General features: G+C 40.5%; 2 protein-coding genes and 2 long non-coding RNA genes across 4 annotated transcripts; 2 read left to right on the forward strand and 2 right to left on the reverse strand.

Moving 5' to 3' along the window:
- Positions 1-3,280: 3,280 nt before the first annotated feature.
- Positions 3,281-4,913, forward strand: LOC120440317. The gene is made up of 2 exons (XR_005613164.1): positions 3,281-3,421; positions 3,956-4,913. It is a non-coding gene; the product is annotated as an uncharacterized LOC120440317 (long non-coding RNA).
- A 1,208-nt stretch (positions 4,914-6,121) lies between these two features.
- On the forward strand, positions 6,122-10,305 carry LOC116333567 (butyrophilin-like protein 1). The gene is made up of 4 exons (XM_039612684.1): positions 6,122-6,454; positions 6,746-6,775; positions 7,671-7,937; positions 10,262-10,305. The coding sequence occupies exons 1-4, from the start codon at positions 6,199-6,201 to the stop codon at positions 10,303-10,305; spliced, it is 597 nt and encodes a 198-aa protein (XP_039468618.1). The 5' UTR covers positions 6,122-6,198.
- A 30,367-nt stretch (positions 10,306-40,672) lies between these two features.
- On the reverse strand, positions 40,673-41,339 carry LOC120440304. Its single transcript, XR_005613151.1, has 3 exons — positions 41,282-41,339; positions 41,054-41,130; positions 40,673-40,915 (listed from the first exon to the last, which is right to left on the reverse strand). It is a non-coding gene; the product is annotated as an uncharacterized LOC120440304 (long non-coding RNA).
- Positions 41,340-42,885: 1,546 nt separating this feature from the next.
- On the reverse strand, positions 42,886-45,001 carry LOC120440351 (protein mono-ADP-ribosyltransferase PARP9-like). The gene is made up of 5 exons (XM_039612685.1): positions 44,964-45,001; positions 44,238-44,870; positions 43,754-43,840; positions 43,196-43,378; positions 42,886-42,999 (listed from the first exon to the last, which is right to left on the reverse strand). The coding sequence occupies exons 2-5, from the start codon at positions 44,820-44,822 to the stop codon at positions 42,886-42,888; spliced, it is 969 nt and encodes a 322-aa protein (XP_039468619.1). The 5' UTR covers positions 44,823-44,870; positions 44,964-45,001.
- Positions 45,002-72,089: the final 27,088 nt, after the last annotated feature.

Genomic DNA, 72,089 nt, shown 5'->3' on the forward strand with positions numbered 1-72,089 from the left:
GTTGCTGAGCAGGTCATTTCTAGTATGTGGAATATTTTTATGAAACAGTTGAGCTAATGTGATTAAATCATATCTATACCTTGATTAAAGTATAATATAAGCACAGTCTTGGTGTGCAGGGTTGTTATATGCCTTATGAGGATGCATGACAATAAGCAGAGATATTTGCGTCTTTCTTAAAAATTCAGATCCTCAAAGATTATCTGAAAAGTGAATCTGTCACGTCTGGGGCAGCAGTCGTGTGATGTATTGGAGGAGGACCCAAGTTGCAGACAGTGGCGGTGATGCGAGTGAATTTTATTTACAGTGTGGCAAGTGGCAAACAGGAAATGAGGAACAAGCTACACATAAACTAAACTGGGAAAGCTAGTAACAAACAAAACCCGAAACCATAACTCACAGAATAAAACGCAGGGAAAAACATATGGAGGTAACACAGGGGATGAGGAGCGGAGAATGGAGAGCAGAGAGCCGTGGAGTGTCACCAAGTTTCACAGAATAACACAGACAAACCGACAAGGACCACAGGCAGGCATACACTATGAAAAAGGATGAAGATACAAGCTGGTGATGATCCAGTGCAGCTGATCAAAAATAATAAGGTGAGTTTAATTTTATTTTTTCAACATATGCATGTTATTTTGAATATAAACTGCTTGTATTGCAGCTGAATGCTGTTATGTGAATTAAACTCTACATGTGTTATAGGAAAGTTAATAATGATAATCCAAAGCAGATCTGACCAAAACTAAAACTCTGTTCTTTCTTGCTGGCTTTGACAGGTGAAGTATTCAAGCCCATTAAATTCTAAATATTTTCAAGTCCCACCTCAGGATTCTTAATATTAAACTTTGTATTTTTATTCATTTTATTTTTAGCCCAAAAGAAAAGTGTTTCATTGATTCTGATTTATGGTCTCAAACACTATTCCAGCTTTTTTTATATATATATATGTAAATGATGTCATGGTGCCCACAAACATAAAGGATTTATCCTCTGCTGACTCACAGATTACTCCTCACTAAAAGCACACACAGCTCTCTGCAGTTATTATCAAAGCACAAATCAAACCAGTTCCACCCACACAAATGCTGCTCCCACGTTTGACTTAACCTTGTTTAGACTGAGAACACTTTCTTTGGAATACGTTTGACTTACGGCTATGTGACTGTGATAACCAACCAATCCAAACACAGATTTGAAGCTTATGTAGAGAACCGGTTCCTCCACGCTGTCCTCACTAGCTTTGATTGCCTGTAGAGACAAACTTCAACACACTGAAAGCCAGATGCTAGTCTTCCATCACTGGTCTTAGTTTCAAGTTTTATTTGACACAACATGTTTATTTTGTAAATGATGGTCCTGTTAAAACCAGGGCAGGGTTCATGGCAGATCCACTGTGTGACTGACAGGTTGCTACATGTAACGTCTCTCACTGATCATAACTACAGTAAACAGCCCTTCAGTTCACTTATTCTATGACATCATATTTATTCAAATATGTATAAAAGAGCAAATATAGATCCACACTGTCAGAGGTTTACTTGCAACAAATAGAAATATATACGTTCAGACTTGTGTCACAGCTGCTCGTCCAAATTTCAGTGCACTGAGATGTGGTGACTGTGGAGGCCTTTGGAGTGTTTTTCAGTCTTTGCTGTCTAATTTTGATGTAAATGTGGCCTCTGTTGTTAGCTGACAGCTGTGGCCCTCAGTGTGGTCTTCTTCTGCTGTGGCCCATCTGCTTTCAACGTCAGATGTGTTGTGCTGTCAGAGATGCTCTGCATGGTTCATTAAGAAGTGTGGTCGACTGAGTTACTGTTGTCTTTCTATCAGCTCAAAGTAGTGGACTGGACTGTATAGTAGTCGCTGATGTTCTCAGATCATTTTCTTTGTCTGTTTTCTGATGCATATAGTTTCATGAGAATCATTTTGCTTTCCTCCATGTTTGAAAAAATCCTTCACGTCTCATTTTTGTGTCTGAAAGGTTTTTACTCTCCATGAGGCCGACATGTGTGCAGAACTCTTTAAAGAGGCAGTGAGGTTTTTTGAAACAAAAACTAAACACTTTGATGACTCAGTCTTTAAAAGGCAAAAGGTTTGTATTCATTCATCACACAGTTGGAGTGATTGACTGGTTTTGATTGGTGGAGTGTCTTTTGCACAGGTGAGACTGTGTTCTGAAAAATGCCCTGATGTTTGTGAGAACTGCATGAAGAGTGGGGAATTTCCTGCTGTGAGAATTGGGCCAAAGTGACTGAGGAAAATATTGATTAGGTGTAGTGCTACCTGTTTGGCTATTGTTATTGATGGCTCGTGGTGTGACGTTATGTGTGGCTGGCAGCCTAACAGCGTGGGAAAGTGGAATTGATGTGAAGCTTAGATTTAGCTAGCAACTGGGAGCAGACCATAGATCTTCCTTATTGAACTTACTCATAAGCTTCATAATTATTTATTTTTTTTCTTACAAAAACTTGAATTAAGACCTGATTAATCAAGTGTATCACTAAGTATTTGTAGGTAATCACATTGTGGTGGACCACCAGGTGGCTCCACTCACACACAGTGTTAGGGGAAGTGAGAGGGTTGGGTTTTGCTCCCTTGAATGTTTACTGTGATGAACAGTAGAACAGGTGTACCTAATAAAATAGTTGCTGATTGTGCTAAATGTGCCTTGAATGTGTGAAGCTGAATTAAAAGTTGGAGTAGAATATTGGTCTCTCTCTTATTGTCTTTACATACCTCCACAACATCATACTTTCAAAATACTTGGAAATTATATAAAATTATTTACATTTTTATTTTCAAGTAGTCAGAGGTAAGTCCTACTAATTGCTAACCTTGCCATCGTTTTTTCTTTGTTTTATGCAGATTTCATACAGATGTAGGGAAAAAACAACCAACAAAGGTAATATAGTAACGCTTAACTATTTATTTTATTTTATTTTATTTTATTTTATTTTATTTTATTTTATTTTATTTTAGTAATCTTCAAGAGTCAAAAACTGTAGCTGGCTTTGACCTTAAAGGCTGCAGTGGGAGGAGGTCCTCTCCTCTCTTACATCAGCCTGTATCAGTTTTCTATAAACAGACTCTGCTCATTAATCTTTCTCCTGTCACTGTTTCTGTATGACTGTCACTGATATTATAAAGGTGAAATCTAAAAGTCCATGACGTTGTGACGTAATGCACCGGAAATTATGGCAGATATGGCGGACTGATTTAAGACACTAGAAACTGAAACTTTTTTTTTTTTACTGCGTCAGTGCTGAGAGGAGAGGAGTGCTCTGATCTTGGTTACACGTAATAATTACCGTATTTGATCCTGGTTGGATTTCTGCAGACATGGAGCTTCTACCACTTCTGTTTCCGAGCTTCTGTTTCCTGACTTTGTCCGGACTGACGTTTGCTGCTGAATCCGGTAAGAAGCTCGTTGATTTAGACTGATCATGTGTGCAGGCGCTGTCATGTTTCACAGCAGCGGATGGAGCTTTAACGATGTTCAGGCTGCTGCGTTAGTGGGTGGATGACTGCGGCATCTACACCTGTGACATCAGCGTTTAACGCATCCACATTTTGATGTTGAAATAATGAGCAGATAAATGTGCAGCAATTCTACAACAGTATGAAAATGTTCTTTTTATTTTTTACGATCAGATTATCTCATTATTTCACCCTGACGTTTTTTTCAGCTGTGTATTTGTTAGCGGTTTGTGTTTCCTGCAAACACACATCTGTTTTCCTTCCTGTCAGAACAGCGAGACTTGTTTGTCACTGAAAATGAAATTTGTGTGTTTTATTTTTTCTTTACAAACTGAAACAACTGAGATTCAACAATGATATAAAATTATTATTTTTATTATCCTTAATTAGTAAAAGGAGGACAGAAGTCATCCATAAACACATAAGTAGGCAAGTATATAAAGTTCATTTTTCCTTGTATGTGTTATTACAGCTCCACCTGCTGCCAGTTTTAAAGGGAGTGGCACAGCCAGGCCCCAAAAGGATGGAGAGTGGCTGTACCCTGTTTCCATTTCCTGAGGTTTTTACAGTCGTGGCCCATTAACATGAGGCTGTTACTGACTCTGATGTGCAGGTTCAAACTGGCAGAGCTCAGCTGGTGAAAAGGACACAGACTGGATGTGTTTCAAATCTTTATCAGTGAAAACATTAATAATGTCACTCGGTCTGCATATTTTCAATTGCGCAACATTAATTGTCTCCGTCCTTTTCTCACCCCACATGCCACTGCCATTCTTGTCCATAGCCTTGTTACTTCCTGGATTGATTATTGTAATTCACTTCTTTTTGGTCTTACACAAAAATCCATCCACAAGCTTCAACGCGTCCAGAACTCTGCTGCCCGTATCATCACCAGGACCCCTTCTGTCCACCACATCACTCCTGTCCTGCAGCAGCTTCATTGGCTCCCGGTCAAATATCGTATCAATTTCAAAATACTCTTGTACACATTTAAAGCTATTCATCATCTCTCTCCTCCATATCTCTCTGATCTGGTTAACATCACTGCCCCATCTCGTTGTCTCAGATCTTCTTCTTCCCTGTCACTCTCTGTCCCCTCCCCCCATCTTGTCACCATGGGGAGCAGGGCTTTCAGCTGCTCTGCTCCACGACTCTGGAATTCCCTACCTCCTGATTTAAGAAATATCTCTACCTTCTCTTTAAGTCCCAACTCAAAACCCACTTGTTCAAAATAGCCTATCCTACATAACCTCTCCATTCGACTATTTTTAATCTGTTTATATCCTATACTTTTATGATTGTGTAAACTCCTTGCTTTTATGTTGCTTTTACTCTATTGTGTACAGTGACCTTGAGTGTTTTGAAAGGCGCTTTCAAATAAAATGTATTATTATTATTATTATTAAAAATCTTTGGCCTCACAGTGTTGACACTGTTGCTGCCTGAATTTGTGATAACCTCTGATGAGCCACCTGGTCCTGGTGAGCTGGTTGGGGGCAGAGTTATAATCACTTCTACCTCTTTATATGATTTTTTTAATGCACCTGCCACACTTAAATAGAAATATCATCCCAGAAGAACTACAAGACCAAAATGCACATGAGACACTTGAACTGAGAGGCAACATCTTCTACTTTCTGAAACTGCTTGTTTAGCGTGTAGCTGAAAGCCAGTCTACACCTAACACCAGCACATGTGGTTCACTGGTGACCTGCTGGATATTAAGAGGTTGATAAATTCCCCGCTATTCTCCTTAATCATGTGAAGATCTTTGCCCCAAACCAGAAATTAATTCACAATCTTTCCACACAGCTTTGTAGTGACTTGCAGTATTGGATGGGGCCTTAAATTTTAAACTGAAATCCTTCCGAGGAGGCTAAAAACCAAGCAGCAGCTCACAGACATAAAGCTGAGGATTCAGCTTTATAACTGAAATATTCAGAATATTTCTAAGATTAGAAAATGAATCATGAATAAGCTGATATTTTTATTTACAGAAAAAAATAAATACAGTGTCATCACATATATGTTACTCAGGTGGAGCTGTGTGTTGGTAGGATGGAGGAGCATTTCATGTGGATGCAGTCATATTAGCAGAAATCAATATTCAGAGAGAGTCCTCTTTAATGGACCTCACCCTCTGACTTCTGTAAACAGAAATGTAATACATGCAGTAAAGATGAGCTATTATACTCATTTCCAGCTCCATGTTTTATTCTTGGACACTGCTGGAACAGTTTATGTCAGTCTGGGCCTTGGTGCAGCCTCTGAGTTAGTCCTCCCTGTAACAAGCTCTTCAGCTCCTTCAGCCTCCATTTAAACCAGTCATTCAAACTGTGGGGCTACAGGTGGGACTATGATGACAACAGGAAAATATGAAGGGTGTCTAAACTAAATAAATATGAATTCTTGTTGTAGGAAAAAAATAAAGAAGGGTTTTAATTGTGAATGCATTGGGATTTTTATATGTTTTTAATCTTTGTGAAAGCTACAAATCAAGTCTGAACTGTTTTTTAGTTTCTGAAATAAAAATGTTGAGCTTTAAGCCAATTTTCTTCTGATTGGCTGCCCCTGCCTCATGACTTTTCTTCTATCCTTATCCCTGTTTAAAACCTACTTTATCTTTCTGAGACACCTGTGACCAGAGTGACTGTGCGAGAAGATGATGATGTTATTTTACCCTGTTCCCTCGACACCAATGAGAACATTGAGTCAATGCTGTTTGACTGGGTTAAGGAAGTCCCTCGAAAGGAGGTGTTCATGTATCGTAATCGCAATCATTACAATAATGGTCTGCCAGGTCAAGATGTGGAGTTCAAAGGTCGAGTCTCACATTATCCAGAAGAGCTGAAGTACGGAAACGCCTCCATAAGACTAAAACAAACTAGGGTGGAGGACAATGGAATCTATACCTGTAGATTCCCAGACATGAAGCCCAGTGAAAAAATCTTCCGCATTGAGCTTGTTGTTGGTGAGTGCTGTTACAAACCAGCTGACTGTTTACAGATGAAACAGTCAGCATGCACATCTGGCAGGGCCTCACTTCTACAGCAAACGTGCAGTGATATTTGCAATATGACAATAGTGAAAACAAACTGAGACCTTCCCATGTACATGCTGGTCCTGGGCCTGCGCCATATCAAAAATCTGAGGTGCCCTATAAAAATAAAATCTCTGTGTATGCAGCTATAAACACTGCATTTATTTGACTGCCAACTTAATGAGAACCTACCACTACTAACCTGTTTTTTTCCCCTTTCAGAGCCCGTATTAAAGATCCCAAACTTTACAGGTGAGTCCTGTTTGTGCCGATACTGATGTTAACATGCTCGTTTGTGTTTATGTGAACGTGTAAGTAGTAGGAAAAGACAAACAGGTACTTGTTTTGGTGTGAACTATAAAAGGTCTAAAGATTATTTTTATAAACAGTCCACGGTTAAAGCAAAATGTTTATGATATTATTTTTATCTGCAAAAATATGCTAGATGCTTGGTGTGCTAGACATATGGGCATTATAATTTTTAAATGTTTTTAATTGTCTTTTAAGACACGTGTTCTAGTTTTATTTTGCTGTTGTTGCTGTTGTCGTTTTTCATTTGTTTTTCAGAAGCCATGGTTAAATTCTAAGGTTTGTGTAACAACAGCAAAAATCCTTCTGTCCTTTGCAGGTTTTAAAATTAGGTAAATACAACCTGAGATGAATAACAATCTAAGCAATATATTCAACAGTCCTTTGTTGTTGTTGTTGTTTTTTTGTTTTACCTGAGCCAAAATACAGCAGCAGCATGTGAAAAACTAAGCATACAGCATGATCCAGCAGCTTGTAGAACCACCTCCAGCAGAAATAACTTAAAGTAATCATTTTTTGTCTGACTTTATCAGGCTGTCACATCATTGGATGAATTTTTGTCCACTTTTCTTTACAGAATTGCTTCATTTCATTTAGGTTTGTGGGCATTTATTTATTTAAGGTCCCACATTAACCAGATTCTTTTGTTTTCCAGCCATTATGTTATAAATTTGCTGCTGTGTTTGGGATGCTTGCATTATAATTACAGCTTTTTTTGTATGATTGTCCCAATTATTAGGGTTTTCTCTACATATATTATTGTTCATATGAGGATGTATTTAAATAATTAATTGTGACTATGTAAACTAGTTGTTTGTTGTCTATGATGTGTTCACAGGTGCAGCTCCAAAACCGTATGTCACAATACTTAAAGACAAGGGGCTTCTGCAGTGTGAAGTTCCAGGTGCTTCTCCTAAGCCTACAGTTGAGTGGAGGGACAGTGATAACAAAACCCTTCTTTCTAAGACGGTGCAGGATGAAGAACAACAAGGTCGCTTCCACGTCACCGTCCAGACTACTGTGACTGAGCCTGGCTGTTATCACTGTGTAGCCACACAGATGGAAATTTGGTATCGGATTTCTTCAGAGATCTGTGTGCATCATGGTGAGTGAGATTCTTCAAATAAGTTTGAAGACTAAAGTATGAATATGTGCTTAGATTGAACACTAAGAATGTGGTCTGGGAGGAAAGGCTGACAGCTAAATTATGAAAACATGAACGTAAAAAAAAAAAAAAAAAGATTTGGCTTCAGGAGAGACGATGTGCGTGCTGAAAAAAGCTGTCAGCTCCTAACCTAATGTTAAAAAAACTAAACTCCCAAACATATACTGTATATTATAAAAGATGAACGTTGCTGTTGTGACTGATTTGTTTATGAACTATCACATGAAGCCCCAAGCTCACATCAATATCTTGATGTCTTTTTAAACCTGAAACCTTGAAATAACACTCTCATGGTAAATCTTACTCTGCTTTATTTTTTATTTTTAAATGTAAATGGCATCATATTCACATTCTGGGTGGTGCTCTCACTTGGTGTTGGCTCTCTCTAAATCAGTGGTTCCCGAACTTTTTTTGCTGGGCCCCCCTTGTTTTACAAGAAAAACTCTCGCGCCCCCCCTCGCGCACGCACGTGTACGAACACATCCCCCAACCACACACACCCATATTTTGCTCCATTGCAGTTTATTTCACACCTCAAACATTTAGTAAACAATTAAGCAAATACAAGTAATCTGCAATAAATTACAGGTAGTAAGAAAATAAACTACTAACTGTTTTATGCTACGTCCACGCCTACACGCGTATTTGTGAAAACGCAGCTGTTTCGTCCACATCAAATCACCGAGAACGGAGATTTTTTAAAACTCCTTTTCTGTGTTTACGTGTGGACGAGGAATACAGAGTTCGTCACGCAACGTCAAAGGTATGTGCCTTTTTTCACGTCACGCTGTGTGACGTGAGTCGTTTGGCACCGGGCCGCGAGAGTTGAGGCTCGGGTGTGAAATGTGTGGTTTTCAGGGTTTTTAGCGTTAGTTTGTTATCGTTTTTATCGTTAACTCTGTTTTCCTGGGTCTTTTTCCATGTGTTATGAATAAATCTTCTTTTTTTCGGTACCGGTACTAGTTTTATTTTGTTGTATTTATCTGCGACACCTTAAAGGCCGGTCTGTGGAAATAATGTCAGGCATAAACTGGTCCATGGCGCAAAAAAGGTTGGGGACCGCTGTTCTAAGCCAAAGACTAGAAAATATGGTGAAGCATATCTGCCCTTTGGCTTCACCTGCGCAAGTGCCGAGGTAGGTCTCCCTGCAGAATTGGTTTTCCCTGTGTCGGGAGCAGCGCTGGGTTGTTTAAATCACGGACAAACAGTCTCCCACAGTTGTTTATGTTTTTAAACCCATTTTGCACAGAGAGGCATTTTTTGAAAAATGTATTGATAGCAATGTTGAATATTATTACACAGGTAAAAAAAACAACTACACGTAAAATAATCACCCCTGAGAGACCTGTGAGACCTCTGCCTTTCTAAATGGAGGGACAGTAACTGATATCCACTTACAAGGACATTATACTGCCACTGTTCGATCGAAATGTAAAACAAATGTCCTCATATATGGATATCAGGCCCTTGTAGAGCAAAATAAGGTAAAAAAAAAACCTAATTTAATCAGGTTCCAATCAGCCCAAATAGCAAAGAGAAATTAGAAATACATGCCATGAAAGAGTTCAGGTCTCAGGAGGTTAACAGTAACCCGCCTAAACCCAAACCAGGTGCATATTACCAACGTCACACCGGTTTTCTTTAAGAACACCTCCTCCTCCCCATGCTTGCAGCCGCTGCTATGCTTTCAACCAAATGGGCACAGCTTGATGACACATTGATCAACATGCGCTATCGCGGTAGGGTGGTATAGTCAAAATCTCTACCGTTGGCCAAATTCATATTGTTTCTAACGCATATCGTTTATGTCGCCCACCCCTATGCATACCCACACTGTAGGAGGTGCTAACCTTAAAGCTTAACTATGATCATTTCCTGGTCCATTACCAGGTTCACAGAAGAATCTAGTTAGCCAATCACAGGCTCACTCAGATTACAACCTTGATTACAGACTTGCACATGTTTTCAGATGTGAGGCTCAGCAGGAGGAAAGCAGGAGTCTCTGAGCAGCAGCCCAGAGATTCAAAACATCATCCTCGCTGCTTTGAGCAAAATCAGAACCAACCTGTTAGCTGGGGAGACGGGCAAGAGGAAACAGGAAGTTAGATCCATGCTGGCATCACTGAGCTTGCTATTTAAACCTGCTGTCAGTTCCTGATATGCAGTCACAGTCTGAGTTACACAAATGTTTTCTCTTCTGTTTCAGGGCTCCTGAATGGGCTGCCGCACTCATCCGTGTTCTTGTTGTTTTATTATTGCTTTAGTGATTGCTCTTGCAGTTACAGCATACTGTTTGAAGAAAAGGTGAGTTTTACTAATGTACTATTTTAACATTCATAATTTATTGTCAGGGATATCACAACTTTTTTTTTTATAACTCCCTCATGTTAGGTCTTATCCTTTGATTTCTGTTGAAGAAGATAAATACTTTATTCGTATTCACTCAGTGTGTGACCAGTGTAGTTGTGTTTCTTGAATATTGTCATTTCCTTCCTGCAGATTCACAAAGAACGGAAATTGGCCCCTCCTCAGAGCTGCAGAGAAATCTCACCTCTGAACAACCTTAAAAAGTTTGAAGTAATGGTCTTTTTAACCTGTTTTTTTTTTTTTTCTTTGATTCATCAGAGATTTTAATCAGGACAGGAAAACAAGTTGGCGCTTTTTTTGTATTTATAATCTTAAAAGGTTGTATTTTGTTTTTGTTTTTTTCATTGTACTGAATTACTGATTTATCTCACAGGCCTCAATATCTGCTTATAACATGGACATTGCATGTTTTATGTTGTTTTCAGTCTTAAAATCACTGTGGAGTGATGAGGACATTGTAACTGTCCATCCATCCGCTTATCCTTTTTCAGGGTTGCGGGGGCGCTGGAGCCTATCCCAGCTGTCGAGAGGCGGGGCACACCCTGGACGGGTCGCCAGTCTGTCGCAGGGCCACAACACACAGAGACAAACAACCATTTACACTCACATTCCCCACTATCCCCACTAACTGCATGTCTTTGGACTGTGGGTGGAAGCTGGAGTACCTAGAGAGAACATGCAAACTCCACACAGAAAGACCCCGGCCTGATGGCGGAATTGAACTCAGAACCTTCTTGCCGTAATCGTCTCCATGTTAATGCACATGTTTCCATCATTGAAACCTTAGTTTGATCATTTACTGATCATCTCAGTGTTTCCTCCTCTGCTGCAGTTTCATGGGGTGAGAGCTGACTCCTTTCTCATTTTCAGTACAAATCTGAGCTGCATTTGAAAGATTTGCTAATGACATGAAGATGTTTTAAGAAATCCTCTTTTAAATGCACCCAAGACAGTATAAGGTTTTACTTTAGTTGCCTAACTTTAAGCTTACAGTAGTCAAAACTTGCTTCCACACATGACTTTAACAGTATTTATACTGTCTTGCTGAGATATTGTTAGAATAATATATTTTGACTTTTTCATGTCACAATGATATCTGTTCTTACATAATAATAATAATAATAATAATAATAATGGATTGGATTTTATATAGCGGTTTTCAAGGCACCCAAAGCGCTTTACAATGCCATTATTCATTCACGCTCACATTCACACACTGGTGGAGGCAAGCTACGGTTGTAGCCACAGCTGTCCTGGGGCAGACTGACAGAAGCGAGGCTGCCATATCGCGCCATCGGCCCCTCTGGCCAACACCAGTAGGCGGTAGGGTAAAGTGTCTTGCCCAAGGACACAACGACCAGGACAGAGAAGCCGGGGATCGAACCAGCGACCTTCCGGTTACAGACATAAACGTGTGCAGCTTTATAAATAATGCAGCTTTATAAATAATCTGCTGACCAAACGTTCTGTGACATTCATGTTTTTAATGAGGACAGTGATGGGTTTTTTTTCATCATAATAGATTAAGATAATTGTAACTCGTACAGAATTTGATAGATAATGAGAAATGCAAAATTAAAATTACCCAAGATAAAAAAGGACCCTTAATGTTAAGACTGGAGAGAAGTTAAAATATCAGGTTTGTCAGTCAAAAGCTGTCATACAGATGGTGAAGAATCTAAACTTCTCGACTCATATTTAACTCAGGTTAGTTAAACATGTACTCATGGAAGACTTGATTAAACTGAACCCTCAGCGCGTCTCATGTAAATCAATTGTAATATTTTGCAGATATAAAAATATTTTTGTTTGCCAAGCAGGCCTGTCAGGTACACTTGTGCTCTAGTATGTAGTTGTTGGCTCATTTGATATTTTTTATTCTTTTACAAGTTATATTTGTGCTGTTAATTGTTGGTGTATTTTTTTTTTACATTCATGTCATTTCAGAGGGCACTTAAGGGTCCACAAGTCTGAATAAGAGATGAAACCCCAACCTAATGTGTTTACTATTGTGTTTTTGGTGTATATGTTTCTTTAAAGATTCATAAAGAGAGGAAATATATTAATGTCTCTGTCAAATTTGAAAATTATTTTTATTTTAAAGCAGCTGTGCTTTGATAAAAGACATTTTGAGTCCAGAAAACGTTTTTTTTTTATAAAACATATAAACCCAGGACTCTTATCCTGTATTACTGATTTCATCCACAAAATAATTTCTGGTATATGTAGTTCTTCTAGTCAGGACAGTACAATATCGATTTCAATAGAGATAATAGACATCTTGGTAGGTTTGGAAGATGGTTTTGATTTAGAGATTTACAAAAGGGGTTTTCTCGAAAGTGAACAACTGGTATCTTTATTGCCTCTGTACAACTTGTCAACAAAAACAGTCACAGTCAACAAGTTTCCATACAAATGGTGTTTTTTTTTTTTCTTGGTGGGGGTGTGGTCAATAGCAAAATAAGAAAAGAAACTGAAATGAGAACAGTTGTATTGAATTGTAGTAGAACTCCATTGAATAAATAAAACAAATTAATGTCATCCCATGTTCACTGAGACCCAAACAGCACTCCTGTAAGGAGGTGTCAGTATGCAGACAGTCTACTACCTACTACCTAGGTAGGACTAATAGAGCATAGTGTTTATGTGAGTTCCAAGGCACAGCTTGCTTCAGTTTTTCAGAGATTCTCCATAATCCGCTCACATTGCTGGCCACACCATTTCACAGTCATACAGAATCTAATTTGGGCTGGGTTCTCCAGAACCCCTTTAAGCTGTTTCTTTTCAATATTTTGCTCTTAACTAGTGATGGGTAGATGAGGCCTCGTGAAGCGTTTCAGCACATTCCCCAAACTGTATCGATACTGAGTCGACACAGTGTTGCTGTTTTGCTCCATACTGTCACCTGCTGGACCTTAAATATCATTGCAGGCAACTTACTTGAGACTCACAACAGACACTGATTCAATGACCTAGTCATACTTTCCATGGAATCATTTTATATTTTTTACATTGCAAATATTGCAGACATCTTTAAAATATATTGTAAATGACATTAAGTGAAAATTAAAATGAAAGTATTGTGAATATAATATTACCAATTTAAATGTAATTGACTCAGAGTTTATAAATTTCTATTCAGAAAAATAAGTTTATCCAATGTTTTTGCATTCAGTCTACTGCGGGCTTTTTGACACCATTTCCTCAGCTTTGGATAACATACAGGCACAGATGAAGCTGGGGTACACAAAAACTGTAAAGCCAAGTGGAAAAGGTTCAAATAAGATGTCTTCCTTTTCCCCCTGTACATTAAAGGACCCTCTGATCTTGGACTGTTTCTCTCCGACACTCTCAATTCAATTCAATTTTATTTATATAGCGCCAAATCACAACAAAAGTCGCCTCAAGGCGCTTTATATTGTACAGTCGATCGCACAATAATAAATACAGAGAAAAACCCACCAATCATATGACCCCCTATGAGCAAGCACTTTGGCGACAGTGGGAAGGAAAAACTCCCTTTAACAGGAAGAAACCTCCGGCAGAACCAGGCTCAGGGAGGCGGGGCCATCTGCTGCAACCGGTTGGGGTGAGAGAAGGAAGACAGGATAAAGACATGCTGTGGAAGAGAGACAGAGATTAATAACAGATATTATTCGATGCAGAGAGGTCTATTAACACAAAGTGAGTGAGAAAGGTGACTGGAAAGGAAAAACTCAATGCATCATGGGAATCCCCGCAGCCTACGTCTATTGCAGCATAACTAAGGAGGATTCAAGGTCACCTGGTCCAGCCCTAACTATATGCTTTAGCAAAAGGAAAGTTTGAAGCCTAATCTTGAAAGTAGAGATAGTGTCTGTCTCCTGAATCCAAACTGGAAGCTGGTTCCACAGAGATTTATAAATAAACTTCCCAGCAGCCCTGATGACCTGAGAGGTTTGTATATGACTGAGTGTGGATGAATATCTGCAGGTAAACTGGAAAACATCAAGTAAAAGTGTTCGGGAGCTCAGATGCATTCAACAGCTCACATTGATTCAGCTGTATTAAACACGAGCACTGATAAAACAAATGCTGAAAAATGATGGAAAACTTTTTGTATAATGTATAAAGAAGGCACTTCTTTAGTATGCATGTGCCTTTGGTATAAGTTTAGATTTTTAAGGCAGTAAGGAAGTCTGGGGTGTGCTGCTGATGATTGATGCTGGAATTTGACTGAAAGTATGTTTATGCTGTTAACTGATGATTATACATTATTATGTAATTACAGAAAGTGCTTAAATATTTCTGTGAAAATCTAAATAAAACAAATGAAAATAAACTATTGTGACTTTTTTGTCTTCAAACTGTTATAAAGGAAAACAGAATTTATTAAATTATGTTTTAAGTTATATTTGTTTTTTGAGGGTAAGAAAAATTTTGAATGCAGCAGATATTCTGTTATTTAAATTTATTAAATTTTTTTATTGCTTAAAGTTTCTAATATTAGACAATATCTGTTGTCTAATGTTAAAAAAAGAAATCAAAGTGTTTCTACCTGCAGCAACTGATAGTGTGTTGGAATGATTGTTTCTCTGTCAGGAGTCCGTAACTGTCCGTTAGTGATGTTAGAGTGATGATTCCTCCTCAGAGGACTTCCACTGCGATGGAGTGTCTTCTGCTGCTCGCGTGTCGCTGTCTGTTCACTTTGTCTGGTGTCACGTTTGGACATGAAAGCGGTAAGAAAACTGACGCATGACGCACTGAACTGGAATCAGCTGGAACGTGGAGTCTGGAAACTGCAGTTTATCTGTGGAGGGTGCATAAGGTGGGCATCAGCATTTAGCTATGTTTAAATGCACTACTAAGGTAGCCAAATGTTACACATACAGAACAGCTAAAAGGAAAATCCACCAAAGTCTTTAAGTGTTTTGGAGTCTCTCTGCATGATGAACAAGAAACACCATCATTCCAAAAGGTACTCCCTCACTGGGTGTGGTGGAGCTGGTCGGCTATAAAACACCAGAATCAAAAGCTGTTCAGTTACGATCTGATGACTGTGGAGGTCAAACAAATGATACTCATTCTAATCCTCATTAAATCACTCAGTGAGCCTGTGACCCTGAAGAACCCGACACAACTCAGGATTTCACATTCAGAGTTTTTTTATTTGCTTTGACTGGTTTGTGACTGGTTCACTTTGCTTCGGCACTTTGCAGTGCTCAGAACTCCGGCTCTCTGCTCTCTGCTGCAGCCGCTCTCCTCCTCTCCGGCCTGGCCACTACTGAAATAAGGCAGGCATGATTGGAAGATGCTCACCAGATGCAAAACTCTTCTTTTCCTACCACCACGGCCTGAACCCACTGCTCCACTCCTCCCCTCCCCTTTTGTTTCTCCTAATCAATTCAATTCAGTTTTATTGAATTCAATTTTAATTTTATTGGATTTAATTTACATTTTATATTTGCAAAGGAATTAAAATCAGCTGGTTGTGGTGCGACTGCACAGGAAAAAAACAAACCAAAAAACAGAATTGTAACTGTAATGTGATTACTGTATTTAATACAGCAGTGTATCACACTCAGCACTGCTCAGATCAATACTGAAGTATCAGCTGAGGTCATGTGATTACAGCCCTGTCAAACAGCTGCTCAGCGTTGGAGGGTGTTGTCTCCATCCTGCAGAGAGATGCTGCTGTTTCAGGGCAAAAGTGCTTTCCATCAGACTGTATCATCATCATCATCTTCCTCATCAGGGCTGCTGGGAAGTTTATTTATAGATCCTATTTCGTAATGCAGCAGTTGTGGTTAATAATGCAGATTTAAGATGTGACCTCTTCCTCTCTGTCTTTGATTCAGTTACCAAAGCTCAGTGTGACCACTGACAGGAACACCAAGATGTTAGCAACTGATCCATTAAGTCCTGAAAGCTTTGAGGTTTGGCCTCCATGGATCAGGCTTGTTTGTCCACCTAATCACACAGATGTTACATGGAAAAGTAGCATCCGCATTGATGTCAGAACCTAAAGTGTCCCAGCAGGACATTGCCTAAAGGGCCACACACTGCCAAGTCACCTTTTTTTCCCGTAGTGCATCCTGGCGCCAGGTGTTTCCCAGGTGCGATGAACCAAACCCAGTCGTCCACATGACGTTAAAGAAAATGTGATTGATAAGACCAGGCCACCTTCCTCCATTGCTCCATGGTCCAGTTCTGATGCTGTCTGCCCCATACACAACATACTGCGATGCACTGTCTATCAGAAATAGCATGAAACCTTATGGCATTTTTAACTACAGTAGTTTGTCTGTTGCATCGGACCACACAGGATGATGATCACTCAAATCCTTAAACTGTTTCCTGCTTCTAACATCAACTTTGAGGACAAAGAAGAGATCATCAGTGCTGTTCACGTCAGCTGTTAGTGGCCTGACTGTTATACCTGATCAGTGTGAATCAATCATTATAGGTATATTCCCTGTGTAAACGGTTATTGTAATGCCTATCCATAAATAAGTTGTCAGACAGGAAGTAATTCCAGGCCCATCAGTATACCACCCCCCCTTTCAGGACAGTCCGTGACACACAGGCAAAGCACCAACCGGGAGTCAGCATCGCAGGCTGGGGACCTCTCACTCACTGGCCAAAATGTCAGACACAGCAAGGTCTGACAAGCTCAACCTGCGGCAAAAGGCCAGAAGCACGGGCAGTCGGTTAGGACGAGCGCGCGCATATGCTGCCCAATCCCCAGCTGGAGCCTTCGGATCCCAGGGCCTGAACCTGGAATCCCAGGAGCAGAGAGAGGAGAGGAAGCGTAGCTCATCGAGCCGCTGACAGGAGACCCTACTGGGTGCCTGCAAGGAGCGGGCAACGCCAGACAGGGAGCCAGCGCCGCAGGCTGGAGAACACTCACCCGTTGGCTGAGGCACCAGACACAGCGAGGACCGACTGGCGGGCAAGTCGGCGAATGCGGCAACACGCCAGGGGAACACAGCCTGGAGCCGCAGCAACCTATATGCCAGACAAAGACTGGCTAAGGAGGCTGGAGAACACACATGTGCTGGCTGACGTATCAGACACAGCAAGGACTGACTGGCGGGCAAGCCAGCGAATGCGGGCAACACGCCAGAGAACACAGCCGGCAGCTGCAGTGCAGCCGCTGGAGAGGAGGGCCAAGCCAGGGACCCGACCTGCAGGTCACCCCAGGGCCAAGTGGCTGCCGAGCGCTGTCTGTAGACAGGGGAGCCACAAGAGTGAACTCGAGGACGAGACACTCGAGCACAGCCAGCACCGCAGGCTGGAACACAACACACTCGCTAGCTGGCTTATCAGACACAGTGAGGCCTGGCTAACGTGTAACGGGTGAACCGCCTGCAGGGAGCCAGGCGCTTCGGGCTGGAGAACACTCACTCACTGGCTGAGCATCAGACACAGCGAGGTCCAGCTGGCGCGTAAACCGGCGAAGCGCGGGCGCCTGCAGCTGCAGCAGTAGCAGCAGCAGTAGCAGTAACAGCAGCTGCAGCTGCAGCTGCAGCAGCAGCAGCGGCGGCGGCTTAAGCTGCAGTCAGAGCCGAGAAGCCGCCCCACTCGAGCAATGACAGGAGCCCTGCTGGCCGTGTGAACCGCGCACTGCTGGCAACACGCCAGACAGAGCAGGCTACCAAGGCACTCGAGCACAGCAGCTGGCTATCGCTGTGACAGAAGCCTGCGATATGCGGATGATGCCCCAGAAGGGAAGGCTGAGCCGCCAGCTGGAGATGTCAAGCCACAACAGAGCCCTGCCTGGCACTAGGCAGTGACACAGTGCCAGGGAGAAAGAGCCCCTTCGAAGCATCTCGGCCACTCAGTGGATTAGCCTAGGGAGGATGAGGCCCAGGGTCTGTCCCAGGAGTAGAGCAGCTGACCTGCACCATCCACGATAGGGGAGGTGCTGGGGGCACAGGCCACTGAGGGCTGTTAAAATCTCCCAATTCTTTTAATCTTTGGGCTGAAGGAAGGACAATACTCGGTGTATAAATGCTCAATCAACAATTATTTATTTCCATATAATTCAACACTTAAGAGCATAAGAACGTCCGGACGGGAGAGATGCTTGCAGAGGGTCACAGCATGTCTCAAAATGGTGACGGGTTACTCAGCCTTTTATAGCCTCTAGTGGCCCCCACCTAGTCATAAAAGCCTAAACATTCACATTCTTTCTCTCTTACGGCGCCTATGTTATGACCTCGGCTCCTTGTTTTTCTGCTCTCTGTAAAGGTGGGGGTATGGAATGTGGTCTTTTTTCTTCTATTATAGGCACAAGGTCTTCTGCACACAACATTCTCTTCATGATTCAGCAGTATGAAATGTCAAGAAACAGTGTAACACATTCAACAGTGTCGAGTAATACAGGTCAATCCAATAGATCTACTGATTTTCACACTCTTTTAAGTCAGAAGTATAATGCAAACTAAAACTACATACTGATCACACACTCTATATTAAGGGGTATAATATGATCTACAGCAGTATCATAATTCAACTACTTTGATTACAGATATAAGGTAACATATGATAACAGAATAATCTCACAGGGCCCAAGTGAGGAGCAACCCAAGGTTCATCACCAGGGCATAGCAGCTACTCTGCGGTGTCTATAGACAGGGGGCCAGCAGAGGGGGCCTGATGAGACACTAACGGACAGACGGGAGGTGTCAACTCACTGAGCGGGCACCTGCTGGCCATGTGACCCGTGATACAGGGGCAACCCACTAGATAGAGAGCCAGCGCTGCGTGCTGGAGAACACCCACTCGCCGACTGACGTATCAGACACAGCGAGGTCCGACTGGCTATACGCCAGAGGAACACAGCCCGCAGCAGCAGTACAGCTGCAAAGACGCAGGGCCAAGGCAGGGACGCAACCTGTACGGTCCATCCAACCACGGAGCCGCCCAGCCGTCCGCAGACGGGGGGGCTGGCAGTCCAGCCCGCTGAAGGCCAAGCGGGGACTTAACCCAAAGGTCTGCCCCAGGGCTAAGCTAGCGCTGTCCGCAGACAGGGGAGCAGCAGGAGTGGACTTCGAATTGAGATACTCATGCACAGTGCGGCAGGCTGGAGAACACTCACTCGCCGGCTGAAAAATCAGACACAGCGAGGCCCGGCTGGTGTGTAAACTGGTGAAGTGTGGGCAATACGCCAGGGGGAGACAGCCCGGAGCTGCAGTGCAGCCAGGGACGTGACTCGCGGGGAGTGGCAGCTCACTGAGCGGGCTCCTCCGGCCACGTGGACCCGCAGCATTTAGGCAACGCACTAGACAGTGGGAGGGGCCAGCAACAAATCAGCAACAGGTGTGGGAGGGGACCCAGCCCATGGCCTGCCTAACTGGAGTCATAGCAGTGGCAGCCATGTTCCCCATAGTAGCCTGCTCTCTAATTTTTGGAGGCAGGAGAAGGGGGAGGGGTGGGCCATTTAATGCTTTCCTAGGCCTTGCTGGCAACAAAGCAGTGCTAACAGGTAGCTGCCAGAATTCCCCTTCCACTGTTTATTAGCTCCTGCGTCACAGTGCTGACAGGTAAAAGCATATGCTTGGAACTCTGACGCATTTCCCCAATGTAGCCGAGCTACGAGCGGAGCCCTGCTGGCCGCGTTAACCCGCGAGCTGCGGGCGACACGCCAGACAGGCTAACCGGCTGGAATGCTACTCGCAGGCCGGAGTGTCTTAAAGAAATATCCACACGCCACGACCAAGGGGGGTCGTACCCCGTACATATGAATATGTAATGGTGTGGAGAGACAGTCTCGATATGCTAGAGAACCAACCAATCCAAACACAGATTTGAAGCTTATGTAGAGAACAGGTTCCTCCACACGCTCCTCACTAGCTTTGATTGGCTGTAGAGATGAACTTCAACACACTGAAAGCCAGATGTTAGTCTTCAATCACTGGTCTTAGTTTCAAGTTTTATTTGACACAACATGTTTATTTTGTAAATGATGGTCCTGTTAAAACCAGGGCAGGGTTCATGGCAGATCCACTTTGTGACTGACAGGTTGCTACATGTTAGCGTCTCTCACTGATCATAACTTCAAACAACTGAAGGGCTGTAAACAAAATCTGAGGGATAGCTCAGTAGGTAGAGTGGTTGCCCCGTGATCGGAAGGTTGCGGGTTTGAATCCACTGAACGACTCCCTGAGGTGCCCCTGAGTAATGTACCGTCCCTACACACTGCTCCCTGTGCGCCCGTTCAGTGGCTGCCCGCTGCCTCACTGAGTGAATGGGTCAAATGCAGAGAAAGTAATTTCCCCACAGGGATCAATAAAGTATACATTATTATTATGTCATATTTATTTAAATATGTATAAAAGAGCAAATACAGATCCACACTGTCAGAGGTTTACTTACAACAAATAGAAATATATACGTTCAGACTTGTGTCACAGCTGCTCGTCCAAATTTCAGTGCACTGAGATGTTGTGACTGTGGAGGCCTTTGGAGTGTTTTCAGTCTTCGTTGTCTAATTTTGGTGTAAATGTGACCTCTGCTGGATTACTGTGATGACCAGTGGAACAGGTGTACCTAATAAAATGGTTGCCGAATCAATGTAAGTGTAATATAACTGGACTGTACAGTAGTTGCTGATATTCTCAGATCATTTTCTTTGTCTGTTTTCTGATGCATATAGTTTCATGAATATCATTTTGCTTTCCTCCATGTTTTAAAAAATCCTTCACATCTCATTTTTGTGTCTGAAAGGTTTTTACTCTCCATGAGGCCGACATGTGTGCAGAACTCCTTCCAGAGGCAGTGAAGTTTTATGAAACAAAAACTAAACACTTTGATGACTCAGTCTTTAAAGTCTGATGAAAGGTTTGTATTCATTCATCACACAGTTGACTGGTTTTGATTGGTGGAGTGTCTTTGAGATTGTGTTGTGAAAAATGCCCTGACGTTTGTGAGAACTGCATGAAGAGCGGGGAATTTCCTACTGTGAGAATTGAGCCAAAGTGACTGAGAAAAACTGTAAAATATTGATTAGGTGTTGTTAATGCTATTTTTTGGTTCTTGTGATTGTTTAACTTGAGCAGCAGTGAGTCCATGAATCTTCTCTAAGGACTTCCTCTTCTTCTCCTGCCTAACAGCTCCATCTTCATCATCCTTTGTCCAGTATATCCACTCTCTCCTCTGCACATGACCAAACCATCTCAGCCTCGTCTCTCTAACTTTGTCTGCCTGCTCAACCTGAGCTGCCCCTCAGATGTGCTCATTTCTAATCTTGTCCATCGTGGTCATTCCCAATAAATATCTCAACACCTCCCAGTCGACACACTTCTCGACCACAGTTCCTCTCTTATAATCTGATTTCTCTGATCCACAAAGACACAGTGAAGCTCCTTCTCACCTTCTCTACATTTCTCCATCAACACTCTTCAAGCAAACATCACATCTGTAGAGCATGAAGCCACGCTGCTGCTCACTGATCATCACCTCTCTTCAACAACTCTTCCTCATATCTTCACGGTGTGGCTCATCAGATTAATTTCTTTATAGTTACACATTTCCCTTGTTCCTGAAAATCTGCACCTGTACACTTCTTCTTAACTTTTCTCTTTCACTCAGAGTCTGTCCCAACTTCTTCAGTGCAAGATTCTTCCTTTTCCACTTCCACCAACTAATCACATTATTGTAAGCAGGAAAAGAAGAAGAGTCAGTATCACATTTTTATATGTCAAAGGAAAAGTTGAAGTACCAGCTCTGAAATGTACTCAAAGTAAGAAAGTAAAAAGTATCTGCTTGGACGACATTACTGCCAGCTATTTCTGTGCAAAGCTAACTGAAACTTGTGCTACATTAATGTAACAATAAAATGATATCAGTAGATTTGAATAAAAACTTTATTTTAGTTTAGTTCTAATTGTACTCAGTTTGAATCAGTTAATTAGAACATCAGCAGAGAAAAAGAAGGAAGATTATAGAGGAAAAACAGGAAGTTTATTCTGCACTAACCTGCCCGGCATTTTCATGCAGCCTTTAAAAATAACACAGTTAGTGTTAGTACACACTGACTTTTATCCAAATGAATCCTCACAAAATCATGTTGGACCTGTTTCTATTACACTGACTAATTTTAATCTCACCACTGTCAGTTCCTTCTTTAAATGTATTAATTAGTTCTGTGCAATAGGAGAGCAATTTTGTTGTATTATCATTCATAAAATAACAATAATAATCTTCCAAAGAGCTTTATTGTCTGGATGAATAAACTTGACATAACTTCAGGTTTGAGGCTCATAAACATGAAAAAGACGCTTAAGAAGAACAAATCTGTCAACAGCATCAAATCTTAGTGGTAAATGGACTCATGGATACAGCACTTTTTTATACACACTCACCCACTCATGCAGCCTTATATGATATCCGAGAAGCACTCTGATTATATGGCACGTACAAACAATAAATCAGACACTTGTTTCCTGGTACTTTGTTCTGGTCAAAGTACTCGACTCAGTTTAAACACAACTGCTGCCAACAGCTGAAGATCTGTTTGCCTTTGTTTTTGTTATTTTCACCCTGATGCTGGGATGTAGTAGAGATGAAGGGATCTTGTGTTTTTGGGAGTTTCATACCACCAAGCTTTGTGGCTACTTCCATCCACAACTGTCACTGGAAACCTCTGAGCAGATTGCTTATGAAGTCAAGATAACATGCTGTACAAAGGCCGACGTACAAGGCCGTTATTCCACAGGCTGTGACATCTGGCAAGTCTGAGCTTCTGCACACAGTCAGCTTGTTGTGAAATCTAATTTCCTCACAGGTGTGTCACTCAGAGGAAAAGTGGGAGTGCCGGGATTTTCTGAAATTTGCAAAATAACAATAATAAAAATATTTTAAAAAAGAGGGAAACATGTTTTAAAAAATACAAAATCTGTGTTATAAAACATGTAAAAACAAAAGTCTTAAATAATGAAAATTCATATTCATATTGATTCCTGTGGAAGACAGTAGGACATGAACAACCATCTGTCCAAATGAAGGTTTACAGTCAGACCTGACTTCCTGTAAACTGTCAGCAGGAAATCTCTGGGATCAGGTTTACAGACGTAAAAACCACATGCATTAACTCAGCTCAGTGGGTGGATGAATCATAGCTCACTTTATGCTTTGAATTTCTTTGGACACAAACTCTAACCACGCCCACATTCTCAGGTTCTCAGTAAACATTTTATTGCCGGATATAAAAAGGCTCTAACCGTTATTTAACCTGTTGTTAATGACGCGTTATGTCATAAAATCTGAAGTCTACCTGTTGATTAAGATAAACGAGAAACCCACTGTGTGTTTTTATAATTCAGCTGAAGGCTGCGTGAGTCACACTTTATAACACTTCTATTGCACTCTTACATGTCATAACATGACACACTGAAACTGACCGAAGCCAGAGCAAAAGTCCAACAAAAAAAAAAAACCTGGAGCTCATAAAATAGTGCAAAACAAAAGTCTGTGAAAGGCACTGAGGCTCAGGAGGCAGTTCTTAAACCTTTCAGGGGGCTGACCTGGAGGTTGAGGGCACAACAGTCCATAGTTCAAATGTTCAGGGGGCCTGCCAAGAGTCCAATAGTGGCGACGGAGCAGATCAGGGGGCAGGCCACGTGAACGTTGCAGTGGAGAAGTGGGCATGACTGACCACACTTGTTCGGTACCACTCAGTCCAGAATTTGTTGAAATCCTAAATCCTGCGACCTTTCAGAAGCTCAGCTTCCCTCGGTTCTGACCCACGAGTCCTCAGCAGAGCAGCAGTACGTCCATGACTGTAGCAGCTCCTCCCACTGCCGCTTCCAAGGTTCTCCATCAGCGGCTGAGGGAGTGAGCCACATCTGATCAGCATTGGAGTCTGAGACAGGAAGAATCCGATCAGCCCCAACTCAACTTCCACTCTCAGGTTCTCCTCTATCGTCCCAAGTTCTGCTGAACCAGAACCCAGTACCCTCTCCCTGCAGTACTCAGCCCATCTCTACAAATCTCTCCAGGAAACATCGAGTCTCCTCTGTTCAGGCCTTCTTAATGATCACATCTGGTACATCGCATCCTGGCTGCTGATTGGCCCTTATGCCTTGTGTCAGGCTACTCAGTTAAGTAAATTAGCCAATCTTGGGTGAGGGAAACATAATCAGTGTGACGGCCAGTGGGCTGGCCTTGTGTTTTGCTTTTTCTGTTACCTGTTTCTTGCAGGTAGGTGGAGCTGACCCAATTATAGATGCAGCACACCTGAGTAGGCCAGTCCCAGTGTATATAAAGACACCTTGACTGAACCAGCTCACACTCTCTCTTGCTCTCTCTGTCTGGCACCCATCATGTTCATTTGGAGGTTTCAGTTATGGCTGTTATGTCCTTTAAATTGTGTTTAAGTTGCTTTACCTTATTTTCATTAAATATGTCTTACAGCCTTTAAACGCCTGTGTGTGGTCTCCCACGTGTTGTTATTTCCTATGAGCCGGGTTGTGACAAATGGGGGCTCGTCTGTGCAATTATCCTGGTTTGGTAAGCTTTCTACCATTTGATTGACAGCTGGTCTGTTTGTAGCTGATTGCGACTAGTGCTGTTTGATTTCATCTGTTTAGGTGACTTTGTCTAGTTGTGTCTTGGCTAGGACTTGCCTTGTAGGCAATTGTTGAGTTAATTGCTGATGAGTTTGGTTATTTGTGGTGCTTTGATATTCTGAGTTTCCTGTATCACGCAAAATCTTTACAGGAACTTTATGAACATCACCTGGGAGTGACACAAACCCATCTGACACAAAATCCTCAAACCCCAAATAGCTCTCTGAGTCAGACTTAGTCGAAACTAGCGTTTCCCGAGAGACTACTGAAATTTCCCGTGCAGGAACGGTAAGAGCCGCAGGCTTAACCTGTTTGCCTGTATGCGCCAACTTGCTTTTCAACAAGGGACATTCTGCTTTCCAGTGTCCATCGCCATGGCAGTAGTTGACAGACTTTACACCAAAAAATAAAACTTTAAAACAAATAAAACCAAACCCACACTAAGGCCTTAAAACAGAATGACTTAAAACAATAAAGCACCATAAAAATAAAAACATGAAAGTCTCAGCACATCAACATTCTGCCTTATGACACACTGATCTCCTCCTGTGTGCAGACTGTCTGTGTCTCCCTCAGTGGGTTGGTGGGTTGGTACTGAGTGCTGATAACGAGCTGAATGTTCTCTCTCTGCCTTCTTGGAGCTTTGACCTGCATTTGTGGACTTCATGGTGAGCTGTGTTCACAGACGGGGATTTCTGGAAGTGTTCCTGTGCAGTGATTTCCATCACAGTCTGAAGTCTCAGCTTTACAATATTGATTTTCAGTCTCGTCCGTGAGCACAGACAATTCTCCAGATCCTCTGAATCTCTTGGTGTACTTGTATAAATATTAAGAAAGATTCACAGTTTTACATTGAGGAACATTATTCTGAAATTGTTTCACAATGTGCAGACACAGTTTTAGCAGACTGATGAACCTCTGACTCTGTAAGATTATTTTTTTGTACCTGATCATGTCACTGACCTGCTTCCATTTTACCAACTGTTCCTCCTGCTGTTTCTCACTCAGCCTTTTGTCACCTCTTGTTGTGCAGTGTGCAGATCCCTGTGTTCTGTTTTTATTTACAACTTTTTAAACTCTGGTTGCACTGTTAAATGTTAGAACAACGTTATAGTCATGAGAGCCCCATGTTGGTTAACACTTCTTTCCACCAGCTTCTTGATTCTGGACCTGCAATCATCTCTAGATCTTTACTGTATCAATGCACAGGTTTGTAGAATCAGAGCTCTCATTGTTTAAAAAAGGTGTGAATTTGAAAATAGATCGACGGTTATGTGGTCCAGTGAAGTTTTGTAAAACAACAACAACAACAACAACAATCTTTATTTATAGAGCACATTTAAAAACCAGCGGTATACCAAAGTGCTTAACATAAGAGACAGAGAAGTAACACGAGTATTATAAGGCCTTAGCAAAGTATCAAATATACTCACAGGTCAATTCCACTAATACACAGGGGTAATATAAAATGCATATCAAAATAAAAACATAATAAAAGCACAAGCCATAAAAATATGTATAGGAAAAAATAGAGTAAGTCTAAAAGTCAGGCGCGAGCATTAACAAGCAGGAAAGGCAAGATTAAACAAATAGGTTTTTAACCGTGATTTAAAAGATTGGATGGAATCAGACGCCCGGATCGCAATCGGAAGGTTATTCCACAACTCTGGTGCAGCCAGGGCAAACGCCCGGTCACCTCTAGACTTCAGCCGAGATCTAGGCTGCACCAAGAGTAACTGAGTAGATGATCTTAATGCTCTGGCATCAACATACGATTTAAGGAGTTCCTTAAGGTAGCTCGGTGCTGTGTTGTTGGTAATTTTAAACGTAAGCAGCAGTATTTTAAATTGGATACGGTATTTTATGGGTAGCCAATGCAGATCAGCTAGGACAGGAGTGATACGGGCAAACTTCCTAGTTCTGGTCAGAATGCGTGCTGCAGCATTTTGGACTGTCTGCAGTCTATGAAGGAGGGCAGAATGAAGACCAAAATAAAGTGAGTTGCAGTAATCCAGCCTAGAGGTCACAAAGGCGTGGATGAGCTTTTCCAGGTCCTTATGCAGAACATAGTGCCTAGCCTTAGAAATGAGACGGAGTTGGTAGAAACTAGATCTAACTACAGCAGACACTTGTTTATCGAGTTTGAACGAGCTGTCAAGCAACACGCCCAGATTGCTAACAGTGTCAGAAAGGGAGCTGGTAAGGGAACCAAAGGCATCACGAAGTTGGCCACGAGGAACGTTGCTGCCAAATACCACGATTTCAGTTTTCTTGTCATTTAGGATAAGAGTGTTTGCTAGGAGCCATTCTTTGACCTCGCGCATGCACTCTTGGAAACAGTGCAAGGACAAAGCAAGATCATCATTTAGTTCAAAGTAGATCTGTATATCGTCAGCATAACAGTGGAAAGAGGTGTGGTATTTCTCAAAGATTGCACTTAGAGGGAGCATATACAGTGAGAAAAGAGTAGGGCCTAACACAGATCCTTGAGGCACGCCACAGCAGACAGGTGCAGCGGAGGAAGAGCAAGTGCCCAGGTTGACCGAGAAGAACCTATTGGAGAGGTATGATTTAAACCAATCAAGGGCAACACCTTTAATGCCTACAGTATGCTCAAGCCTCGCTAAAAGATGTTGTGATCTACCATACCAAGGCCGAGGATAATCCAATAAAACTAGGACGCAGAGGCGTCCATTATCAGCAATTAGAAGAAGATCGTTAAGGACTCTAAGCAACGCTGTTTCGGTGCTATGATGTGGTTTGAAGGCAGACTGGAATTTATCATTAATGTTGTTCTCATCCAGGTACGCCTGGAGTTGTAGAAGAACTATCTTCTCAAGGATTTTGGACAGGAACGGGAGCTTAGAGATCGGCCTGTAATTCACATAATCATTATAATCAAGGTTCCTTTTTTTAAGAACAGGCTGAACTATAGCATGTTTAAAAGCTGACGAAGACGCAGCCAGAGAGTAGGGAAGAATTCAATAGCGATAAAATACTGGGTCCAATTACATCGAAGCAGTCCTTAACTATGCGAGATGGGAGAGTATCATGTATAGGATTAGTATTGTTCAGTTGTTCAACTAAACGCTTGAGAGTAAGAAGTGACACGGGCTCAAACTGATGGAAAGTAGACGAACAGTCAGGGGTAAAAACAGGGCTTGACATTAAAGGAAGTGAAGACTTAAGAGATGAAACTTTATCTAAAAAGTGATTTAAAAATTGTTCGCAAAGAACCGGAGAGCACGCCAGCGGCATAACAGTGGAGGCATTGACCACAGAATTAAAAATTTTGCATTGGTGGTTCTTGGTGTCCGGGGCTGGGCGCTCAGGTATGCACCAGCTCACTCCCGGTGGCTACTTGGCGGGGCCTGGTGCCTGTCGCTCGGTCAGGCCTCTTCCGGGGCAAAGGGGGCCCTCGGACCTCCGGCCTCGGGGCCTGCAACTCGGTTCACTCTGGCACAGCTGGCTGCCGGCAGAGCCGGCGGGCATGCCAGTGCAGCCCACTCTGGCTTCTGCTCCGTGGCTACTGGGTGACCCCCTCATCTGGGGATCTCCTCAGCCCTTCCCAGGAAGGTGGCACGGATGCCCCTCGGTGGTACTCCTTGGGCTCTCGCACTCTGGGGCCTCTGGATGTCTGGAGCCTGGATCTCCTCCATGCCTGCTTCATGCCCTGGGGACGGGCTATGGGCCTCCACACCCTCTAGCAGACCGTTACATGGGAAACCTTTTTGTATACAAGCGTTGATCCACACAGGTGTGCACACGGGTGTTCACTGATCGTAGACATAAACTACACCTTTCTTAGCTGCTACTTCAAAGCACATTGTGCGCCGTCTGTCCTGCGTGCTGCACAACAACTTTCAATATTTAGTATTTACTGCTGTTCACACTTAGCTAGATTAACGTGATGGTGTTGTGTTTAGTATGTTGCTTTGTTTTTGTTTGGTTTTTTTGCTTGTCTTCTCTTCTTTTTCTCTCAACAGGTGATCCAGGAGATTTTTTTTCTTTCTCTTTGTCTTTATAAGTGCCCTTTCTCACTGTCCCTTTTCCTTCTGTTTTCTTTTCCTTCCTCTCTTTCTTTCTCCCTTTCCTATCCCCCAGTCATGTCTGTCCCATCTGTAACAACTGAAAATAAAATAAATAATAACAACAAAGCTTGATCAAATGGACCAATACGGCAATGCCATGATGATCCATTTGGCAAAATAAATCCATTTGGTGTCCTTGTTGGTCTTCAGACAACAATTCTGATGGCTAAAGAACCAAATGGGACAGACAAAAGAGGAAAAAAAAAACAAAAAAACAAACAAACAAAAAAAAAAGAATTAAAAATTTTAAATACTGTTCGGGGGTTGTGACCATTGGCTAGGATAATTTTTGATAGAAAAGCTGCTTTGGCCATTTTGGCAGCAGTTTGGAATTTCGAGCGGCTGGTACGTAGGATTTCATAGGATACCTGGAGTTTATCTTTTCTCCACCTCCTCTCATCACGTCGACACACACGTCGTAAGGCGCGTGTAGAGTTGTTTAACCAACATTGAGAATAAGTTCTAGGGCGCTTCATTTTAATAGGTGCAACAGTGTCAAGGATAGAGGAGCATATGGTTAACAAGGTGTTGGCAAAGTCCTCAACCATATGAGAGGTAAAACAATCAAACATAGTGGATGCAGAATTCAAAAAAGAAGCAGAAAAATTTGCCACAGTTTCAGCATTAACTGTGCGCATAGGGCGAAGGAGGGCCTCAAGGTGCAATTCAGTATTACCTAAGTCAACATCAAAGATGACCGGGAGTGGTCAGAGAACCCAGCATTGTTTATATCCTTGATGCAAATGTCCAAGCCATATGAAAAGACCAGGTCAAGGGTATGGCCTTTAACATGGGTTGGTTCATTAACCCACTGAGTGAGGTTAAAAGAGTCAGTTAATGCAAGAAAGTCTTTAGCCAATGGGTCGTTCATACAGCAGACATGTATATTAAAATCGCCAGTAATAAGAACACAGCCATATTTAAAAGAACAGATCCTAAAAAGTCAGCGAATTCAGAGATGAAAGTCTTGTTGTATTTAGGCGGACGATAGACCACAACACACAGAGTAGTCAAAGAGCCAGTCATCTCCAGTAGCTGTGCTTCAAAGCTAGGGCAGGTAGGGAGGTAGCAGCCGAACTTTATGTTTGTTTTAAAACCGAAGCTAAGCCACCGCCTCTGCCAGTGAGGCTCGGCGAGCTAAAAAGACACAGTCTGGAGGAGAAGCTCAGAGAAGGGATGAACTCACGGGAGAAGTCCACGTCTCCGTCAGGAGTAAAACGTCCAGTCCCGCTGGCGAGAGAAAAAGTCATTTAAGAGAAAAGCCTTGCTCGTCAGCGACCTGACATTAAATAAAGCCATCCGTATCCGAGGAGCTAGGTCACCAGCGGTGGCACGTCGCAGGACGCTGAGGTTGTTGTGATGGACGCCACGACCGGAGGACGTTATCCAGGACCGAACAGGGAGGCAAGCCACTGGAAGGGCTGGGTAGGTTTGAAAACCAGCGGGGCAAATCCACCAATGACTCAGCAGTTTAGCATCAGGGCGGCCTCTGAAGGAGTGGATGAAGCGTAGAATATCTCGGCTTGCAAATGGATAATCCGTAACCTTGGCTTTAAGGTAAGCCTTAAAACGGACGCGAAAACCACTCCTTTTACCCCGTTTCCTGTAACGTTTCCTGTGCAAGTTGGAGAGAGGTAGGCAGGACATACTGGTGAGGGAGTCTGGCCATAGAGGGGTCGCGTCACCCAGGGTCCAACATGGATCCGGACGGTGGGAGTAAGAGAATCGGAGATTCAAAAGCATATCTCTGTCATAGGTTATTAGTGCACAGCCACCTAGTGAGCATAAAACCAAAAACAAAACAATAAGGAGTACTACGCCAAGGCGCAGACGAGGACGGCCTGCCATACACACCGGCGCCATCTTGACTTGTTAAAAGTTCAACACTTTGGCATAATTTGAAGTTACTGTGTGGCAGCAGAGCATTTGTTCAACCCTCTTGGTCTTCACCTGGAATAAACATTTTTGATGATCTGTTCGACGCTCAGGGCCGTCGTTCATTTCAGGACTTAAGGACGCGTTTTTCCCTTCCTGCATCTTCTTACTTTGTGCACCTGCAGCTCAGATCAGCTGTAAAAGCATATGTTTCCCCTGGGACTCTGCCCTCCCTTCTCATCCCATGCTGAAATGGATCTTGCCCAAATCTGTCAGATCCTCTGTTTCCATAATTTACAAATTAGCCGAACATGGTGTAAAGCCTCTGCCCATTGAATCTATTTGGATTAGGGAACTGGGAGACGTACAGGTTGATATAGACTGGGATACAGTATGGTCTAATCGAGGTTTGACTTCTGGGAACTTGGCACATCAACTAATTCATTTCAAAACCATCCACAGAACCTACATTAAAATCTAGAAGAGATCCCAGATGAAACTACAGGCTCCGTATCACCATCACATGTCCAACGATTCATAACCAGGCACGTTCTTACACATGTTTGGGACTGACAGTTATATCTTACTTTTGGGTCTTTGTGAACTCTGTGTTATCTGAGGTACTGGAAGTTTTTTTATATCCCCAATCCTGGTCTTTGTCTCCTTAATGATACCTCTGACATCTCCTTAAAACAAATACAATGCAAAATCGTGTTTGCAGGATTCACATCCACAAAGAAGACAATTACAAAGCCCTGGTTCAGTCCTGACATTTGAAATCATTCTTGATGGGATGTTTTCTCTGTATCGTTAATCTTAAACTTACCACTGCAAGATTACATAAAGGTTCCTGTACAACCACAGAGGCCGTTAATCCTGTCAGTGCTGGAAAGTCTGGTTTTCTGGATGACGGCCAGCTTGTTGTGAAATCTGATTTCCTGACAGGAAGTCTGTCGTTCAACGTGAAAGTGACACTGGAGTTAAAAATCTTTTTATTTAATAACTTTATACTCTGGGTTGTATTATTGTTCCTCTTTTTGACTTTTAGATGAAATTGAATCAAATATATAAAGGCCTGCAGTTCATTCAGTTTCCAGTAAAAAGTGAAATTTGAGAACTTGAGGGTAAAATCCCAGCTTCTGTGAGACACAAACAGATATACTGAGAACAAAATAAATAATAAATGTGTTTTAAATGGGTGTGTGGATATTTCTGCTGATCTGTTGGATGTTCTCTGAGGGGGGGTCCTTACTTACTTTACTTACTTTACTTTATTGATTTATATAACACTATTCACAGGATAAAAACCACAAAGTGCTTCACAATAATATAAAACAGATAAACATGAAACGTGCAATCAAACATACAGCACAAATCCAATTAAAAGCTAATCTAAATAAATGACTCTTAAGATGATGTTTAAAAGAATAAATACAATCCAGAGATGGAGGGAGAGAATTCCACAACCGCTCTAAAAGATCTATCACCTCGGGTTTTAAAACATGTTCGTGGGACTAACAACAGCCTTTGATTAGATGATCTCAGGCTGCGAGAGGGAGTGTGAGGTTCTAAAAGATCAGAAATATAGAGAGGAGCGTCATAAATGTAGTTTCATTCTGAATCATTGACAAGCACTGGCAGGAAAATCACACGCTCACAGAGCGAAACCTGTATCGGTGCGTGTGTCGCTTTAAGAAAAAGTCACGTGATTGATACAGCTGCTGTATCGCTCATTGCCAACACTCCAAACTGTGTTTAAAAGGTACCGCATCTGCATCTGTCAACGGAATGAGTCGCCACCAAAAAAAACAAAATTACTCTCACAAAGATAAAAAAAACAAATACATATCTCTCCATAACAAAATGGAGCCCCCCAAAAAGAAATGTTTCTGCTGTGTGGGATCATTTCGATCTTTTAACTGCAAATAAGGTAACTGTTTGTCTGTCTTTGCTTTAGTGTAATCTATCAGAATAGGAAAAACAGCAATGTGACCTGCAGTGTAAATGATTTATTTCATTTTATGCAGGTTAAATGTCGCATCTGTTCTGCGGAGCTTTCTTACACAAACAAAAGCACCTCCTCAGTGTTTAGGCATTACAGAGCCAAACATGAAAATGACGAGACAAACACACAGAGAATGAACACTGGTAGGCCTATATAGACATTCAGCCGCATTATCATCATTTATTTTTCATTAATATATGTTTTATTATTTTGAAATCAAGCATCTAGGAAGACTGTTTTTGACCAGGCAGTCCTGAATTTTTTTTATAAAGGACTGCCAACCCCTCAGTATTGTGGAGAGTGTTGGAGAGAAACATTCCAAGATCAGAGGATCCTTTAACGTACTGGGGGAATAGGAAGACATCTTATCCGAGCCTTTTCCACCTGGGTTTACAGTTTTTGTGTACCCCAGCTTCATCTGTGCCCTTTGAGCGTGTGTTTTCCAAAGCTGAGGAAATGGTGTCAAAAAACGCAAATGACTGAATGCAAAAATGTTGGATGAACTTATTTTTCTGAATAGAGTCAATTACATTTAAATGGGTAATATTACATTCACAATACCTTCATTTTAATTTTCACTTAATGTCATTTAGAATATATTTTAAAGATGTCTACAATATTTGCAATGTAAAAAATATAAAGTGATTCCATGGAAAGTACAATACCTTACAGTGTACAAGTATGACTAGGTCATTGAATCAGTGGCTGTTGTGAGTCTCAAGTACGTTGCCTGCAATGATATTTAAGGTCCAGCAGGTGTCAGTATGGAGCAAACCATCTAAACCAGATAGCTACAGACCAATCGCTCTTACATCAAATGTGTGCAAGTTAATGGAACGTATGATAATGGCAAGACTGTCCTTTGAACTGGAAAGAAAAGGGGCTTTAGCCAATTACCAAAGTGGTTTCAGGACAGCTCGGAACACAACTGATGCTATTATTAGACTTGAGAATGTTGTTAGGAAAGCGCAGGCCAATAAAGAATCTGTTTTGGCAGTGTTTTTTGACATAGAAAAGGCATATGATATGTTGTGGAGGGATGGGCTTTTAATCAAGTTGCATAAGTTGGGTATTGGTGGCAGGACATTTAATTGGATCCAAGACTTTTTATCTGGTAGGAAGATCCAAGTGCGAATTGGGTCTACAATTTCTAGTCAGTGCACGGTTGTGAATGGGACGCCACAGGGCAGTGCGATTAGTCCCCTGCTTTTTGTTATAATGATCAATGATGTTTTTTCTGATGTTCCTGAGGGTGTTGGGAGGTCTTTGTTTGCTGATGATGGTGTGTTATGGAAAAAAGGAAGAAATATTGAGCACCTAGTGGGCAAGGTTCAGGAGGCTGTGAATATGGTGGTCGAGTGGGGATCTGACTGGGGATTCAGGTTTTCGGTGGAAAAAACAAAAATGATGTTCTTTACCAAAAGAACAGTGAGTGAGACTTTGACATTGAAACTGTATGACGAGGAAATTGGGAAAGTGAGCTCTTTTAAGTACTTAGGTGTTGTGTTTGATTCAAGACTGACATGGAGGAGCATATTGACCGGATTGAAACCAAATGTAAAAAGTTGTTAATGTTATGAGGTGTGTAGCTGGGAGGGGTTGGGGAACAAGCTCTTCTGCTTTGAAAAGACTTTACCAGGCATTAATTAGATCTGTCTTCGATTATGGGTGTGTGGCATATGGTTCAGCAGCTCGTTCTGTGTTGGGACGTTTGGATGTTTTGCAATCGGAAGCCCTTAGAGTGTGTTGTGGAGCTTTTAAAACGTCTCCAGTCAGTGCCCTACAGGTGGAGATGGGAGAAATGCCCTGGATCTTAGGAGGAAGCAAGTATCAGTGAATTACTGGGTTCATCTTGGTGGTCATGGTGACGCACATCCTACAAAGGAGGTACTTTTGGAGTGCTGGGAGTATGGAAGAAGTCAGAAGGATCATTTTGAAAAGGTGGGGAATCAGTGGGCTAAGGAGTGTCATGTGTATGAACTTAAAATATGTCCTGCAGTTGTGTTCCTGTGGTTCCTCCATGGTTATTGGAGACCCCTCCTGTGGACTGGTACTTGCTGGATCTGAAGAGGAAATTGAAAGGAAAAAGTCGATCTTGTTTCAGCTCGAATGAATACCCTGGGTATATTCATGTGTTCACGGATGGTGCTAAAAGTCCAGATACTGGAATTACAAGGTTTGGAATAGTAGTTCCATCCAAAAATATTGAAATAAACAGACGCACTTCGGATGGACTGGCAGTGTACACGGTTGAAATGGTAGCAATTTTGGTAGCATTGAAATGGATAGAATGTTCAAAACTCAGGCAGGTGGTAGTATGTTCTGACTCGGCAGCTGTTCTTTCAAGTCTACAATCGTTTTGTTCGAAGACAAGGCAGGGTATGCTGTATACTATTCTGGAGACTATAAGCAGAATAAGGTGTTGTGGTGGCAATATTCACTTTCTTTGGGTGCCAGCTCATGTAGGAATCAGTGGAAATGAAAAGGTGGATAGGTTGGCAAAAGGAGCATTGACTAAACATAGGACTGAGATGGAAATTAAAAGCAGCGGATCTGAAGCAAAAGGTATTGTTTGGAGGCAGGTTGTTCAGGAGTGGCAGGAGCAGTGGGATTCAGGGAGTAAGGGCAGGCACTTGTATCATTTTAAGAAGGAGGTGGCAGGGTGTAGGTTGTATGGGGGTAATAGGAGAGAAGAGGTGGTCATTACCAGGCTTAGACTGGGACATTGTGCGTTAAATAAAACACTACAGATGATAGGAGAACATGAGACGGGGCTTTGTGGGGTGTGCCAGGAGGAGGAGGAGATGGTAGAGCATGTAATACTGCGGTGCAAGGGTTATGATGTGGAGAGGACAGTTCTGCAGAATAGATTGAGGGAGCGGGGAATCGGGGAATTTAATCTGAGGAGTGTGTTGGAGGGTAGTAGGGCACAGGTGAGGGACTTGGTGGGGTTTTTGAAGGCTATAGGTGTTTATGAAAGAGTGTGAGGGTTTTTTTTTTTTTTTTTTTTTTTGATACAGATTGTAAGCTCACTGTCTGACCCATACTCCGGAACAGTAGGAGGCGGTAATGCTCCTTTTACGTTGGTTGCCAACCGCCGTTAAAAACGAAGAAGAAGAAGTATGGAGCAAAACAGCAACACTGTGTCGACTCAGTATCGATACAGTTTGGGGAATGTGCTGAAACGCTTCACGAGGCCTCATCTACCCATCACTAATTTATAGTAATTCACAATGTCCACATTGACCCCCTGGATTGAAACAGGGGTCAAGTGTTTCCTGGTCTTCCTAAAGTCCACGATCAGTTCCTTGGTCTTTGCCACGTTGAGCTGCAGATGATTCTGCTCGCACCACGTGACAAAGGAGTCGACCACAGCCCGGTACTCTGACTTATCATCCCTGCTGATGCATCCAACCACTGCAGAGTCATCAGAAAACTTCTGAAGATGGAGGTCTCTGTGCAGTGGCTGAAGTCTGTGGTGTAGAGGGTGAAGAGGAAGGAGAGGACAGTCCCCTGTGGTCCCCCTGTGTTGCTGATTACCTTGTCAGACACACACACTGTGGGAGACGCACACATTGTGGTCTTCCTGTCAGATAATCAACAATCCAGGACACCAATGTCAGCTGTGTTCAGTGTGTGTCCTCATATCCCTTGTTATCCCTTTTGTATTTAGTGTGTGTGTCGTCCTGTGCTCATGCTGTGTGTCCCTCCCGGTGTTTCCTTGTGTGTTTTGTTTTCCCATTGTTCCCAGTATAGTTTTGTATGATTTCCCTTGTGCCAGCAATAAAGCTGCTTTTGAGTTTACATTTTGCCTCCGTGAAGTCTGCATTTGGGTTCTTTTCTGCCTGTACACAGCCACAAAACTAGCAAAACCTAAAATGGTACGAATCTAAAAAACAAGTACAACGAAACTAAAGACCTGAGACGTGGGCGTGGGAAATGCAACAGGTGATCACGAGACAATCCGGCAACAGACAAAGAAAGACTAATTAAACACGAGACACAGACCTTCAAAGTAAAACAGGAAACTCACAAACTGTTTTACAAACACAAACTCAGAGACACGAACAGAGCACAGAAGGGAGAACACTAAAACACTAAGAACTAATACAAAATAAGAATCAACTCAAAACACAAGATGTTACCAAAATGAAACACAAAAACGCTGGGTCACCGACTCAGGACCATGACAGAATCAACAGCTGTCACTAAATGAAGCACTCTAAACCTACACTGGAAAAATATTCCTTATTTCACCTGTGATCACACACTTTGGTTTTCAGGTGCAGAGGAAAAGGAACAAAGGAAAAGACTTCACTTAGTGAAAAAGGATGAAGATACAAGCTGGTGATGATCCAGTGCAGCTCATCACCTTCTCTAAAAATAACAAGGTGAGTTTAATTTTAGTTTATCAACATATGCATGCTATTTTGAATATAATCTGCTTGTATTGCAGCTGAATGCTGTTATGTGAATTAAACTCTACATGTTTTATAGGAAAGTTAATAATGATAATCCACAGCAGATCTGACCAAAACTAAAACTCTGTTCTTTCTTGCTGGCTTTGACAGGTGAAGTATTCAAGCCCATTAAAGTCTAAATATTTTCCCAGTCCCACCTCAGGATTCTTAATATTAAACTTTGCATTTTTATTCATTTTATTTTTAGCTTAAAAGAAAAGTGTTTCATTGATTCTGATTTATGGTCTCAAACACTATTCCAGCTTTCTTTTTTTAACTGTAAATGATGTCATGATGCCCACAAACAAAGGATTTATCTTCTGCTGACTCACAGTTTACCCCTCACTGGAGGCACACACTGCTCTCTGCAGTCATTATCAAAGCACAAATCAGTTCCTCCCACACGAATGCTGCTCCCATGTTTGATGAACAGCAGGTAATTGTGTCACCTAATCTTGTTTAGACTGAGTACACTTTCTTTGGAATACATTTGACTTACGGCTATCACCGCGGAGAGCTGTGGTTTACCCTGGCTCCTCGGAGAAGAAGACCCGCGGCGCGGCTACCTGGGAGTCACTCACGCGGTCCGGCTGGTGCATCTCCATTTGAACACCCCCGGTGCCGCGGCGCGGCCATCTCAGATGGCCAGCAGCCCCCGGTGGCACCTCCTCTCTCCACGCTGGTCCTCGGGGATTCCATCACCAGGAACGTGCGGATGAGGGGGGCGCTCACGCTGTCGTTCCCGGCAGGTGAGTGCTTTTATCTCCGGGCCCACCCCGACCTGCAGCAGAGGGATAGGCCGTTTCAGCCGGCTGCTCAGCCTTAACACCTGGCTTTCCTCCGCCTGTGTCTCCCACGGTGTGGGTTTTATTAACAATTTTGATGCCTTCTGGGACCGCGGTCAAGTGAGCCCTCACTTATGAAGTCACAGTCAAGCTAGCCACACCGCCAACCGCACCTAAAATGTTCTTGCACTAGTGGTGGGCGGATCGATCCAAATATCGATAGTATCGATCCCAAGTCGGGATCGGTATCGGATCGATACTAGCCTGGTTAGATCGATTCTTTACTTTGAGTTCTGCTTGTTTGCTATGCTGTGCTTTCGGCAAAAACGAAACAGCCAGGTCGCTGGATCGCCGCTCCTGTGTCAGCGGAGAGCAGGCACACTTTGCTCCCCCCCCCTCTCTTATGTTTTGGTGTTGCGCTGACACGTCACGTGACTTAGACACTTTGGGGGTTATTAAGTTGTTTACATATTAATTATATTTTTACCAATTGTTTTTGTTGTTGAGAATTTTAATTGTAATTTTCGTATTATAGTTTATCAACACTATTTGTTTTAATTTGTTTACTGGTTTGCGTGCACTTAAGATTAAAAAAAAAAAAAAAAAAAAAGATCGCCACCACGGCAGACCCGATGGCATTTTCATGCTTCGCCGCATCATTTATTCTTACAATAATCACCACGGTTGCTGTAACAGTAAATTCAACGGCTGCAGCTCTCCGCTGCAGCCGTACACATCACCACCACCAAACCTGCAGCGGCATCGCAGAACACGCCCTGCCACATACCCCCATCGCCCACTTCACCCCACCCACGAGCAGGCGGGGAATCGGCCCATGCCCGGCCCAGCGACGGGAAGTGTCCACTCTGGCGGTCGCCCGTGCCTCCAGCGGAGGCCTGATGGCCACCCATATGGCAAGCAGAGGCGGCGGAGCAGGAGTGGAAGTGAGCCGGGCTCAGAGGCAGCTGTCCGCTTCGGCACGCAGGACCATGCAGCCTGCGTGCCAAGCGGACAGCATACTCCGCCTCAGGCAGGACCCCGCGCACCTCGACCTCCATCTCCAGCTTGGCAGGTCCCGCTGGTGCACCAGCCTCCGGCTCACCCGAGCAGCGCGCTGTCCACCCTTACAGTGATCACCCGGTTGCTGTAACAGTAGCCTACATTCAATGGCTGCAGCCCTCCTGCTGCCAGCTGTACACATCAACACCAAAAACAACAACAGCACAAGCAGCACACAGGTTTTAAGCCGGTGAGGCATGATTGTAGATGCAGTGAAGGTGAGTCCACCTCATCTGCAGCAGACCACGGCCCGCCACAATAATAAAGCATTTTTTATTTAGTTATAAATAAATTATTTCTCCTAATTATGTCCTGGGTTTTAAGTAATTAATAGTACAAAAGGAAAAATCACAAAAAACACTTAAGGTCATGAAAATTAATTGCGATTTAGCAATTCAATGAGGCATCCACCTGATTTATTGAAAAGTATCGGTATCGGTATGGGTATCGGCGATACTGGCCCGTATTTACTTGGTATCGGATCGATACCAAAATATGCAGTATCGCACACCACTATCTTGCACTACTCTTACGCATATTACAGTACGGGTGCCGACCGGTTTAGAAACGCAGTCTTTTGTGTCCTGACACTATATTACTTCACATTCCACTCCCAGTTTTGGTTCATCTCCACTTTTCACCCTGTCATCCACAGCCCAAATTACTGTACGATTTTTGAGAAAATTAACAATAAAATTTACCCAATATACAGTACTGTACTTTTAATATCCTCTTCTTTGACATCAGATTACATATAAACAGTAAGAGGTGACACAGATATTTCACTGGATTCTGACTCTGGGTGACCCCCACTCTTCACCCTGTGATCCACAGCCAAATTTACTGTACTGTTTTTGAGAACATTGATATTAAATTTTCTGATTTTGCTTTACTGTACTCTATATATTCTCATCTTTGACCTCAGATTACAGGAAAACTGTAAGAGGTGACACAGATATTCCACAGGATTCTGACTCTAGGCCATCTCCACTCTTCACCCTGTTATCCACAGCCAAATTTACTGTACTGTTTTCTGATAAAATTATAACCTAATCCATTACTGAACAAAATGAGTTCATTCAAGTATTTGCAAATCGTCATTATTATGAAAATATTTTCACACACCACCTCAAGTAGCAACTTTAGTTTTAGACATTATTTATACAGCGCTTAATCACAACAATAGTCACCTCAAGGCACTTTATATAATAAGTTAAACTTTACAATAATACATACAGAGAAACACCCAACAATCATATGACCCCTATGAGCAAGCACTTTGGCGACAGTGGGAAGGAAAACTCCCTTTAACAGGAAGAAACCTCCGGCAGAACCAGGCTCAGGGAGGCGGGGCCATCTGCTGCGACTGGTCGGGGTGAGAAATTACATTTCTCATATTACTGATTTCTCAGATTACTGTTATACAGTTTTGATATATTATTATTCATTATCTGTCATCACACAAATCAACCCAAAAATCAAAAAGGAAATACTTAAAATACGTGCTCAAAGCAAGAATGTTATACATATTGTGTTTTACACATGTGTTCCTCAAAACACCAATAATAACTATAAGCAGATTATTCTAGTAGCTTTCACTGCATGTGGAATTAGGTTACACAAAGCACACACTTCCACTCTGTCTTCTGAGCACTGCTGAGCTGTTCGTTTGTCATGTCCAGGCATTCAGAATGGAACCAGCAGTTGCAGTTATCACACTGAATCTGTAAACAAATAACATATGAGCTTTCATAAACACATGAAGTAAATAATTCTATGTTTTAATAAATTACAATCGTTAACAACACAGAGTCAAATACTTTGTTGTAGATAACATAAAACTATTTTTAAAAACACTATACCCAGTCAGTGATGGAGGGTCCTGGATTGGGTGGTTTCGCTGTTGCACACATGGCACAGTTGGTGTCACTGTCAAATACTAAAACATAATGTAACATAATATATATATATATATATATATATATATATATATATATATAGATATAGATATATATATATATGTGTGTGTGTGTTAGTGTTCATCGGTTTGACACAAACAAATATGTCCATTTGAAAAAGATATTACACACCTGAGGCCTCAAGTATTGTCTGTGCAAATGTCCTTCGTGCCTGGGCCATCTCTTTTTTGTCGTCAAAATGTCATTTCTGGTTTATTTGGGAATGCTTCCATTACTGCTTTGGTCATCTGAAATGAAAACAAAAAATAAATTTAATTGAAAACATCTGCAAATGGGGCAGCACGGTGGCACGGTGGTTAGCACTGTTGCCGCACAGCAAGAAGGTCCTGAGTTCAATTCCACCATCAGGCCGGGGTCTTTCTGTGCGGAGTTTGCATGTTCTCCCCGTGTTTGCGTGGGTTCCCTCCGGGTACTCCGGCTTCCTCCCACCGTCCAAAGACATGCAGTTTGAGGGGATAGGTTAATTGGATAATCCCAATTGTCACTAGGTGTGAATGTGTGAGTGAATGGTTGTTTGGCCCTGCGACAGACTGGCGACCTGTCCAGGGTGTACCCTGCCTCTTGCCCTATGACAGCTGGGATAGGCTCCAGCGACCCTGGAAAGGATAAGCGGAAGCGAATGAATGGAATGAATGAACATCTGCAAATGTTACACTTCCTATTTAAACAGTTTAACCTTTTAAGATTATTTTAACTTATGTTCTTATCTAATTTTACAGAACAATATTATTGCTTTAATGTGGTACCATCCCATGATGACCATTACTCCGCAGCTAGAACCATCCTGTTGAAATGGATGTGTCAGTACTCCTCCTCGAAGTCTCACATTCACCCAGTCTGTGTTGTTGTAGCATGTCCTCCTCATTTTGAAGTATTCACTGTGTGAACATATTGTACATGACATTTATATACAAATGAATGATAAAAGTCACAGAAAAAGAACATTCTGTACTTTTTCATAAATCACATAGACACATATAACACACATCAATGTGTTTTTAATGGCGTGTCAGAAAGCTGCTCTAGATTATGTTACATGAAGTATCAAAAATAATAACATGTTCTTTTGAATCTACAAATGTTAACTGTGTCAAATGTCTCACTGCTTAAACACTGTCAGGGTATTTTTATTATTTAAAATTACATATGTGTGTAATTTTGAAGTAATTTTTTAAATTCTTTATAGAACCGATAACCATGGATTTTATTACACTTTCATCTACAACCATATGTCCACCTATAGAAAAAGAGGTCCTCTGTCCTCCTGTCACTTTTCTAATGGCATTACAGAGTACCTAATATTTTATGTTATTATTATATACATGTTATAACCCATAATTACCAGAATCTTTTGGCTGCACGGTCAGACTCTTCCTGCTCCAAAGAGTTTCTTGAAGGATCGACCAAATACAGACAGCTGTCATCTGCATTTATGTACTGCGATAGATATATAAATTTAAAAAGTACATAAATTATGAAGAATGTTTTATTGAAACAAACTTTTTTTCACAGAAATGCTGCTTGTACATTTCCAATGTTCACAAAGGATAAAATGGCTCTGTAGTTGTCAAAGTTCACCTGTGACATATTAGGAATTAATTACAAATTTGCAACAATAATTTTTTCATTTATCTCCAGAGATTAATAAAATTTAAAAAACTGAATTCTAGAATATATGAAATAAAAATTTACCTTGGACAAGCTTGTCCTCCTGATTAGTTCTCTCTCTCTCCATAGAGGATCACACCGCTCGTGTAGTGGTTCATAATGTAGATATTATTCCCCAGATTCAGCCGAATGGCCCAGTGGTGCAGGAGACTTTCAATGACCTGAGGAGTATAATAAATAACCTTTTATTACTTTGTAAACATGATAAATTTTTGGAATACAAAGGTTAATAAAGAGTTTTTTACTTACGTATACTCAGTATTCAGTCATGAGGATATGCCTGGAATGTAGATCTAAAGCAGTACTTACTGAATGTGTAGGGAACAACTAATGTTCTGCCCCAGCTTTAACGTTAACCTTATCCAGCACTTTTTGGGCGGGGGGGTTAATACCTGGATTACATACCTCTCCAACAAGCCAGCTGTGTGGTCTAAGGGTCAGGAACGCACTGTGACGTATGACAAAGTTGTTACCTCTAATCTGAGATGGGACCACAGAAACAACAACTTCCGCTTCCTGTTGTTTCCACAAATATGCGACCTGTGTTTCAACAAGACAATAGTAACTAAATAAAGTTAAAAAATTCTTCTTAGAGAGGTTTTAAATGTAATTGAAAACATCTCCAGATTTGATTTATAAATTTTAATGTAATTTATTTGAGATGTTAAACTACAATAAGAAATTAAAAATTGAGTCAGTTAATGTTGTTCTTGTAAAATTAAGGCCAGTAACTTGTAAATGTTACATTTATTGTTGGACTGACATTTGCAATTTTTCTATGATCTGTAATTTTCATTCACCAACACATACATATAATAAAATCTAATATATAATTACAAAAATATGTACTAACAAACTTGGTTTTTCAAACACATGACATAGTTATTGAATTAGAGTTTGTTTGTGAAACATCACCTGTGATGCAGTGTCCTTTGTTAGACCGGCTGTGTTTCTCTCAAGGTGCTCTGTCCTTTCCAGTGTAGATGGAGAATCCTCTGGCCCCTCGATTTGTGGGTTGAATTTAAAGAAAATATTTGTTACTGCTGTGATCATTTTAAGTAATGTTTTATTAAGGAAAACATTGCATTACCTTTTGCATAAATTACACGTTATTAATGCTGATATATTTCACATAATACTGACTAAGTGCGGTGTTTGTTGGATTACAAAATCATAACAAATGAAGAAGAACAACATAACTTGAATGTATTTAATGACTGCTACTTTTTGTGGCCTAGTTTCTATTGCACAATTTGAAAAGGGTTATTCTATGTATCAAAGATGCTCTAATTCTTTAATTTCACTTGTTATTTCATAATAATTATTTATTCATGGTTATTGTTATAATTTTTTTCTAACACTAAAGATAACAATTAAACTTTAAAATGGGTGTACTCACTGTCCTCATGACATCAGAGAGTGGCTCCAAAGGAATCTCTTTGAAGGCCCTTTCCATTTCCTTCACGGCTGGATCATCGTTGTTTACCAGGTGTATTTCAAATGGAGGACTTGTGGGGTTCTTATGTTCAATGTACTTTTTGATTGTGGTGACTACAACATCAGCACAAATTGAGACTGGAAAGTTGAATATTCCAGAGCTCACTGCTGGAATGGCAACAGATGAAAATTTGTGCTCTTCTGCACATGTCATGACATTCAAAATACCTTTAGTTAGAAGTTTCTTTGCATGCGATATCATGTGCACTGTGGGGTCATTCTGCAGACACGGGCCTACCAAATGAATCAGCTTCATGCAAGGTAGTTTGCCTGCTGTGGTAACTGCAACTTGTCCTGCCTTTAATTTGCCATTTTTGGCAATGAAGACATCACTCTCTGCTTGGATAGTACGTCCTCCAGTAGCAGACAGTGCCTTTGCAAGTCCACCCATGTGAGAGAGACTTTCATTAGCTGCATTCACAATTGCATCCACTTTGAAGGCACATAAATCTCCTTTCCATATTGTGACAGACACTTTATTAGCCATGTATATTGCTATTTTTTGGCTAACAGCTATTTGTTCCTGGCTCTCATCCTACAAAGATAGACACATGACAATTTTCAGAGTCATTTATGACAATAACACACAAAACATAAATGTAGACATTAAAAACATTTCTAAAAATACCTGGTTTTGAAGAGCATCATATTGTTTGTGCTGTTCCTGTTTAAAGGTTTGAACAGTGGTCTTCCCTTTTATCTGTTAACAGATAACATTTTTGAATGACTTTATATAATAGAATATAATAGACAATAGAATATGGTCATGAATGAGACAAACTTGTTCTGAATTGAGATGTATGTAACGAGTGAGCATCTGTCCTGCTGTTGGTGTACCATACAGGCACTGATATGACTGTGTATGAGTGCCTAGTCCCCTTAAAGGACTCTCTCCAAAAATTCAATCCCAAGTAAACAGAGGAACTATGAGATAAAAACATGGGCAGTGTGTGATGCCCGGTCCAGCTGTAAAGAGAACATGCTAGTGTACGATTGAAACTTGCTTTCCTGCAGTCAGGCCACATGAGCTGTGCTTAAAATTACAGTAGGTCTCCAAAAGACAATGATCACCCTTGAAAGCTTGTTAAATTCATATGCCCTTGGCCTACAACTGCTGAAAACAAAGCTGTACATGGTGTGACCAGCAAAAAGCAAAAAAAACCTGAGCTTCCTCCTGCACTTGTGTCACCTATGGACATGCATTGTTTTTCATTAAAGTGGGGGTTCACTAAGGCCCATGCCTAGGTGTAATACAATGTCAAAAAACATAAAAATTTCAGGTAATCAGTTGGAATACAGTTTGATAAAACTGTATTCCACGGATGATAATTTATAATTTATAATTGATGCTTTATAAATAGTCAAAGCAGACGCTTTACCCCAGAGGACAAAAGGAGTATGGCAATCGGGAGGACATCACAAGGTTTATTTATTGAAAATAATGGGAACATGATGACCAATGTTCCCTCTAATTTTTCATGTGTCTGAGCAAACACACAAACTCCCTGAGCGTCCCTCGGACCACTGTGAGCAACATCAGACGTGTGCACTGTGGTCACGCCAGCATCAAATCCATCCAAGTTATATGGTTTATTAAAATCAAATCAAATTACAGCATTTACGTTTATGTTAGACTACCTTTAATTAACTACTTTAGCCCATTTACAATGAAAATGTAAAAAAAAATCTAGTCATTGGCCTGTGTAGTATGTTAACACTATTTGAAGTAAAAATAACTTGAACTCCAATTTCGAAAACACAACTTTCTTCTTTCTTTTTTTTTCTTTTTTATAAAGCTCTGACTTGTATTATGAGTGTGAGTCTGTGGTCTAGGAGAGAGTCCTGTAACTCTGTGTCACGGCGAGTGAGATGAGCCGTGTGGAAAATAAGGGAGGATCCAAATGCAGGCACTTGTACAGGTGAGAGGGTGGTTTATTAAACACAAAAAGAAAAGGACAAAACAGCAAACGGGACCGGCAACTATCTAAACTGAGAACAACTAAACTACTGACACAAACCAGGACCTGAACATGAAGGAGGATGAGCGGAGGTAGCGGACGACAGACAGCAGGGAGACACACAGATGGAGCAGGGTGGATACACAGACGGACCAGCAACTACAAAGACAGAGGACGCGACTTAAATACACACAGAGAAACACAGGGAGATTACACACAGGTGGGGAACACAGCTGGGAATAATCAACAAGACGAGACAGAGGTAAAACTGAACACACTCACATGAGACGCAGACCTTCACAATAAAACAGGAAACAAGAACACTCACCAAGACGCAGACCTGACACTGAGAGACAGACAGAGAATGACACATGGAACTAAACCCACACAAAACATGAGAACACAAATCCTAAATACCAATAAACAGAAACATGGAACTCTAATAACAATAATCATCATTACCATCATCAAAAAATGAGAAAACAATCCAAAACACCAAGATAACTGAAACACAAAGTGCCAGAGAAACATAAAGAACAATCCATGATGCAAAAGTAAAAACATAATAAACTCGAAATACTGGGTCCAACGGACCCAGAACCGCGACACTCTGTCTGCAAAATATAGTATATAATGACCAATGTTGGGCAATTAATTATATAGTAACTCCTTCAAAAAAATAACTGAGTTTTGCAAACAACAAAGTTTTTTGCAGCTGTTTACCTAAAAATGCAGCCAAGGCGTTTTTTTAAATAAACATTTCAAACTATTTACAGAACAATCAGCTGTTCTGCATCAAATCTGATGCCACACAAATTATTTGTGCCACTCCAAAAAATAATTTCTGTCCACTATGAGATAAAGGAGAACAACAGCCTGATACCTGCAGGCCTGACAACAGGAGATGTATCACTGCTGTAACACCTGTAACATTCAGCAGCCGCCTCATTGTTCTGACACACACAACAAAACTATTGACTGCACTACACACTAACTACACACTAACTACACAAGATTTGCGCTGAACGTCGCAAATCTCTCACATCTCAAAACACCGCCATCACTCCTAAAACTTCCCCCCGTTTCTTAACAACTAGATGTCACGTTGCCATATCATTTTTTGATTGGTCGACATGGTACTTTTTTGGACAATAGGAAAGAGAGAGGGGGGTGGGGTTTGTTTTTGCTCACAGGCTTTTGAGCCTTTTTCCTTATAAAACGCCATTTTTACCGTTTCTTCCCGCAGTAAAAATAAACAACGATAGTATTCAGGAAGAAAACCAAACATTGCAGATATTTTTATCATAACTCTGGTTTTACGTGGCCGATCAACACAATTTAAAAACTGGTATAAAGTTCAGACTTTTTCCATCTATTGTTCCGTCTGTCCTGCTCACATCTCCAATGGTTGTACACGTCATTAACGTGGCTTCACTCCACATCAGCCACGCCGCTTTGCTAGCTAAACCACCGGTGTCAGACTCAGCACATAAGGACGCTGTCATAGCCTGTCAACCACGTTGATTAGCTGCGTGTATATGAATGTGAATCGCATCATTGGCTGGACTATGGGATAAGGTGGCATCGTTCTAATCCCATGCGGGAGCAGCCAGTCACTGACTAACACTGCAAAACAGAATTGTTAAAGTTTTAATTTTAATTTCAATTCAGGTTAGATTTTTTTTGTGCGCAATGCAGATTTTCTGTGCACAGAGACCGTGCCATTGTTTAAGTCAATATCTATGTATTGTAAATTTATATACAATTTATGTTTCTTTTTCACTTATTCTTCTCGCTATGATACTTGGTTCTTGGATTGCTGAATGTCACTATAGAGTTTACTGAGCTGCTGGTGAGCAGGACCAGTACCATGATGTCCAAGGTCCCCTAAGGAGAATACAAGTAATTCAAAAACATAATAAAAATAGATAAGTCAACATTTAGCACATTTACATTTATTAATAAATGACAATTTATGATAGTAATACAACAAATAAAAAAATGTACCGAGCATCATTGATGACCACAAAGTTGCATGTGGTAGAAGGTGATTTACCAGACCGGCAATAAATTTGGGTGCATGAAAGATGTTTCTTTTCGCCCTCACAGTCCAGTGTTGCATTGTCAACAATTGCCTGGAAATGGGTCTTCAAGGGGCATTCTGAACATCAGTCTGTAAAACAGATATATATCTATATTCAGTAAGTTATCAAACCAAAGAAAATTAATTATATAAAATGTTATTGTGGTTTAAAATATATATATTTTTAATAATGTGAATTCATTAATTCATTTGGGACAGACACAAGTAGAAAAGTTATTAAAATGATTACTTAAATAATAAATCTTAGCTAACCTTGTAGTCCTCAGCAATCACAGTCTTTTCATCCAAATCCAGGGTCCCTTTTTTTTTTGCATAAGGATTTTCAAGTTGTTGTAGTGTTTTGTTACGTTCCTTCCACTACAAGGACTGCAAAACACTATTGCTGCACTATGGACAACATCATCCATGTCTTTTAAGTTATCACAGCATGCAAGGAGCCAAAACACATGCATTCCAAGCCTGTAGTTCTCTGGAATGCTGGGAAAAGGAACGAATGAAATCACTGTTAGTAGGACCTTTACATTACAAAACTTGTATTCTTTTTTAATTATTGATATAAATGTACTCACTGTTTTTTACAAAGGTCGATGAAGAATGGGAATGTTGAATTGCTGTGCTGAATGCTGGCCAGTGAGTAAGACATAGTACTTCTGCAGCAGATCCTCTAGACTTGTTCTGCAGAATGTCATGGAAATGGATCGGAGGAGTACCAGGAGTACCATCGGAGTACCAGGGATCCATCACACATGAACATGACAGGCCTGTTGTAGGCCCGATTACCAAATGCTCTTACACGATCAGTCTGAAAGGCCTGCAAGAAGTATGTCACAGAGGCAGTAGTGTGGTCACACGTGACATATGTAGCAACTGGAAGAGGAGAAGCACCTTTGGATGGGTTTCTGACAACCAACTCATACACATAGTATGGTGGCGTTCCAGCACTTTCTTTTCTTATTATACTTCCAGTGGCATCAAAGTACACAATGTCTTCTCTGCATCTTTGATGAAAAACTGACAAGGTTTTCTTAGACCACAGCATTATGCCCTTTGGATGCATCAGAATCTTCTGCAGTACGTCCTTTTCAGTGTCCTGATACTGTTGAATTATCTTTTGTAAGCTAATCAACTCGTTGGGATCTGCTCTACTGGCTTTTCTTTCAGACCATGCAATGTTTTTCAAGACTTCTTTTGTTGGAGCATCATCCCTGTTGCCAGATTGGATCACCTTTTGTGGCACTTTCTGTAAAGACTCCAAGTACAAGCTCCTTGGTAATTTGTTTTGAGGAGTTCTCCAGCACTTTGGCGTGATTGTGCACGCACAGGCCGCCTTTTCAGCTCTTTGTTATTATGGCAGACCTCACCTCCTTTAAAACGACTTCTGCTTTCAGTGTCTCTTCGTCATAAACCACCACAGCCACAGTGACAGGGCAGTCCTGAAATCTGCAGTACCCCATACACCTGAAAACCGGTGCCTTTGATCTTGAAGAGAGTTTTTTCACACTGTGTCTCCGAAATCCAAAACTGCAGTACGGATTAAGGGTTCTGATTCCACTGGCAATTATATTTGTCCACTGCAGTCCTTTAAATATTCTTCCTGACTGATGTTGCCGTAACTCCTTCCATTCATTCTCATTTATGAAAAAGAAAGTTTTCTGCTGTGGCAAACCAGATGTGAAAATCTTTCTTCTGAACTGCTACTGTCTGTGTTGACCTTAGCTGATTCATCTGATTCATTCCTCTGCAACATACAGATATATATTTCAAAAAATATCTATAAATACTTTCAATGTTTGTCACTACAGTGTCTCTATGAAACAGCATCATTATGTTACAATTTCACTAATGAACCCATAGTACAAGTAAGTGAATATGACTAAGAAATATTTATTTTACCTCTAAAGATCATCACAAAAGATTTTAACTTTATGTCACGGTCCTGGGTCGGATCGACCCAGCATTTGAGTTCCTTATGTTTTGGTTTTGAATGATTGTTCTTTATGTTTCTCTGGTGCTTTGTTGATTTTTATTATGGATCTGTGTTTCAGTTATTCTGGTATGTTTCTGCATTATGACTAAGGTTCGGGTTGTATTTTGTTATTATTGCCGGTTTAGTTCAGCGTCAAGTCTGCCTCTCTCTGTCTAGTCCGTGTCTTAGTTAAGTGTGTTCTGTTTCCTGTTTTACTTTGAAGGTTCATGTTCCTGTCTGATGTCAGTGTTCCAGCTTTGCTCTCCCTGTCTCGTTAGGTCTTATTCCTCCCAGCTGTGTACCCCTTCTGTCTCTAATTCCTTGATGACTCCCTCTGTGTATTTAAGCCCTGTGTTTTCCTGTGCTCACTGTCGCGTCGTTAACGTCTCCTACTCTCAAGTTAACTGTGTTCCGTCTGCTAGCCTGCCTGTCTCCTTAGTTTATTTCTGTATTCTCTGTTTAGTTAAGTTTATGTGCCTTTTTCTGCCCAGCAATAAAGCTGCGTGTTTTGAGTTTACATCTGCCTCCGAGTCCTGCATTTTGGGTCCTTCCTCCTGCCTGCCTGCACACAGCCATGACACTTTAAATTTAAACTCTGGATTACATTTCAAAACACTTGAAATTTTTAATATAATAATTACATGCTGATAGTGTTTAACAAACATATAAACTCCGTGTTTTCTTTCTCTGTTGTGCATTAAAAACAGTGAAAGTTATGAAATTACCTTAGCATTTGCATTTGAAGATGAAGATTTAGAGCAGGGGTCGGCAACCCTGGGCGCGCGTGGGTTAACTGATGGCACGACCATAGCTGGACTGGCCATTGGGCATTTCTGCGCGTTGGGCGATGGTGATTTTTCGTTTTATGGGCGATGATTTTATTTTATTTTATTTTTTATTTTTATTTTGTAACGGTATAAACAATGAAAGGTGGTGGATTGATGCTGGCCTATGTGTAAAAATAACTCAGTTGTTTGGTGGTCTGTCTGGGTCAGATATAAACCGAGTTTAGGTGTAGTTTATTTTCGTTGTGCTGACTTTTTACAGTCAGTTACAATAACTCGTACTGCGTACTAGCTAGCATGACGGAGTTTCTATACAGCTGTAACATCATATATGATGTTACATCATATGATGTCACTATCAGTAACATCATATATGATGTTACTGATAATTAACTTTATTTTATTCATAAGGTCATTTGCTGTTATGGAGTTCTTGTTATGGATAAAAAGTGTTTTTTTGTTTTTTTTCAAAATAGCTGATAACTATTCGCTGATAGCTGCGAACAAATATAATTCTATAAAGTGGTTCTATATACTGTGTAACTGTTAATATAGAGCGTTATTAAATTTTTTGCTAATGCAATCATATGGCACATTGACTTCTTTGGAAATTTTAGATGGCACTCATCATTAGAAAGGTTGCCTACCCCTGATTTAGAGTCACTCTTGAGGCATTGTGTGTCTGAGGTATGGATGCCGCTCTCTGCAGTTTTTTGAAGTGCATCCTGGGAAGAGAAAGCGTTTTCGTTTATTTACAAATTAATGTTTTTCCAAAGCATCACAATTTAATACTGAATAAAATACAAATAATTACCTCTTTTCTTGAAGGCAAAGGTACATTTCCTACAGATTGTGGAGGCTTTGACACAACAACGTCTTCCTCATTCTAACGAATCACAAATTAATTAAAACATAACAATTAGACTGAAATTTCTATATGTCTTTGTCAGTGTTGGGACTAACGCGTTATTAAGTAACGCGTTACAGTAACTACGTTATTATTGTGGTAACGAGCACAGTAACTAGTTATTATGCCAAAACCAGGAAGCAGCGTTACTCGTTACTGGGATTTAGATAGGCTCGTTACTCGTTACTTCCGTGTGGTGGCTATCGCGGAGCTTCCACAGATTCAATAACATTAGCAAGTGGTGGAGGCCAGCAGGTGGATGAAGGAAAAGGGAGGCAGGAGGAGAGACCCGAAGCGGCCGCCGGTCCGCGTGTCAGGTGAACTGAACTTCAGGTAAGAAGTTATGACCTGCAGTCTATCAGTCAGATATAAACCAAGTTTAGGTGGAGTTTATTTTCGGTATGCTGACATTTTAGGTCACTGCGTACTAGCTAGCATGACGGAGTTTCTATACAGCTGGGTGGGTGCTATGTTACTGATGTTGAACTTTATTTTGTTCATACGGTTAATTATTAGAGTTGCCAACCGTCCGTAAAAAAACAGAATCGTCTGGTATTCAGAGAAAATATTACGCGTTTCGTACTGAGGTGAAAAGGAACACAGTTTGTCCCGGACTTCAGCTACAATGAAAAAGACACAAAGCTGAAGCTGCACAGCTGCCTCTTCTTCTCTCATTCTCTCCCCCTCTCTCCTGTTTCTACTTCAATCACGAAACTGATCAATGATCAGCTGATCGGCTTTTCTCTCTTGTTTATTTATCGCCCACTTTGCGCCAGAAAGAGGAAACCAGCGGATGTCGCGTTAAACAACAGCAGCACGTTTAAGCTTGATCAGCTGTTGTTAGAATTTATTTAATATTAATTTCTAGTATCAGCTGATGTTTGCTGGAGCCACAGCTGTAAAGCTGCTGGTCATGATATCGGTTTGGTTATCTGGTGAGAGGGAAACATGCAGATGAAACCAGGAGATGTCCTTACTGAATCATCAGAGCTGAACAGGTGATGGAGAAACAGGTTTACCTTTTAGGTGACATGAATGAGTTGAAGGGAAGTTATGAGCTGTTTCTGAGAGACAAATAACACCAGGATCCTTTTCTACGTAGCTGACAGCTGGTAACTGTGCAGGGGCGGGTCTAGCAAAGTGTTGCCAGGGGCCCAGTTAGGGCATTAACAGGGAAAGGGGGGGACAAGGAAATACTTTTCTTTATTATTCTCATTTAAAATGTCTCGCTTTAAAATAAAATAATTATCTGAGTCTTGCAACAAACAATTGATAGATTGATACATATATACCATCAGAACAGTGTACATCACTGTCACAACAGTGTTTATTTTCATTCAAAGGCTTTATGATTTTTCCTATAATGGCGGGCCGGTCTCTAGTCAAAATGCCCGGGACGATTGTTTTGTCCCAGTCCAGCCCTGTATGCAGCTCATCTGCAGTCTGGTGTTACCTACATATTCCTATTCAGAAGGCAGAATTTCCAAGTTCTGAGTACAATCAAAAGCACCACGACTGCAGTTTTTGTGTTGGATGTAAAAAGCAGGCTAGAATCATGGCGGCGGTCAACGACGGTCCAGGCGTGGGATTTCTCTCGTGGAAATGTGCACATTATTTTTCCTTTCTATTGGTAGGTGGCACAGTGCACTTGTGGCAAGTAAGCAAGCTAGAAGACTGGCAATCTGGCTGGGTATCCAGTTACGGAAGCAACACATTAACAAGAGAATTCTGAGTAAAACCAAAGTTACTTTCCCTAGTAACTAGTTACTTTGAAAGTAACGAGTAACTTGAAGTAACTGAGTTACTTTTTTAGAGAAGTAACTAGTAATGTAACTAAGTTACTAATTTAAAGTAACTTACCCAACACTGGTCTTTGTTAACACACATTATTACAAAATATTTTGAAAGGAATCACTATGTAATGATGGTTTTATAAGGGAAAAAATATTCAGCAAAGGAATATAGTACTATAGTTATTGTAAATGATAAAGTAATATTCTGATTCAGATTTTGGAACTTGATTGTGCAATAACAAGATAAAATGGAGAAATCAGAAGGGTGGAAGACAAGGAGTGAAAAGTTAGTCGGCAGCAGGAGGATGAGTTGGTTACTCCTTTAAAATGGAGGTCAGATGTGACACTCAGGTCTTTGTGTGGCTGTCCTGTGGGTGCTTAAGGCTCTACACCTCATGGTTTGGTGATTTGCTTTGATATGTGTTTACTTGCTGTTAAGTCTATTGTAATCTACTTTCTTGCTCTCCATATGACTCATTATTACTCTGTTTCAAGATTTAAATTATTTTCAAGATGACATTTTGGAGTGAATTTGTTTTATTTGTATCTAAAAAGCTGGATCTCTACTATAGCTGGATAAGGTTGTCATAATGGCTTCAAAATTTTAAATCTGACAGTAAGTGTATGACACATTTCTTACAATGGAAGGAACATCATCTCCAAGTGTTGTCTCTGCAGCAGGAAAATCACTCTGTAGCAAGGGACCCTCTACCCCTGATGTGGTCTGTAAAAATATTTGATTTTTGCATAATAATTTTTATTACAGGAAGTTCTACCAAAGAAAGATCTGTTCTTTTTTTTTTAAAAAAAAAACCTTTTTTTTTTTTAAATGGACTAAATATAAATACTTTATGAAAAAACATTGCTTACCTTTTCATACTGCAGGACTGCCTTGAGATTTTTTTTTCCTATTAGGACATGTATTAGGCACTCCCAAATCTCTTGAGACATTTCCCCAAAAGCCATGCACTTTGTGAACACTGTAGGTCTTTAGACTGGTCCCGGGTTAAGCATACTTGTGAATGACCTCTAATATATTTGGCAGGGATTTTGAAATTGTCCGTGCCTTTTATGTAAAAGAGAACAGTGACATTAACACATCATACCTTTATTGTGCTGTAAGTGATACAGATTGAACAATGTATCACATTATTGTTTGTTAAATTACTGAAATTTTGAGACAAATTAAAATTAATACAAAGAAAAACCAACCATATGAACATATCTGTTATCCTGAGATCAACCTTGCAATACTGATCAACAATAACATATGAAACAGCATAAATGTGAACTCTTCATTTAAGTTTAATAGACTTCTGAAAACATTTTGGGGCACTCCAAGTACCCACACTCTAGTGATGTCCAAAACGCATGATGCAGAAAATTCTTTTTGGTGCATTTTTCTATGCCAACAACATAACAGGTAGCAGTTAGATTTTTGGACATACAAGCACTAACTAACACAGTCCTTTTTAATGTTTATTTGCTAAGAAACTATCACTAAGTTCTAAGTTTTAAAACTCACAGCGCAAATTACTGTAATTAACACTATAGTAAAAAAAACACAAGCACAAATTCACTGTGTATAATACACATTCCCTGCCTGATTTATTACTATTAATAATGTTATACTCTGTTACATATACATTTTGAGTGGCTCCTAAACCACAAAGACAAGCTGTTAAAGATGGTTGCTCTGAACGGACTTTACAATCATTATCACAATCACGATGACTTGAAAGAGTCATTGTGTCAAGCCAATGAAAAATTAAAATCTGGTAATACCCAGTGCAAATGCTTAAAAGAGAATTTATGACCTTATGTGACAAAAACACTTTTGTAAGATGAGTTATTTATCATGGTGAACAGTGTTACTTATTATGGTTGTTACAACTATGCAACCAAACATGGATTTTGTTTTAACGTATTTGTCCGTACTACAAAATGTTACGTATCTTTCAATTATCTCAATGTGTTATCACTTCTTTTTCTTAATGAATATATATATTTAAGAAAAGATACAACATCAAAAGTCAAACGACTGAACAGTTTTCACTACGCTTAAATGGAGTGTGTTACTTTTAAATGTATGCCTAAGAGTACAAAATCTAATCTTAGGTATATGTTATATATGCTCTCCATCGGTTAGTATATCAATATTATTAAAGTTTTCAAATTCTATAAATTATGATTTTAGACACATTTCTGGACGAAGACTACAATTTTCTATAATTAGACTGAGGAAAATAACTGGCATTAAATGTCTCGAATGTTCTCGTTTCTTGTTAATAGTCCCATTTTTAGTGTTAATTACTCACCTTTCCATTTTATTGTTGGTGGATAAACCGAAAATTTTTGTCCACGTAGGCCTCGAAGAAAAGTTCAGTGTACTAATAATAATTATATGTAATGACAGCGTAACCACATATAACCGTTTCCTGTTGCAATGAAAGCTACGTTATCTGTCCGTGCGACGCAACGACTCAATAAATACCGAAATATCAAAGGTGGGTTGGCTATATGTCATGTGACTCTTGTCCCACACATCAGTTTGCATTGAATTAACAAATAATACTAATTCAATTCTAATAATGAAGCAAAAACTGAAAAATGTTAAGGCAATTTACAACCTTTTAATGTCATGTATAAAATATAATCAAAATAGTATTGGCAGAAATATTTCTATGAGTTACAGTATGAAAAAAAACAAAAAATATTATGAAACCTGTAATCAAAAGGCAAGATATTGTAAAGGTAATTCAGAATATTAATGTTAAAGACAATGAGTGTCAGAGAAAAAGACAAAAGCATATTGCTTAAAATATATTGTAAAAGATGTGATCAAAGACTTTCATATAAATTATGAGAATTGAAAATTGTTTTTATACTTCTAAGACTACTATTACTTATAGCAGTGGTTCCCAAAGTGTGGGGCCCGCCCCTGGGGGGCGCAGAGCTATTGCAGGGGCGCGGCATGAAAAGGGAAAAAAACAAAAACAACGCTTGGACACTGCTAGCACGGGCGCCCACACAAACGCAAAGCAGGAGATGAAGCATTGCTGAATATGTTTCCAAACCAACTTCATTCTAAGCCAAAGACTAGAAAATATGGTGAGGCATATCTTCCCTTTGGTTTCACCTGCACAAGTGCTGAGGTAGGTCTCCCTGCAGAATTAGTTTCCCCTGCATCGGGACCAGCACGCTGTTCAAATCACGGACAAACAGTATCCGACAGTTGTTTATGTTTTTGAACCCATTTTGTAGGGGTTTTTTGAAAATGTATTGATAGCAATGTTGAACATTATTACACAGGAAAAAAAAACAACTACATGTAAAATAATTACACCGTGATGCCTCTGCCTTTCTAAATGCAGGGACAGTAATGGCCTGTATATGTAAGCGTGTAAAACCTGCAGAGTCAGATTAACAGTATTTTGTCTCTATCTGCCATTCTGCAATTCATCTCATGTAAACAATAACGTGGCGCACAGTGTGACGTGAAAAGGCACATACCTTTGACGTTGCGTGACAAACTCTGTATTCCTTGTCCACACGTAAACGCAAAAAAAAAAAGGAGTTTTAAAAATCTCCGTTCTCGGTGATTCGATACGCCGTTTACATGTGCCCGAAACAGCTGCGCGTTCAAAAATACCCGTGTAGGTGCGGACGGAGCGTAAAAGAGTTGGTAGTTTATTTTCTTACTACCTGTAATTTATTGCAGATTATTTGTATTTGCTTAATTGTTTAATAAATGTTTGAGGTGTGAAATAAACCGCAATGGAGCAAAATATGGGTGTGCGTGGTTGAAGGATGTGTTTGTGCGTGTGCGTGCGCGCGTGCACGCGCGGGGTGGGGGCGCGAACATTTTCTTGTTAAACAAGGGGCCCAGCAAAAAGTTTGGGAACCACTGACTTATAGTAACATGAAAATTAACGAACAAAAAGGAAAATATTATTTTCTATTGGACAAGTGAGTGAGTTAGATTTTCAACGTTTGTGCAGTTAACATATTTACTGAGACAATCAAAAATGAGCATGGAACAACATCTGTTACATGGTGTCCAGCTCTGTGTTTTCTGTTACTCTTGTCTTTCAGGTGTCAAGCCTCATTCTATTGTCCAATAAAAAGGTAATTGGGATGTCTCTATTGGCTGATCTGGGGAACAGTAGACCAATCGCTTGCCTGGGATAATTTAAAAAAAAAACAGCTCCCAGGCCAGGTTGGCTTCTGACTGTCTTTGAACTTTTGTTAGTAGGTGTCTGTGTGTGTGAATAGAGTGTTTGGGTGTGAGGCTGGACAGAGAAGATCGGGGTACCCCAAACACATTCAACTGAGCTTTAAGTGTTAAAAACACTAGGTTAGGCAGGTGATGACACTTTTGTATCCTGTGACTGACCTTATGTGTCAAGCAGCTACACAGGCCTTTTGTTTTGCATATTATTTGATTTCCACTTTAGGGAAGCTGTTGGCATCTTTTTGTTTTAGTAATGTCTTTATCTGGCTCAGCCGCCCGGTTCTCGTCCACAGCCTTTTTCTTTTGTTAAGCTTACTGTTATCAAGGCATGGTAAAGGAACAGTAAACTTTGCCTGATGACTAATCTTCCCGTTTCCCTCTCATTGATTTATTTGGGTTGTCATGGCAGAAGTATTAAACAATGCCTTTTATTAGAACATAAGCATTTAAATGCAGTAATTGTATTTGAATTAGTTAAATATGAGTGGGCAACTCTGACCATGACAAGACTGCATTTGCTCTAAAAAATTAATACAAAATTTAGACATATTGTTGTCATTATTTTTACTCTTCAATTTTATGTGTTTTTTGTTTAAGATGGTATCAGAAGTTGCTCCTCCACCATGAAAAAACCATCTGCATGTATTCTTTCACTACATCCACGATTCTCCTCTGTGGTCTTCCTCATTCATCCTGTTTGGAGCTTAATGTTCAACATCCTTTATCTATTAAAATTACAGAAGGAGAAGAAAGTAATCATCAGAGCAGGAATCATGATAAATGATAAATAGATTACCAGTACATACAAACATAACACTTGCATAATTTCTCTGATAACGCTGCATTGGATGGGTTTATTAACGGTGGGCTGAAATTGTACTACAGTATGCTGGTGAGGAACTTTTTTGAGTGTTGAATAAAATGTCCTCCACAATCTGTATATGAATTGTCATTAAAACCATAGAGATTCTTACTTATAAAGGAAAGAAAAGTGGGACAATGCCCATCAACATATAGTGTATATTTTTTGAAACATTACACAGATACAGGTAATTCTGCGTTCACCTGAATTACAGATTAGACTGGTGGACAAGCAGAGATGTTGTGTACAACTGGTGACAGCATCAGTGACAGGGATGCCAAAAGGAAGAACAAATTAATCAGCAAGGCTGAAGCAGAATTAGGAGGCGTCAGAGTCAGCGAGGGTCAGAGATCAATGAACAAATTGCCCACCTTCATGGATAATGCATCACCCTCAAAAGGATTCAAAATTTGGGCCATGAAGAACAGTTCAGGAAACCTATTTTATTGTTTCGTCTGTGAAACTGTATAAATGAAATGTAAATTATGTTAAAGGCAAACACATTTGTAAGCCATAAGAAACAAACATGCTTTGGATTATACCTTCAAACATCTGTATAGATTTGATACATTATTTATTAACTGAATTTGCTAACATGTCTTACATAGTGAGAGTATTTCTGTTACTGATGATATTTCAATGATATGTATTTTTTTATGACTAAATAATGCTCTATCGAAAACATGGAATTAACAGCAGGTGTAGCAATTTTGTAATTTGTTGTTTAAATTTGATATTATTTTAGGCAGTATATTTTCTTAGCCTTTGTCATACTCTGTTAACACAGCAATCTCAGAAACCGTACAGTAAATTTGGGTGTGGATCACAGGGTGAAGAGTGGAGATGGCCTAGATTCAGAATCCAGTGAAATATCTGTGTCAGCTCTTACAGTTTTCCTGTAATCTGAGGTCAAAGATGAGAATATATAGAGTACAGTAAAGTAAAATGGGAAAATTTTACTATCAATTTTCTCAAAAACCGTACAGTAATTTTGGCTGTGGATGACAGGGTGAAGAGTGGAGATGGCCTAGATCCAGAATCCAGTGAAATATCTGTGTCACCTCTTACATTTTTCCTGTAATCTGAGCTCAAATATAAGAATATTCAAAGTACAGTACAGAATTTTGGGAATAGTTTACTATTTCTTTTCTCTGAAATCGTTCTGTACTTTGGGCTGTAAGGCAGAGGAGGAAGAGTGGGGGTCACCCAGAGTCAGAATCCAGTGAAATATTTTCGTCACCTTCAGAAAATTTTTCCAAATTGGAATAAAAAAGAAGATCAAAAATACAGTACAATAATTTTATTTATTTGGGGTAAGATTCCTACAAAACTGCTCAAAGAAGTCCTGCCATTAATTAATTAATTCATCAATCTTAAATATGATCTTTCTGAGTTAACTTCAATAATTACTTCCTCCAAACCATCAACGTGTCTTTTAGACCCCATTCCTACAAAACTGCTCAAAGAAGTCCTGCCATTAATTAATTCATCAATCTTAAATATGATCAACCTATCTCTAATAATCGGCTATGTACCACAGGCCTTCAAGGTGGCTGTAGTTAAACCTTTACTTAAAAAGCCATCTCTAGACCCAGCTGTCTTAGCTAATTATAGGCCAATCTCCAACCTTCCTTTCATATCAAACATCCTTGAAAGAGTAGTTGTCAAACAGCTAACAGATCATCTGCAGAGGAATGGCTTATTTGAAGAGTTTCAGTCAGGTTTCAGAGCTCATCACAGCACAGAAACAGCTTTAGTGAAGGTTACAAATGATCATCTTATGGCCTCTGACAGTGGACTCATCTCTGTGCTTGTCCTGCTAGACCTCAGTGCTGCGTTCGATACTGTTGACCATAATATCCTATTAGAGCGATTAGAACATGCTGTAGGTATTACAGGTACTGCACTGCAGTGGTTTGTATCATATCTATCTAATAGACTCCAATTTGTACATGTAAATGGAGAGTCCTCTTCACACACTGAGGTTAATTATGGTGTTCCACAGGGTTCAGTGCTAGGACCAATTCTGTTTACATTATACATGCTTCCCTAGGCAGCATCATTAGAAGACATAGCATAAATTTTCACTGCTATGCAGATGACACGCAGCTCTATCTGTCCATGAAGCCAGGTAACACACACCAATTAGTTAAACTGCAGGAATGTCTTAAAGACATAAAGACCTGGATGGCCGCTAACTTTCTGCTTCTTAATTCAGATCAAACTGAGGTTATTGTACTCGGCCCTGAAAATCTTAGAAATATGGTATCTAACCAGATTCTTACTCTGGATGGCATTACCTTGGCCTCCAGTAACGCTGTGAGGAACCTTGAGTCATTTTTGACCAGGACATGTCCTTCAATGCACATATTAAACAAATATGTAAGACTGCTTTCTTCCATTTTGCGCAACATCTCTAAAATTAGAAATATCCTGTCTGTTAGTGATGCTGAAAAACTAGTTCATGCATTTATTACTTCCAGGCTGGACTACTGTAATTCACTATTATCAGGATGTCCTAAAACTCACTGAAAAGCCTTCAGTTAATCCAAAATGCTGCAGCAAGAGTCCTGACAGGGACTAGAAAGAGAGCAGATTTCTCCTGTTTTGGCTTCCTTCATTGGCTTCCTGTTAAATCCAGAATTCAAAATCCTGCTCCTCACATACAAGGTCTTAAATAATCAGGCCCCATCTTATCTTAATGACCTTGTAGTGCCATATCACCCTATTAGAGCACTTCGCTCTTGCTCTGCAGGCTTACTTGTTGTTCCTAGAGTATTTAAAAGTAGAATGGGAGGCAGAGCCTTCAGTTTTCAGGCCCCTCTTCTGTGGAACCAGCTTCCAGTTTGGATTCGGGAGACAGACACTATCTCTACTTTTAAGATTAGGCTTCAAACTTTCCTTTTTGCTAAAGCATATAGTTAGGGCTGGACCAGGTGACCCTGAATCCTCCCTTAGTTATGCTGCAATAGACGTGAGGCTGCCGGGATTCCCATGATGCACTGAGTTTTTCCTTTCCAGTCACCTTTCTCACTCACTATGTGTTAACAGACCTCTCTGCATCGAATCATATCTGTTATTAATCTCTGTCTCTCTTCCACAGCATGTCTTTATCCTGTTTTCCTTCTCTCACCCCAACCGGTCGCAGCAGATGGCCCGCCCCTCCCTGAGCCTGGTTCTGCTCAGTGTTGCCAACTTAGCGACTTTGTCGCTATATTTAGCGAGTTTTCAGACCCCCTAGCGACTTTTTTCTATAAAAAGTCGCTAAAAAGATGAAAGCGCCGTATAGCTTTTACTCTCAACAAGCAGCGGTGCTGTAACGCAGTCAGTTCTTCTTTAATCTTTTACTCTTATGCTGTTTTGTGGATCACAAGGTTTAAAACTACTTATAAACACACACAAACACAAAGTAACTCCACCAGAGTGCCTATTTGGTCACTTTTGCGGTCCAAGCCGGGTAAAGGAGCAGGGTTGGAATTGTGACATTAAAAAACAATAATTGCTAAAAGAAATTTAATTTGTAGTTCTAAATAAATTCTAAATGCATTTAGGACGTTTTTACTCACTTTATGTCTCTTCCACGATGTTATTTCTCTCTCCAACAACATAGGTTACAATTATATTAGCATGACCAATTATGCAAATTAGGTGATGACGTCATTTAGCGACTTCTAGCGACTTTTAGGACAGCCAATAGTGATTTTCCTTACTGAGGAGTTGGCAACACTGGTTCTGCTCGAGGTTTCTTCCTGTTAAAGGGAGTTTTCCTTCCCACTGTCGCCAAAGTGCTTGCTCATAGGGGTCATATGATTGTTGGGTTTTCTCTGTATTTATTATTGTGCGATCTACTGTACAATATAAAGCGCCTTGAGGTGACTTTTGTTGTGATTTGGCGCTATATAAATAAAATTGAATTGAATTGAATTGAATTGAAGATCAGGGTGAGAAGACAATTCTTTGGAAATATATTGTCAGCTCTTACAGAATTTAACATTTGTAGTGTAACAATTATCTCTCTATCATATATATGATATTTCTAAAGTTAAAGTGGATTGAGCAGTAAAATAACAATGACAGGATACAGAAGAGTCGTATTTCTAAGCCAGTCAGCACCCGTACTGTAATATGCGTAAGAATAGTGCAACAACATTTTAGGTGCGGCTGGTGGTGCGGCTAGCTTGACTGTGACTTCATAAGTGACCGCAGTCTTCTGGGAGAGGAGGCATCTTTTTGGGGCAGACGGGCTCCACCTCAACGCCTGGGGACGCCGTCTGCTGTCCGCCAATTTGGCATTTGGCGTACAGCACTCCCGCATACGGCCCTGTCATTACCCCAAACCGACATTACCTCCTGATCTGTCCGCCACTGACTGATGTCCCCCTGGTTCCAGCTCCTATATTTGTTCCACTTTTAACAGTAATACACAAAACTCTGGACTCGGACCTCTCTCTCCCACAGTCAACACAATACCCGTCATAATCACAAACAGAGAGCAACAGAATTATCATAAATCCAGTAACTCGAAAAAACATTAATAACCTCCGGTCTCTTCAAAAATGTCAGCATCCATTGAACTCTACTGTCAAAAATCCACCAGTCTCGATCAGTATGGCACTTTTAAATGTCCGCTCTCTGTTGAACAAGTCTTTTATTATTAATGATTTAATTTTAGATAATAAACTTTGTTTATTTTTAACTGAAACATGGCTGGGTTCGGATGCACCAGTTGTTCTCACTGAGCCCCCCCCACCAAATGTAATTTCTCTTTTTCTATTAGAAGTGGTAAGAGAGGTGGTGGGACTGCATCTTTAACCAACAACACACCACCAAACAAATTTTATTTGACCATTTTACCACTTTCGAATTCCACGCTATTGTTTTTCGCAGCCCTCCAGTTTTATCTGTCACATTTATAGACCACCTAAAGACAGTGCTGCTTTTATCAAGGAATTTTCAGAATTTTTAACAAACATACACTCAAAATATAACATGATAATTTTAACCGGTGATTTTAACCTGCACATAGATAATCCTTCTGACCCTACATCAAAAGAATTCTTAAACATTCTTCATTGTATGGATTTTACCCAGCACGTCACGCAGCCGACTCACAACAGAGGACACACTCTGGACCTGGTCATCACCATGGGCTGTCCACCAGTGTGTCCTCTATTGTTGACAGCTGTCTCTGACCACTACTGTGTGTTTTTAACATCACCGGTTTTATTCAGCGGGAGACCTCGGTGCGAACTGTGAGGAGGCGCTATCTAACCTCTGAAGTGGCTGCAAATTATACCAGGGTTTTAGACAAATGCCCCCTGTGATTCTACCTGCACCCTGTGATTTTATTTTAATCATTTTAACAGCAAACTGAAGAAAAGCCTTGACTCCGTTGCTCCACTCACCACCAAAAAGATTAACGTTAAACGTGTATCACCCTGGAGAAAGCGAAGAAGTCAAAACACTCAAAAGGAATTGCAGGGGCAGCAGAAAGGAGATGGAGGAAAAATAAAAATGAAATCAACCATCAAATACTTTGCAAGCAACTAAAAATTTACAATAATACACTAAGGAATTCAAGAAACTCATACTTCGCCAAAATAATCAGTAATAACAAAAATAATCCCAAGGTCCTCTTTTCTACCATAGATCACTTATTTAACCCTGATTTTAACAGCTCCCAAAGAACCCCACAGACTCACTCTGTGAGCAGTCTGCAGACCACTTCAGGGGAAAAATCAACACCATCAGATGTGATATTTTATCTTCTCGTGATATGATCTTAAACACATCTGAGGGCTCGATTGTACCTGAGGAGACACTGGACAGCTTTGTCCTGGTTAATGCTGAGAACCTTAGGAAAGTTTTCTCCACAGTGAGACCCACCACATGTCTTTTAGATCCAATCCCCTCTTCACTTTTTAAAACACTTTATGGATTCTTTGAAGCGGAGCTGTTATACATGATGAATTGCTCTCTTCAGTTGGGTGTCTTCCCTGCTGCCTTTAAAACGGCGGTGGTGAGGCCCCTTCTGAAGAAGAGCAATTTGGATTGTAATGATTTTAATAACTACAGACCTGTATCCAACTTACCATTTTTAAGTAAAATTTTAGAAAAACTTGTTTTTACTCAGATTAATGACTTTTTGAATGATAGACAGATTCTGGAGATATTTCAGTCTGGATTTCGGGTGAACCACAGCACAGAGACCGCTCTCCTAAAGGTTTTAAATGATCTTAGATGTAACTGGGACTCCCAAAAGCTCTCAGTCCTGGTGCTACTGGATCTAAGCGCAGCCTTTGATACAGTAGACCACGCTATACTTTTAAACATACTGAAACACATGGTGGGCCTCATGGTAGATACATGCTCCTCTAAGATCCATAAAATGACATGTGGTGTGCCCCAAGGGTCGGTTTTAGGCCCTGCACTTTTTAATTTGTATATGCTCCCTCTTGGCAGTGTCATCAGGAGGCATGGAGTGAACTTCCACAGTTACGCTGATGATACTCAGCTGTACATCTCCGTGTCTCCCGATGACACCAGACCAATGGATGCCCTTTTTAACTGTATTCTAGATATAAGATCTTGGATGGCAGAAAACTTTTTACAGCTTAACCAAGACAAAACTGAAGTTTTAATCATCGGTCCTGAGGCTCAGAGAGAAACTCTTGTCTAAATTACAGGCATTTTCACTATGTCCTTCACTACAAGTGAAAAACCTGGGTGTTATTTTTTTGACTCTGAGCTTGGTTTTATCCCACATATTAAACATGTAACCAAAATTGGATTTTATCATCTAAAAATATAGCCAGAGTCCGCCCTATTCTCTCTCGGGCCAACATGGAGATGCTGATGCATGCTTTTATTACCAGTCGCATTGATTACTGTAATGCCCTGCTCTCTGGTCTCCCCAAAAGAATATTTCACCTTACAACTTTTACAAAACTCTGCAGCTCGTGTGCTGACGAAGACCAGAGGGCGGGCCCACATTACACCGGTTTTAGAATCGCTGCATTGGCTCCCCGTGTGTTTCAGGATCGATTTTAAAGTTCTTTTATTGGTTTTTAAATGTCTTAATGGTCTTGGGCCTTCTTATCTTTCAGATCTGCTTTTACCATATGAACCCTCGCGGACCCTGAGGTCCTCTGGTACTGGCCTTTTTGACTGTTCCCAAAGTCAGGACACATACTCACGGAGAGGCAGCTTTTTTCAGTGGTATGGTCCTCGTCTGTGGAACAGCCTGCCGGAGGAGCTCAGGGCCGCAGAGAACGTACTACATGTTTTTAAGAACAGGCTCAAGACCCACCTTTTTAATTTAGCTTTTACCTAACGTTTATTTATTTTATGCTTATGTATTCTATCCTGTTATTCTATTTATATTATTAATTTTGGTTTTACCTAATATTTATTGATTTTATTCTTCTTACTCTATTTATATTTATATTGTATCCCATTCTTATTTATTTTATCTCTTTATCCTGTTTATATTCTTATTGGGTCATATCTCCAGTGTTTCCTCGGAGGGGGCTCTCTGCACCGGGGCTGTGGCTGCTGGGGCTCTGTCGGCCTTCTCAGCCTGGCTGGGGGGCTTCTTTGCCTCCCTCCTGCTGTGTGCCCAGCCTGGAGGCTGCGGTCTGTGACCGGCTCCCGGTGCAGACGCCTCCCTGTGATAGTGTTTCCTCACCTGGCTCATGTGTGCCCAGCCCAATTTTACTCTTTAAGTGTGTGTGTGTGTGTGTGTGGGGGGAGTGAGTATGTATGAGTTTTGCTTCTAACCATGTAAAGCACTTTGTGCTACATTTCTGTATGAAAGTGCTTTATAAATAAAGATTGATTGATTGATTGATTGATTGATAACCAACCAATCCAAACACCAAAAGAGCAAGAGCAAGAGCATCTCAACTGTACATGGAGTTTTCAATACAAACAGTGTCCTTTATCTTATCATGTCAGAGGTCCAGCGTAGCCAGGTCCATCGGACCACCAAAGGTTTTTTCATCTTGCCACTGACCATTCAAACAGGTTTTCACCTGTTGCTTACACCCCACACCTTTATCTCTGCATCTGACTGAAACAAACCCCACCTATATAAAAAGGCCCTAATCAGCCACACTAACCCTTTACATCGGCCCTTGAGAGCATAACACTTTGTTCATCAGCACGAGCGTTTTACTTTTAATTTAACTAGTTTAGAGCATTTTACTTTTCTTTAGCGCTTTGAAACACGCAGAGGCTAATAGTTTCAAACAGTGTGTCACAAATAACAGGTATTCCTTTAGAAATAAACTGTGATACTTCTAAAAAAAAAAAAACAAACACATATTCTTTTCCTCATCACTAGCCATTTCACCATTTTATTTAAATATCTGAATTTTCGAATGATGATCCAAGTGGGACACAGAGGCTGCTAGTTTTAATGCACCAGAATGCAAATATAAATAAAAGCCTGACTATCCTGACAGCCTAGCTGCAGTGACACCTTTCTTTCACACGGATGCCTGGATGTGCGTTGGAGCCGACTTTGCTACCCGCACACAGCGTTTTCTGACCTACGGGCGCTGCTTATACAATAGAGAAAAGCAACAATACAGCGTGTTTCTCTGCTCCAAGACATCGGCCGGGCCTTTCACACGGTAAGCATGTCTGTTATACCCAGCGCATAAATGTCTGTATGTCAGTGCTGATTATACAAACCCTGTTTAAAATGTGACACATATGTTGTCCGAAAACAAATCCTCTAAATTTGCAAAGTTACTGATTTAAAAATATATTTTCGAATTTTTAGTTGCATGTCAAACATACGATAGACTCTTGAGCGTATTTATTTATATAGCTACATTCACAATGGTACAACCATGCTAAATAAAAGATGCCCAAGCACCAAAGCACTCTAATGCAAGCCTCTAAACGGTATGTTTGATAAGTGCATAAAGTGTACCTCTACCTCTATAGCTGAAAACAGTTTGTATCCGCACTCTGAGGATCTGCTGAATTGTTTTTAATACGGCACTTTTTGACGATCTGCAGATGATGAATTCCTCTTTATTGGACATAGTGTCCTTAACCTATTGTTACTCATACTTACAGAGTTCCCTAGCTACTTCTTTACTATGTCAGTAAACTTTTTGAAAAGGAAGGTGTTGTAGATTTAAAGAAACATCCTAATTGAAGCAAAGGCAAAAAAATTGGAATGAATTTTATGTGACTGTTCATATTAAAGCCAACAACAAGTGAAAATCCAAAACCGACTCCAATGCTTTGTATTAATGATCTCCCCCCTCTCTCTCTCTCTCTCTGTGTGTATGTGTGTGTGCGTGTGTGAGTGTGTGTGTGTGTGTGTGTGTGTGTGCCCTCACAGAAGGAAGGTCACAGCAGGAGCTTTTTCAAACGCGTTTCCAATCATTTTTACAAGAAGTGTAGCTCATACGATGGTATAAATGTATTATTTGCGATACTTTATAAATATGAAACTCTAAAGATTTTGAGTTCATGCAAATTGTGAAACAAGAATCTAAATATTTTGTGTCACAATGATTTCTATAAAAGCATGTTGTTTATGGGCATAATGTAACAAATCTTTATGGGCCCTATTAATGATCAATGGTGATTGAAGAGGAAGCTGAACCCTGGCTCAGGACATTTTCATGACAAGTGACAGCGCAGACATCTACTAATGAGAGAACATGTTTATCATCATAAACACGGTGATATGAAGCATCGTTAAAGTGTCACTTCAGTAATGTTTTTAATAGATGTCTTTAAAACACTAAACTCTAATTTCTGTGGTTTATTTTAAGTTTACAGAATATAACATGTGGTAAGGCGATGAGTTTTACTTCTCACAGGTCGTGTTATGTGTATCTATTTATCATGTATGCTACTTTGCTCTGTGGACTGTAAAATGTTTCATTGTGTTCATAAAATAAACCAGACTTTCACCGTCTGCATCTTTTACTGTTTTTCTGCTTTTGTTCACTCCAAGTTTGACAAAACCCACAGACATCCAGAGTTAACTTGCTAACAATGTGGAGCAGTCTCAGTGTATTTAGCTGCTTTTTCCCTAAACACAACCAACTGAGAGAAACGCTTGTAGTCCTCACTTTGGTCATTTTGAACGCTGAAGGAGATTTGTTCCATAGACACCTTATACTAGTGTTTCCTGCACTTAATCCATCACTACTATGTTCTATTTAAATTCAGATTCCTTTTATAGTTTGCAGTGAAATTTGTTAAACTGTTGCTTAATGTGACAGAAGTACACGTCACTCTTTACTAACACATTTGTAGATAAGTTTATTGCTGAACCACACAACTAGCAGTCTCACACACTCTTTAGGTTTTTGAAGTTTTGTGTGTAATGGTTTAGTCTATCAAACCTTATCCTTTTCTCCCAGTATCACAACAGTATGACTCCCAAAGTACGGATCAGTAAACAACCAATGATTCTAAAGCCAGAACAGAAAGATACAGTTGGAAGATGCATGATTGTGTTTTTATGATGCATAGTAAAACTACCCCCTCTTCTTCTTCTCTGTGTTGTTGTTCTTGTGTGTGTGTGCGTGTGTGTGTGTGTGTGTGTGTGTGTGTGTGTGTATGCCTTAGAAGTCAAATTATACATTAGCCACACTTAAAAAAACATCTGAATTTCATTTAGAACTGAGATTCTAAGTTGTAAGCAGAAATCTTATCCTCAGCCACAAACATGTTTCCCCACTTTCACAATGCTAAGGTGTCAAATCCACAACCCCCAACAAATGGTTTGTTACACGCGGGTGTGAAGGGCAAGCTTTACTTACACAGCCTCACACACAGTAGATTTTTAAAGTTTTTGGGGTACAATGTTTTAGCCCCAGATGCAACTTATACTTTTGATAAAGATCACTCCACCTGTTTATTTCTTAAGAAATTAAGCTCTTATTTATAAATGTCTACACAATAATAGACACCGTGTGCTCTGTGACATTATAGTCTTCTACTGCTGCTTCCATTGGTTTGCATTTTAAACTCCCAACCTTTCAGATTGATAAAATATGAAGTCACAATTCTTTTCTGTAAAAAAGCATTTTTATTTTTGTATATAAATAAATGTTGATGTTGTGCGACGGGATTGTGTGCTTCAATTTTACTTATAATGTGCCAAATCACTACAACAGGCGGCTCAATGCCGTCCAGAGTAAGGATCTTGTTAGACAGTGTTTCTAAGATTTTTACGCCCCGTTACGATAACCTCAGTTTTATCTGAACTTAGAAGCAGAAAATTAAAGCTCATTATGTGTCTAAGACATCCCGGCAGTTTAACCAATAAAAGTGGGTATCACCTGCATAGCAGTGAAAATGTACGCTATGTCTTCTAAAGCACGTATAATGTAAACAGAACTGGTCTTTGCACAGAGGCCTGTGGAGCTTCATAATTAACCTCAGTGTGTGAAGAGGCCTCTCCATTTAATAATAGCTGTAATAAAATGTTATGGTCAACGGTGTTAAACGCTGCACTTCGGTCTAGCAGGGAAGAGTTCAACTTTTCAATATGAATGAAGGCTGAAAACTGCTTAGGTTAATGTCTGATGATCTTTTCTGTGCTTCTTCAAGTTTGTAACACCGAACATATTAAGGGATGATATAATAATAATAATGGATTGGATTTCATATAGCGCTTTTCAAGGCACCCAAAGCGCTTTACAATGCCACTATTCATTCACTCTCACATTCACACACTGGTGGAGGCAACCTACTGTTGTAGCCACAACTGCCCTGGGGCAGACTGACAGAGGCTAGGCTGCCATATCGCGCCATCGGCCCCTCTGGCCAACACCATATAAGGTTCACAGGAAGAGTTGAATTAGACACACGTTTACTATTTTTCTTTATACTCTTTCTTTCTTGACATGTTTAATATGATTACTATCAGAGGAGAAAATGAACCTTGTGTAGTTTAAAACTTTTTATTTAATCAAACTGTAATGTTGTTGAACTCTGACGGACGTGTCTTTTAATCTTGTCAACAAATCCTTAATCACCTAAATCATCTTGTAAAATGTTCCCTCTGCTTCTGTTGCACATCTCCCCTGACACTCTCTGCTTCACCTGTCATGTGCAGCTGGTCCAACCGCTGCCTCCTTAAACTTGTGTGTTTAAATGTCTTTACCTCTGTTGTGAACTTCACACAAAGTTTGTGGTAACAAAATCAAACTGACGAGGATCTTGTTTGAAAACACGCACTCACAAGACAAAATAAAACAGACTGCTCAAAGCAAACGCAGAGCCCTCACAGTTGGTAGTACAATACACAGTAACAACGTGTATATAAAGATATAAAGGTCATAAAATGAATTTTGAGAAAGGCTAAAAAACTATTGAACAACAGCGATGTTAGTCTGATCCAAAATTTGAATGTACGTGTGTTGAAAGTGTGGGTCTTGTTGAATTATTAAACATACTTTCTTTAATTTTCCGAGCCACGAAAACCAAAACTTTAAATTTTCATCCGCTTGAGTCTCATCCTCGGGTAGCTCTACTTATCATTGCTGAGTCAGTTGTCTGTTTGTGCTACTTTTTTCAAGGAGCAGTGGATTATTGGTGAGGGTGACTTTATGTGTTTAGTTACTTAAGTGGAAGTACTGTGGAAAGTTTCACCTTACATACATAGGGCTGACAGTACAGGATCTGAGGTAACTGTTTACAAAATGTTATAATCTATCCAAAGGTTCTTTGCAATTTTACATTGATAAACATTATCCTTAACATATTTGGCCCACATAAAGTACTATGGCCATCACACTGTCATTTAGAATTGTTTAAATAACTCGTGTCTTAAGTCATTCCACACACACACACACACACACGCACACACACACAAGAACAACAACACAGAGAAGAAGAAGAGGGGGTAGTTTTACTATGCATCATAAAAACACAATCATGCATCTTCCAACTGTATCTTTCTGTTCTGGCTTTAGAATCATTGGTTGTTTACTGATCCGTACTTTGGGAGTCATACTGTTGTGATACTGGGAGAAAAGGATAAGGTTTGATAGACTAAACCATTACACACAAAACTTCAAAAACCTAAAGAGTGTGTGAGACTGCTAGTTGTGTGGTTCAGCAATAAACTTATCTACAAATGTGTTAGTAAAGAGTGACGT

The sequence above is a fragment of the Oreochromis aureus genome, linkage group 5 (genome assembly GCF_013358895.1).
Source record: "Oreochromis aureus strain Israel breed Guangdong linkage group 5, ZZ_aureus, whole genome shotgun sequence".
Classification (NCBI taxonomy): Eukaryota; Metazoa; Chordata; class Actinopteri; order Cichliformes; family Cichlidae; genus Oreochromis; species Oreochromis aureus.

Bases quoted from the DNA above. Each gene is read 5' to 3' on its own strand.
- LOC116333567 (XM_039612684.1), top strand. From the start codon at position 6,199: ATGCTGTTTGACTGGGTTAAGGAAGTCCCTCGAAAGGAGGTGTTCATG. The intron at 6,776-7,670 runs GTGAGTCCTGTT...ATGTGTTCACAG, and splicing joins AAAGATCCCAAACTTTACAG to GTGCAGCTCCAAAACCGTAT. The intron at 7,938-10,261 runs GTGAGTGAGATT...TTATTGCTTTAG, and splicing joins AGAGATCTGTGTGCATCATG to TGATTGCTCTTGCAGTTACA.
- LOC120440351 (XM_039612685.1), bottom strand. From the start codon at position 44,822: ATGGCTAATAAAGTGTCTGTCACAATATGGAAAGGAGATTTATGTGCC. The intron at 43,841-44,237 runs GTGAGTACACCC...CCACAAATCGAG, and splicing joins TCTCTGATGTCATGAGGACA to GGGCCAGAGGATTCTCCATC. The intron at 43,379-43,753 runs GTGATGTTTCAC...GTTGAAACACAG, and splicing joins CAAAGGACACTGCATCACAG to GTCGCATATTTGTGGAAACA.